The following is a 72,089-nucleotide window of genomic DNA, read 5'->3' as shown; positions in this document are numbered from 1 at the left end:
AGTACTGAGAAGTATCCCAACACAAGTAACAATCCACCACAGTCTTTAGTTTCCCCCAGGGGACTCTCCTGTTTTGTTATTTAGACTACATTGTTGATATGTGTATTTTTTGTTAATTTTTTATTGTTGACAAGATTTCTTTCATTTTTTCCTTTTGTCACCCTCCACCCAACCCCTGCCCCACCCCAGGCCTTCACCATACTCTTGTCTGTGTCCTTGGGTTATGTATATATGCATGTATGTTCCTTGGTTAATCTCTTCCTGCCCACCCCCTCTGAGATCTATTATTCTGTTCCATGCATCCATACCTCTGGACCTACTTTGTTCATCAGTTTATTTTGTTCATTATATTCCACATACAAGTGAGATCATGTGATATTTGTCTTTCTATGACTGGTTTATTTCACTCAGCATAATACTCTCCAGGTCCCTCCATGCTGTCTCAAAGGGTAAGATATCCTTTTTTACAGTTGCATAGTATTCCACTGTATAAATGTATGACTATTTTTTTTATCTACTAATCTACTGATGGAGCTGTTTCCAGATCTTAGCAATTGTAAATAATGCTGCTATGAACATAGTGGTGCATATACTCTTTCTTATTTGTGTTTCAGGCTTCTTAGGATATATTCCCAAAAGTGGAATCACTGGGTCAAATGGAAGTTCCATTTTTAATGTTTTGAGGAACCTCCATACTATTTTACATAGGGGCTGAACCAGTGTGCATTTCCACCAGCAGTGTACTAGGGTGCCCTTTTCTCCACATCCTCACCAGAACTTGTTGTTTGTTAATTTATTGATGGTAGCCATTCTGGCAGGTTTGAGGTGACGCCTTATTGTAGTTTTAATTTGCATCTCTCTGAAGCTTAGTGACATTTAACATTTCTTCATGTCTATTGGCCATCTGTATGTCCTCTTTGGAAAAATGTCTACTCAGGTCCTTTGTCCATTTTTTAATTGGAATGTTTGTCTTCCTGGTGTTGAGTTGTATGCATTGCGTATTTTGGATTAATCTCTTATCAGATGTGTCATTGGCAAATATGTTTTCCCATACAGCAGGTTTCCTTTTCATTCTGTTGATGGTTTTGCTTGCTGTGTAGAAGCTTGTTTGATGTAGTCCCATTTGTGAATCTTTTCCTGTTTCTTTTGTCCGAGGTGATGTACTGGTAAAATTACTGCTATGTGAGATGTCTGAGATTTTACTGCCTATGTTTTCTTCTAGGATTTTTGTTTCATGATTTACATTTAAGTCTTTTATTCATTTTGAGTTTATTTTTGTATATGGTGTAAGTTAGTGATCTAGTTTAATCTGCCTGTCTCTGTCCAATTTTCTCAACACTATTTATTGAAGAGACTCTTTACTACATTGTATGCACTTACCTCCTTTATCAAATATTAATTGATTGTACTGGCATGGGTCAAGTTTTGAAGTTTCTGTCTGTTCCACTGGTCTATATGCCTGTTCTTGTGCCAGTACCAGGCTGTTTTGATTACGGTGGCTTTGTACTATAGTTTGACATCTGGTATTGTAATCTCTCCCACTTTGCTCTTGTTTCTCAAGATTGCTTGGCTATTTGGGTCTTTTTTGGTTCCATATACATTTTGGAATATTTTTTCTAGATCTGTGAAATGCACATATTTTAAAATTTAATCCTCCTTTCTATAGTTTTCCAGGGTTGATTTGGGGAACAGAAGAAAGAAACCCAAGATTGTTGGTCATTTTGGCCCTAAACTTAAGGCAATAAATCTGTAAATCTGTCAAAAAAAAAAAAAAAGATGATTGCCATATTTGCAATATTCTATTCTCCTTCAATGTACATGGTATACTGCTCTATTTATTTGGGAATTCTTTAACTTGCATTTATCAGTAAACTTGTATAATTGACTCCATAAAGACCTTTTACATTTTTGTTAGGTCTCTTCTTAGATAACTTTTAAATTTGTTGCTGTTACGAATGGGGCTATTTTCTATCACATTCTCAAAATAGTTACAGCTTTGAATTGCAAGGTTCTTGATTTTGCTCTGGTAATCTTCAACCCACAATTTTTCTGAAGTCTCTTACTCATTTGACTGTTACATGTACCTATTCCTTGAATTTGTTAAATAGATGATCATGTTGTAACACTAAATATTAATTATTTCATTGCAATATACAGATATTTATTTTGATATTCATAGCTCTGGATTTATATTTCAGTGAAACTTCAATAAATAGAGGTGATAGTATATATCTACAACTTATGCCTGACAAAAATGCTTCTAACATTTCATATTTCAGTTTGTTTGCTACCAATTTAAAGAAATGGAAATTCTCTTCTAATCTTATTTTTCTAAAAGTTTAATAAAAGTCATGTTGAATATCTCTCAAAGGTCTTTTTCTGTATCTACTGATGTGATCAAATGTTTTTCTTTGCTAATTTGTTCATAATGCAGGGAATTACATATGGAAGTATTTTCTAATGCTAAATTTTATTTTCATTCATTGAAGAAGTCTGTGTTCTGGTGTGAATGTTTGTGTTTCCCCTTAATCCATGTTTGAAATTCTAATGCCTGTTATGATCATATTAGAAAATTGTACCTTTAGGAGGTACTTAAGTTAAGATGGTAAAACCCTCGTGAATGGGATCAATGCCTTATAAAAGGGGCTTGAGACAATAGCTTCTTCCACCATGTGAGATACAAGAAGTCAATGATCCAGAAAAAGACCTCGTCCAAATTGGCACATTGACCTCAGACTTCCAGTCCCCAGAACAGTGAGAAATAAATTTCTATTGTTTATAAGAAATGCAGTATTAGAATTTTTTAATTAATTAATTTATTTTTGTTACAGATGTTTCTCCTTTTCCCCCCACTGATTCCCCTCTTCCCTTCCTTCCCCACCCTGTCCCCAGCTTTGTTGTCTATGTCCATGGTTCATGCATACATGCATATAAGTTCTGTGGATTATCTTAGAATTTTTTATAGTGGTCTAAATAGACTTAGACTGTTCGAACATTTAGTTTACTGCTATGTTGAATATGCTATTAATTTATTTAGAATATTTGCTTCTATCTGGCAAGGATTTCTATGAGACTTTTGATTGAAATACAAAAAATAAAAATAAAAACCACCCTAAAGCTAACAGCATTCTTAATGATAAAAGACTGGATTATTTTGCTCTAAGAGTAGGAAGGGTCCAGGATGTTTAATCTTTTTTTTTTATCCTCACCCGAGGACATTTTTCCATTTTTTATTCAGACAGAGTGGGAGGGAGAGAGTAGAAGAGAGAGAGAGAGAGAAACATCGACATGAAAGGGACATATCGAGTGGCTGCCACCTGCATGATCCAACCAGAACTGGGGACAAACTGCAACCGAGGTACATGCTCTTAGCGGGAACCAAACCTGGGTCTCTCTGGACTGCAAGCCAACACTCTAACCGCTGAGCAAAACCGGCCTGGGCCAGGATGTTTAATGTTTTTTTTTCTTCCCTCTCTCTCTCCTTCTCTCTCTCCCTCCCTCCCACTCTATCTGAAAATCAATGGAAAAGTGAGTGAGGATTAAAAAATAAATAAATAAAAATAAAATGAAATGGTCCCCATTAGCAGATGACATTGATGTCTAACTTAAAAAAATTCTAATGAAGGTCACTAGACACAAAGACAATATAAAAATTCCACATAGTAGATATATTTCTATATACTATCATTGCTTTTAAAAGTGAAAATTGAAAAAAAATCAATTATTTACAATAAAACTTGAAATTAAAATTTTAGCATAATTCTCACAAATATGTGGTAGATGTGTGTGCTGAACACTATAAAACACTAATTAAAGTAATGCAAAAGAGGTAAATAAATGTATACTATTTTCATGGATTACAAAACTCAATATTAAGATGTTAAATTTCCTCACATTATTCTATACATTCATGACAATCATAATCAAAATCCTAGCAGGAAGAAAACAATTAGGCATTTCCTCAAAAAGTTAAACACAGAAATACCATGATCCCTCAATTCCATTCCCCAAAGTCTTGAAAATACATTTTTATTTTACTTTATTTTTATTTTTTATTGTTGAAAAGAATTACAGATGCTCCCCCCCCTTTTATACTCACTGAAGCTCTCCTCCTAGCTCCCACCCAACCCAATGTCCGCATCCATTGGGGGTGTGTGTGTGTGTGTGTGTGTGTGTGTGTGTGTATATATATATAGTCTTTGGTTTATCTCTCCCCCAATCCCTAACCCCTCATCTCTCTGAAGTCTGTCAGTCTGTTCCCTACTTCCGTGACTCTGGATCTATTTTTATCAGGATGTTCCATAAATAAGTGAGATCATGTGGTACTTTCTCTGACTGGCTTATTTCACTCAGCATAATACTCTCCAGGTCCCTCCACCTCCTCTCAAAGGGTAAGAGATCTTTCTTATAGCTACATAGTATTCCATTGTGTAAATGTACCACAACTTTTTTATCCACTCGTCTACTGATGGCCACTTGGGTCATTTCCTGATCTTAGCTATTGTAAATAGTGCTGCTATGAATATAGGGGTGCATATATTCTTTCCGATTGGTGCTTCAGGTTTCAAGGATATAGTCCTAGAAGTAGAATCACTGGGTCAAATGGCAATTCCATTTTCAATTTTTTGATGTAACACCATAGGGTTTTCCACAGTGGCTGCACCAGTCTGCATTCCCACCAGCAGCGTACTAGGTTGTCCTTTTCTCCACATCCTCTCCAGCACTTGCTGTTTGAGGATTTGTTCATGGCAGCCATTCTGGCAGATGTGGGGTGGTATCTCAGTTGTTTTAATTTGTATCTCTCTGATAATTAGAGATGATGAGCATTTTTTCATATGTCTCCTGGCCATTTGTATGTCCTGTTTGGAGAGGTGTCTACTCAGGTTCTGTGCCCATTATTAATTGGATTGTTTTTTTTTGTTGAGTTGTACGAGTACTTTCATATTTTGGATATTAACCCCTTATCTGATGTATCATTGGCAAATATGTTCTCCCAGAGTGTGGGTTAACTTTTAATTTTGATACTGATTTCTTTTGCTGTACAGAAGCTTTTTTAGTTTGATGTAGTCCCATTACATTTTTTTCCTGTTTCTCTTGCCCATGGCAATATATCAGTGAAAATTCCACTACATATGATGTCTGAGATTTTTCTGCCTACATTCTCTTCTAGAATTTTTATGGTTTCACGAGTTTGAGAAAATAGATTTTTTTTAAAAATCTATAAAATGTACATTCATTTTATAGTAGTGCTAGTGATAACAGTCATGAGGTGAAAACAGCCCTAATTTCCATCAATGGATGAATGAATAAGCAAATTGTGGTATATACATACAATGAAATATTATTCAGCCCTAAAAAGAAATGAAGTCTTGTGCATATTATGACATGGATGAATCTCAAAAACATTTTACCAAGTGAAAGAAGCCAAACATAAAAGGTTATATTATTTTATGATTACATTTATATGAAATATTCAGAATACACAGACCCCCAGAGACAGAATGCAGATTAGTATTTGTCAGGAATTGGGGCAGAGAGGAATAGGGAGAAACTGCTTAATCGGTAAGGATTTTCTATTTTTGGTGAAGAAATGTTTTGGAACTAGGCAAAAGGCCAGGTTGCACAACTAATGCCACAGAATTGTTCACTTTATTTATTATTTTTACTTTTTAAAAAATCATCTTTTTTATTTTTCAGTTACAGTTGATATACAATATATTAGTTTTAGGTGTACATCTCATTAAGTGTACAATGTATTAAGTGATCATCCTGAAGAATCTCATTCCCATCTGACACCATCCATAGTTATTAAAATATTATTTATATTCCCTATGCTGTACTTTACACCCCCATTACTACACTATAACTACTAATTTGTACTTCTAAATCCTTTCACCTTTTTTACCCATTGCCCTAGCCCCTCTCCTATCTGGCTACCATCAAAATGTCCTCTGTTATCTTTGAGTCTGTTCTGCTTGTTTATTTTTATTTTTTGATTAAATTATTGATAGATACATATTTATTGCCATTATATTGTTCATTTTTTTATCTTTTATTATTATTATTATTCTGAAAGAAGACCCTTTAACATCTCTTGTAATACTGGTTTGGTGGTGCTGATCTCCTTTAGCTTTTTCTTGTCTGGGAAGCTCTTTATCTAACCTTCGATTCTAAATGATAGCTTTGCTGGGTAGAGCAATCTTGGTTGTAGGTCCTTAGTTTTAATCACTTTGAAAATTTCTTGCCACTCTCTTATGGCCTGCAAAGTTTGTTTCAGAAATCAAAAAGTAGCAGCTGGCCTCAGTGTGCCCCATACCTTTCATTAAGTGGCCCCAAGCCTGGCATTAGTGGTATCTCACCTTAGTTCACAGCTTGGCCTCTCTTGGGCACCTTCAAGCCTAACACAAGTAATAGACACCTGCAGATCACTCTGTAGTTCATGCCGGGTGGCCCCAGGCAGGGAACAGACAATGGCTGACTTTTTACCTTCTGGGAAGCCCCAGAGCCAGTACATCCAGTGGTCAGCTTCAGATCACTCCAGATTACAACCCTATCACCTCTATCAGTGACACGCTCAAGGGGTGAACTCAGTGAGCACTAAAGCCCCATTGAAGCAAGTCCTTCTCCAGAGGGTCAGCTCCTACACAGCAGCTCCTCTGCAGTAGCTGCAGCTGTCCTTGCAACCAATTAGCCTGAGGGTCAATCTGTCCCAATGATACCAAGAGCAATCAGGCTCAACTACAACAAGACAGTGCACACAGTCCACACAAGGGTGCACCTGGAGTGCCCAGCTCAGGTGACTGGGGAAGCTGAGCCACTGGGCCCTACAGGACACCTACTACGCAAGGCCACTCTACCAAGTTTGGGAGACGTAGCAGCTCTACCTAATACATAGAAACAAACATAAGGAAGCAGCCAAAATGTGAAGACAAAGAAAGATGCTGCAAATGAAAGAACAGGAGAAATCTCCAGAAAAAGAACTAAATGGAATGGAAGCAGGCAAATTACCAGATACAGAGTTCAAAACAATGGTTATAAGGATACTCAGGGAACTTACTGAAAACTTCAAAGGACTTAGTGAGAACTTCAAGGAAAGTAATGAGAACATCAACAACATAAAAAAAAAAAACAGTTATAAATGAAGTAATATGCTAACTGTAATGAAGAATAATTCACAGGGTATCACAGAGTGAGGAAGTAAGTTTATTTGGGAAGTAAGTTCTCTCAGATGCTTCACACGATGCCATCAAGAAACAGAAAAGACAACTAACAGAATAGGAGAAAATATTTGTCAATCACATATATGGTAAGAGTCTAATCTTCAGAATATTCAGAAAATAAAACTCAGCAATGAAAAGACATATAAACAAAGTCAAAATGGGCAAATAATTTGCAATCTCAATAATTTTAAAAACACTGCAATTTTACCAAAAAGCTACGTTCAAACACGTTTAAATTTAAAAAGAAAGTTAATTGATCTGCTGTTTGACCCAGTGATCCCACTCCTAGTAATATATCCTAAGAATCCTGAAACATCAATCAGAAAGAATATATGCATGCCTATGTTCATTCAGCACTATTAACAATTGCTAAGATCTGGAAACAGCCCAAATACCTATCAGTACATGACTGGATAAAAAAGCTGTGGTACATATACACGATGGAATACTATGAAGCTATAAAAAAGAATGATCCATTACTCTTTGAGACAGCCTGGAGTAGCTTGGAGAGTATATGTTAAGCAAAATAGGCCAGTCAGAGAAAGACAAATATCACATGATATCACTTATATGTAGAATCTAATGAACAAAATAAATTGATGAATAAAATAGAAACAAAGTCATGGATACATGGAACAGACTGACAAACCTCAGAGAAAAAGGGGTAGGGAGTGGGAAGAGATTAACCAAGGAACTTACATGCATATATGCATTACCCATAGGCACAGACAATAGGGTGGTGAAGGCCTGGGGCAAGACAGGAACTGGGACAAGGTGTGCAATGGGAAGAAAACAAGGAAGGCATCTATATTACTTTAAACAATAAAGATTTAATTTTTAAAAATGCTCAAAACCGAGCTCATCCAATATAAGTGCTATAAAAAGTTAATTTATACTTGTGACAATTTAATGATTAAAACAAAGAATTAATAATGATGTCATTAATTTAAAAAATAAAATAAAATGGACAGCCCAGCTGGTATGGCTGAGCATCGTCCCATGCACCAAGGGGTCACTGGTTCAATTCCTGGTCAGGGTACATGCCCAGGTTGCAATCTTGATCTCTGGCAGGGGGAATGCAGGAGACAGTCAATTGATGTCGATGTTTCTCTCTCATTGATGTTTCTATTTCTGTCTCTTCTCCCTTCCTCTCTCTCTAAAATCACTAAAAAGCATATTAAAATAAATAAATAAATAAATAAATAAATAAATAAATAAATAAAATGGACAAAGGCCCTGACTGGGTGGCTCACTTGGTTGGAGCATCATCCCATATATCAAAATGTTGTGGGTTCAATTTCCGGTTAGGGCACATAACTAGGTTCTGGTTTGACCCCCCATTGGAGCATGTAAGGAAGACACTGATCAGTATTTCTCTCTCATATCAATGTCTCTCTCTCTCTCTCTCTCTCTCAAAAATCAATAAAAATATATCTTTTGGTGCGGATTAAAAAATAATAAAAATTAAAATGGGTAAAGGATTTGAACAGATGTTTCTTCTAAGAAGATATATCAATTACCAATAAGTACATGAAAAGATACTCTATAACCTTAGTCATTAAGAAATGCAAGTCAGAACCACAACGAGATGTTACTTCACACCCACTAGAACAACTAAAACAGAACAGACAATAACAGTGCCTATGAGGAAAAGGGAGTCTGGAACTCAATAAAGAGTTCACTGTTGGAGATACAAGTGGAAAAATTATAATCTTCAATAATTTCTGGATAAAAGGATGCAGTCACTGTAGAAAGTTAAATATGAAGCATAATCTTATAGACCAACCCAAAAATTCTACTCCTAGGTACACATCCAAAATAATTGAAAGCAGGTATTTAAGCAAATACTTGTATGTGAAATGTTCATAGCTACACTATAATAACTAAACAGTGAAAACAACCCAAATATCATCAATGGATGGCTAGAGAAACAAAATGTGGTACTGTATTTAGATACTAAAGAATATTTAGCCTTAAAAAAGAATTAAGCCCTGGCCAGGTGGCTCAGTCAGTTGGAGCATTGTCCCATACACCAAAAGTTTGTGGGTTCAATCCCTGGTTGGGGCATATATGGGATGCAACTAATGGATATTTCTCTCTCACATCCATCTCTCTCTCTCTCTCTCTCTCTATCTATCTATCTCTATCTCTATCTCTATCTCTGTCTCTCCCTCCCTCCCTCCATCCCACTCTATCTAAAAATTAATGGAAAAATATCCTGAGGTGAACATTAACAAAGAAAGTGAAATGAAAACACATAATTGGAATGAGGGTAAGGAAAGAGTATTGATTGGGATCCCCTCTGTAGTACAGCCTTGCTGGGACTGCTGAAATATGAGGGAGGAGCAGAAACTCTGGGAAAATGCTCCAGCATCATAAACTCCATACTAAGCACAGAAGAAGACAGCTAACCACTGAGAGATTTTGAAGCAGATAGCAAGAACAAACAAACAAATCCAAACCCAGCTGAACTCCTGGATAAATCAACCACACTCCTTACACTAACAAACTAGCAGAAGCAGACACATTCCAATTTCTATACATAAATATTACTTACCTCAGTTCCTACCCTTGTTCCACAATTGCAGTCAGGCATTCAACAAAGATTATAAAACTTACGAAAGATCAAGAACTATCAACCCATTTCCCAAAGCAAAAGCAATAAACAGAACAGGATTCAGAGATGAACTAGATGCTGACAGTGTTAGAAAGACAGTTGGAAATAACTGTGATTAATATATTAAATAATCTAGTAGAAAATGTGGATACTGTGCATGAAAATTAACAAAATCATAATTCATAACTACTTTCAATTTATTGTACCTCTTGAAAAAGAGAAGAGGAATCTTTGAGAAATGGAAAATCTAGGGAATGAGCCCTACAATTGCCTCAGCTTGCTATGTGGTGCCTGGTTGTCTTGTTGAGTTAAGGAGATGGAAATGGGCATACAGAGAGTCAAAGAAGGCTACAGACTGCAGGGCAGAAAAATAGAGAAGAGAAAGCTGTACGAAGAGAACTAGTTGGAGCTCACACAGGGATGTGAATAGTTCCTGTTCCATTATTCAGAGAAAAACCTCATAAATAATGAGACATCAACTCAAAAAAAAAAAACAAAAAAACACAGAAGAGTTCACCTCAGTAATGAGGCATTATAAGCCACAGAATAAGCACTGCTCTAATCTCAACAAATTTAAAAGAAAGATTTGAAAGGACTTGACTGCTTCCAAGTAACTTAACTATTCCTGGGACAAAACTTAAGAATATTTTTTTTATAAAAATACAAAAATATCCAACACTCAAAAAAGTAAAGTTCATAATATCTGTCATTTTCTTTCTCTTTCTTTCCTGAGATTTCCTATTGTTTTCACTTGTTTCAAAGTGACTCAACTGAAGCATTTTTATGACTTTCAAAATCTTCAGAAATTCTAACATGCCTGTCATTTTGACTTTAAATTCAGTTTAAGATTTTCCTGTTTCTTGTTTTGAATACTCTTTATAACAAGGTCACGGTTTGACATTTTAGATTTTGTACTACAAAAGGAGAAGGAGAGCATCACCTCATTACTGCCAGTTATGAAATGGAAGAGTAGGTTCCTCTTTCAGCCTATGTTGACACCCAACGGTGTTGGTACTCGTTAATTATCATTGGATCGGGATGGAAGTTATGGCTCCATATTAGCCCTCCACTGATACCCATCTGCCTGGGAGTCATAGATATGCCTCATTATTGTTCCTTATGTGATCCCACTAACACCAAGGTGGTTGGGGTGGCCTCATTATTGCTGGGCAGTGGTGAATGTTCTCACTTTCCACTAGGCCTCTTCTGATACCACCTCCACTGTGGAGTGGAAGTGGTAATTTGTTACCTGTAGGTAGAAGCTCAGGCTACCAAAATGCAAAATGGTCCCCACAGACAGCATGTGGTGGGGGGAACTTCTTACCATCTGGTGAGGATGAAACTCTTAGCTCACTACTCAGTCTTCTCTGACACTACTCTCTCAGTGGTAGTGGTAGTGGTGGGAAAATTGAAACACCTTGGTACAGCCTGGTGAGGGTGGAAATCTAGGCTACCTACTTAGTGTTTGCTGGCATGGGTGAGAGTGTTTCACAGATGTTTTTGGTGGTGTTTGGTGGGAGTAGAGCAGCTATTATCTATACGTTTTCTGTCTCATTAGGTAATCCCTTTCTTAGTCCCTTGGCCAGAAACAGTAGGCTTTTGTTGGAGTTTTTTTCTGTTTTTGTTTTTTGTCTATGCCTGTTGGCATTTCCATGTTGCCAGTTTCTTCAGGCCCATGTCTTAGATATATGAGACATAAAAGAAAAGAAAAACCCAAGGGGATGAGAAAAAAATGGCGGCGAAGTGAATGGAAGCTACACAGACCATCTCCCAGGACCAAACTGGATTTACAAAGAAAATAAAGACAAATCGTCAGGAAGGGGCAACCAAAGGGCAGCTTGGAGGACCACATAACCAGGGACACCTACTCAATCCTGGTAGGCTTGTGAGGACGCGAGAGGGGGCCGGGGACCTGGGCTGGGACCAGGGAACTCGGCTGGAAGCTGCTGCCACCTAGACTGTGCTGGCTACGTGCTAAGCCCTCGGCTGGGGCCGCACGGACTCGGCTGGGACCAGGGAACTTGAGGGGAAGCTGCTGCTGCCTCCGCTGCATCCCGCTACCACAGCTGAGTCCTGTGGCTTCGGCTAAATGCTATGCCCTCGGATGAGTCCTGCGAACTCTGCTGAACGCTATGCCCTCGCTGGTGCCACAGCCGTGGTAGCCCATGGCTGGAAGCAGTGCCCTCAGGTTAAAAGTCCCAGGTGGCTCCACGATGCAGAGTCTGGACAGAGGCTAAATTGGCAGCATCCACTCACCTTAGGCTCCGACAGAGGGAAGGCAGACTGGACTGTAATTGTGTGGGGACACTCGGGTTTTGGAGGGTGCTCAGAGCATTTGCTGAGTGCAGCTATGCAGCACTGTGGTCATCCTCCTTCCCAGGGCCCTGGGGAGAGGTGGCTGCCCCTCACTCAGAGATTCAACCCCACCTGGTGGCCATTGAAAGGCTAATTGAGGCCCATTAACAACCAGCAGCTGCCCCACCCTCAGGAAATCCTCTTACACTGAGCACCTGAGGGAGTTTTTCAGGCAACTCTGAAAAAAAGGTTCCTCAGGTGACCTCTATTAATAGCCTCCAGGCAAAAAAAAAAAAAAAACTAGAGGATAATTACCATTTCCTGGGCTAGCAACACTAACCAGGAAAGGTAAGACTTGACAGTGGTGTTTAAAGTGGGTCCTCCCTGCCTCATCCTAACCCAGGAGAGGGAGCCACAAACAGCAAAACACCAACTCCCACAGGGAAAATTTGGCAGATTCCAAAGCCCACTGTGATAGTCAAAATGATGAAAAACAAAAACAAAAGCCAAATGAAACAATAAGAGACCTCTACCGAAGATGAGATAAATGGGGAGCAGTTAAGCAAGTTAACAGAACGAGAATTTAGAGCCATGATGTTGAGGAAGCTCAACAGCATGTGTAAGGACATGAGCTCCATGAGTAAAGACATAGAAATGTTGAAAATCAACAAATTGGAAATTAAAAACTAACAGGAAGAAATGAAGAATGACATATCAGAAATGAAAAACATACTGGAAGGTCTAAAAAGCAGAGTAGAGGAAGCTGAGGACAGAATCAGTGGATTAAAAGACAGGGTAGAAAAAATTAACCAATCAAAAAAGGAAAAAAAAAAAAGGTTAAAACACAGGAAGACAGCTTAAGAGAACTGTAGGACAACTGGAAATGTAGTAATATTCGCATCATAGGAGTCCCCAAAGAAGAAGAAAGTGAGCAAGTGTTAAAGAATATATTCAAAGAAATAGTGACAGAAAACATCCCTAATTTGGTGAAGGAAGAAGGCATTCAAGTTCAAGAAGCACAGAGAGCACTAAATAAGAACCAAAACAGGCCCACACCAAGACACATAGTAATCAAACTGCCAAAAACTAAATACAAAGAGAGAATCCTAAAAGCGGCAAGAGATAAGCAATAGGTTACCTGCAAAGGAAACCCCATTAGGCTCTCAGCTGACTTCTCACAAGAAACACTACAGGCCAGAGGGAATGGCATGAAGTAATCAAGGTCATGAAAAACAAGGATCTGAATCCAAGACTACTCTATCCAGCATAGCTAACATTCAAATTAGAAAGTCAAATAAAGAGCTTCTCAGACAAAAAAAAAAAAGGCTAAGGCAATACAATAGCACCAAACCAGCATTGCAAGAAAGGGTAAAAGGTCTGCTGTAATTAGCAGGAGAAATGGGAAGAAAATGGAATCACACTAAACAAAAATGACAATAAATAAGTACATATCAATAATCACCTTAAATGTGAATAGAATGAATGCTCCCATAAAAAGACACAGAGTAGCAGATTGGATAAGAAAGCATGACTCATCTATATGTTGTTTACAAGAGACCCACCTCACAACAAAAGACTCACATAGATTGAAAGTGAAGGGACGGAAAAAATCTTCCAAGCAAACAGAAGGAAAAAAGAGTTGGGGTAGCAACACTCATATCTGATAAAATAGATTTCAAAATGAAGGCCATAAGGAGAGACAAAGAAGGAAGAAGGCCACTACATAATACTGAAAGGATCTATCCAAGAGGAAGATATACGCTTGATAAACATAAATGCACCCAATATAGGAGCACCAAAATATATTAAAAATCTTGTCGAGGACTTCAAAAGAGAAATCGATAGAAATACAATCATAGCAGGGGAATTCAACACCCCAGTGACATCACTGGGTAAATCCTCTAGACAAAAAATTAGCAAGGAAACACAGACTCTAAATGAAGCACTAGACCAAATGGATTTAACAGATATCTAAAGAGAATTACACACTAAAACTACAGAATTCACATTCTTCTCAAGTGCACCTGGGACATTCTCAAAATTAGACCACATGTTAGGGCACAAACTAAGTCTCTACAAGTTCAAGAAGACTGAAATTATATCAAGCATCTTCTCAGATCACAATGACATGAAACTAGAAATCAATTGCAAGAAGAACATACAAAGACATTTGAATACATGGAAGCTAAATAGGATATTATTAAATAATGAATGGGTTACCAAGGAAATCAAGGAAGAAATTAAAAACTTCCTGGAAACCAATGAAAATGAAGACACAAAAACACAAAATCTATAGGATGCAGTAAAAGCAGTTCTGAGAGGGAAGTTCATAGCACTACAGGCCTACCTCAAAAAACAAGAAAAATCTCTAATAGATTATCTAACTTCACAACTTAAAGAACTAGAGAGCAAACAAAAAGAAAACCCCAAAGCAAGTAGAAGGAAGGAAATAGTAAAGATCGTACCAGAAATAAATGACAAAGAGATGAAAAAAACAATTCAAAGGATCAATGAAACAAAGACCTGGTTTCTAGAAAAGATAAATAAAATTAATGGACCCTTTGCTAGACTCACCAAGAAACAAAGAGAGAGAACCCAAACACACAAAATCAGAAATGAAAGAGGAGAGGTAACAACTGACACCACAGAAATACAAAAGATCGTTAACAACTACTATGAACAATTATATGGCAACAAATTCGACAATCTAAGACAAATGGACAAATTTCTAGAAACACATAGTCTCCCAAAACTGGATCAGGAAGAGATAGAAAACTTGAACAGACCAATAACAACAGTAGAATTTGAAGATGTAATCAAAACTCTCCCAGCAAACAAAAGCCCAGGCCTGAATAGCTTCACCGGGGAGTTTTACCGAACATTCAAAGAAGAACTAATACCCATCCTCCTCAAACTATTTCAAAAAATACAAGAAAAAGGAAGACTTCCAAACTCATTATATGAAGCCAGCATAATTCTAATTCCAAAACCCAAAAAAGACAAAACAAAGAAAGAAAACTATAGGCCAATATCACTGATGAACATAGATGCCAAAATCCTGAACAAAATACTAGCAAATAGAATCCAGCAATACACCAGAAAAATTATCCACCATGACCAAGTGGGATTCATCCTAGGGATGCAAGGCTGGTACAATACTCGCAAATCAATAAACGTATTACACCACATAAATAAAATAAAATAAAGAATAAAAACCACATATTCATATTAATAGATGCCGAGAAAGCCTTCGACAAAATCCAGCATCCATTTCTGATAAAAACGCTCAGCAATGTGGGAATAGAGGGAGCATATCTAGACATAATAAAGGCCATATATGAAAGACCTACAGCCAACATCATACCCAATGGGCAAAAAACAAATCATTTACCTCAAGAACAGGAACAAGGCAAGGATGCCCACTTTCGTCACTCCTATTTAACATAGTACTGGAAGTCTTAGCCACATCAATCAGACAGGAAGAAAAAATGAAAGGGATCCAAATTGGAAAGGAGGAAGTGAAATTGTCATTATTTGCAGATGACATTTTACTATATATAGAAAACCCCAAAGATTCCATCAAAAGTTTACTAGACTTAATAAATGAATTTTGCAAAGTAGCAGGATACAAAACTAACGTAAAGAAATAGACGGCATTCCTATACACCAATGATGAACTCACAGAAAGAGAAACTAAGAAAAAAACCCCAATTACCATTGCGGCAAAAAAAAAAAATTGAGATACCTAGGAATAAACTTAACCAAAGAAATAAAAGACTTATTTGCAGAAAACTACAGGTCATTGAAAAAAGAAATAGAGGAAGATATGAAAAAGTGGAAGCACATACCCTGTTCATGGAGTGGAAGAATTAACATCATTAAAATGTCCATATTACCAAAAGCAATCTATAGATTCAACGCGATCCCCATCAAAATACCAAAGGCATACTTCACAGAATTAGAACAAGTACTTCAGAAGTTCATATGGAACCAAAAAAGACCTCGAATAGCCACAGCAATCTTGAAAAAGAAGAACAACGTTTGAGGGATCACATTACCAGATTTTAGGTTATACTACAAAGCCACTGTAATCAAAACAGCCTGGTACTGGCACAAGAACAGGCATATAGACCAGTGGAACAGAACAGAGAACCCAGAAATGGACCCAAGGCAATATGCTCAATTAATATTTGACAAAGGTGGCAAGAGTATACAGTGGAGTAAGGACAGCATCTTTAATAAATGGTGCTGGGAAAATTGGACAGCTACATGCAGAAAAGTGAAACTAGACCATCAACTTACACCCTACACAAGAATAAACTAAAATAGGATAAAAGACTTAAATGTGACTCATGAATCCATGAAAATCCTAAAAGAAACTGTAGGCAACAAAATTTCAGACATCATACGCAACAGAATTTTCACTGACACATCACTTAAGGCAATAGAAACAAAGGAGAAAATGAACACATGGGACTACATCAAACTCAAAAGCTTCTGCACAGCGAAAGACACAATCATCAAAATGGAAAGGCTACCCACTCTATGAGAGAGCATAATTGCCAATGATATATCAGATAAGGGGTTAATTTCCAATACATATAGAGTGCTCATACAACTCCACAAAAGGAAGACAAAAAACCCAATTAAAAAATGGGCAGAGGAACTAAATAGACACCTCTAGAAACAGGACATACAAATGGCTAAGAGACATATGAAGAAATGCCCATCATCATTAATCATCAGAGAGATGCAAATTGAAACAACAATGAGGTATCACCTCACACCTGTCAGAATGGCCACCATCAACAAATCATCAAACAACAAGCGTTGGAGAGGGTTTGGAGGAAAGGGGACTCTAGTGCACTGCTGGTGGGACTGCAGACTGGTGCAGCCACTATGGAAAACAATATGGTGTTACCTCAGAAAATTAAAAATTGAACTTCCATTTGACCCTGTGATCCCACTTCTAGGAATATACCCTAAGAAGCCTGAAACACCAATCAGAAAGAATATATGTACCCCCATATTTGTAGCAGTACTATTTACAATAGCTAAGATCTGGAAATATCCCAAGTGTCTATCAGTAGACCAATGGATAAAAAAGCTGTGGTACATATACACAATGGAGTACTATGCAGCTGTAAGAAAGAAACATTTCTTATCCTTTGAGACTACATGGAAGGACCTCAAAGTATCATCCTAAGTGAAACAAGCCAAACAGGAAAGACATTTCATATGATCTCACTTATTTGAGGAATATAATGAACATAACAGTCTGAGTAATGGGGTAGTCCCAGAGACGTGAAAGTGGGGTACAGACTGAGAATCCCCAGAAGAGCGGGTGGTGGGGGGAGATAAACCATAGAACTTACATGCATGTATGCATGAACAATGGACATGGACAACAAACTGGGGAAAGGGCACGGAGGGTGGGGGAGGGAGGAATCAGTGGGGGAAAAAGGATAAACATCTGTAACAAAAATTAATTAATAAAAAAAAAGAAAGGGGGCGTGGGGAGGAAGAAGAGGGCAAAGGAGGGATAAACAGTGATGGAAGACTTGACTTGGGATTGTAAACACACAGTACAATGTATAGATGATGTATTATAGAATTGTACAACTGAAACCTATCTAATTTTATTAACTAATATCACCCCAATAAAGTCAATAAAAATAAAATTTAAAAACCAATAAATTACAAAAAGAAAAACCCAAGGAAGAAACTCATCACTGTGTCATTCCTTGGATCCAAAGATCCCTATCTTTTTCTCTGCACTGCTCAGAGCCCTCTTGCATTTGTTTTATATATCATATCCTGAGTGTTTAGTTCTACTTATCAGGAGAATGTACATCTACTCCACTCTCCTAGAAGTGGCATTTGAATCTTTAGAAAGAATTTTAAACAATAATAAAACTGAATTAAGGCTAGACTTGATTTTTTTCACCACTATATTTCAGCTTACCTATATATTTCCACTGACAAATTATTCTTCTCCCAAAATCGTTTTCAAAAGCTGTTTTCTTTTCTGTAGAAAATATAATTTTAAAACACAGCTTTACTGAGGTATAACTAGCATACAACACACTTTCTGAAGTGTACAACTTAATAAGGCTTCACATATATATAGCCAGCAAAGCCATCATCACAGACATCAAGATAGTGAGCTTATCCATCATCGCCACAACTTTCCTCACAGACCTTTGCACATTCTCCCCTTTCCTCTCTTTTTTCCCATTTCCAATAAACCACAGATTTTCTTTACAACATGATTTATTTTCATTTTTAATTTTATGAATAAATAGTGAAATGGCCGCATCATATGGTAGGTACACATTTGAATTTTTAAGAAACTCCCAAGCTGTTTTAGAAATAGTATACTTTTACCATCAGGGTATGAGTTCCAGCAATCTACATCCTGGCTAGCGTTTGGTATGGTCACTCAATTTTAATCATTCTAATGGGTGTGTAGTAGTATTTATTTCATTGTGGTATTCATTTGCACTTCCATAATGACTAATTATTTTGAACTTCTAATGATGCTGAACTTCTATCAGGGGTGGGGAACTTCCAGCCCTTGGGCTATATAAGGCCCATGAAATCACTACCAGGTAACATCACATGCTTCACCAAATTAGCCTAACCAAATATAGCAGGCTAATTTTTAATTTGATAATTTTGTATGGCCCTCAAATGATGTTATAAATATCCAAGTGACCCTTGGCAGTAAAAAGTTTTCCCACCCCTTAATTATGATTGCCATCTACACGTCTATCTGGGAAAGTGTATGTACAAATATTTGCTCATTTTTATTGTTTTGATTCCTTCTTATTGAGATTTGAGGGTTCTTTGTACATACTTGATATATGACTTGTATAGGATATATGATTTGAAAATATGTTCTCCCAGTGTGTGGCTTGTCTTTTACCTTTTAATAGTATATTTTTTTAAAAAGAAGAGGTTTTGAGTTTTATTGAAGTACAATTTATCATTTTTTAATGGATTTTTTGTTATTGTATCTAAGGTAATATTGACTGCTATATAAATAGGCCTAAAATGGCCCCCAATGTTTTTACTTCTTCACAGTAGGCTTGGGTTGTTAGTCCAAAATTCACTTATGCTAAACTCAAGTTATTACATATCCAATTGCCTTAAACACAGTCCAAGTAAACATATGTTTAGCAATTTAGAGCCAGTCTACTTTGCATACCCCACAAAAGACACCCACCACTTGTTAAAAAATAAATAAATAAATAAATAAAAGAGGTGATATGGGAGAATCTGTAAGAGTTAAGGGACCTGAACCATCAAAATGTATAGAACAGACTTCCGGTCAAGATGGCGGCATAGGTAAATGCAGTATTGTGTCCTCCCACAACCACATCAAAGTTACAACTAAACTACAGAACAATCCAGTCCAGTCAGGTGGGGTACAGACTGACAATCCCCAGAAGAGGGGGTGGTGGGGGAGAGATAAACCACAGAACTTCTATGCATGTATGCATGAACAGTGGACATGGACAACAAACTGGGGACAAGGCAGGTAGGAAGAGAGAGGGGGGAATCAGTGGGGGGAAAAGGAGAATCATCTGTAACAAAAATTAATTAATAAAAAATAAATTAATTAAAAAAAAAAACTACAGAACAATAATCATTCCAAACCACCTGAAATTCAGCTGAATGGAAGTCCTACAACTACGGAATTAAAGCAGCAGCCACATCGAGATTGGTAGGAGGGGTGGAGATGGACGGGCTGGTCCCACACCCACGTGTGGCAGATAAAAATCAGGAGGACACCTTGGCTGGGAAGATCCTCCCTGAGGACTGAGGGGTCTCCGTCCCACACCAGGCGCCCCGCTCAGGGTTCCAGTGCCAGGAAGAGAAGTCCCCATAACTTCTGGCTGGAAAAATCAGCGGGAACTGAGGCTCAGGGAGGCTGACGTGGCTGGAGCCACAGGCAGCTCCTCTTAAAGGGTCCATGCACAGACTTATCAGACTCACTCCCTCTAAGCTTGGAGAGGCAGCTTGAGGGGCGCCAGAGACATACAGGGAAGAACTGAACTGTTTGGCATTGGAGCGAGGGCTGGAGAGGGGGTTTTCTCCAGGAAAAACATGCTGTCAGAGGCCTTTTTTTCCTTTGGTAAGCCCTTCCCTGGGGCATAGCCACCATATCTGGGACTCTAGCAACCTGGCTCATACTGGTTGCCCCAGCCTGGTGATTCCCTGAGGCCCTGTCCCACCCAACATTTAGGCCCACCCAAGCTGATGCCAGTTGCTTAACCATAGGATTGGCCTGTCTTGGATCCTGCTTCAGGTTTTCCTAAATTCTTTCAAACAGGCAGCATCTGGTCTCAGCTAGCCCCATATTTCTCATTAAGTAATACATAGAAACAAACACAGGGAGGCAGCCAAAATGAGGAGACAAAGAAACAGGTCCCAAATGAAAGAACAGAAAAAATCTCCAGGAAAAGATCTAAGTGAAATGGAGATAAGCAACCTAACAGATGCTGAGTTCAAGGTACTGTTTATAAGGTCGCTCCATGAACTTAGTGAGAACCTCAGCGAACTTAGTGAGGGCCTCATGAGCATAAAAAAGGACCAGTCAGAAATGAAAAAGGCACTAACTGAAATAAAGAATAATTTGCACAGATTCAATAGTGGAGTAGGTAAAGCCAAGAAGCAAACCATCAATTTGGAATCTAAGGAAGCAAAAACACCTAATCAAAACAGCAAAAAGAAAAAAGAATCCCAGAACACGAGGACAGTGTAAGGAGCCTCTGGGACAACTTCAAGCATGCCAACATTCGCATCTTGGGGGTGCCAGTAGGAGGAGAGAGAGAACAAGAAATCAAAAACCTATTTGAAACAATAATGGCAGAAAAATTCCCTAACTTGGTGAAGGAAACAGACATACAATACCAGGAAGCACAGAGAGTCCCAAATAAGATGAACCCCAAGAGGCCCACACCAAGACACACTGTCATCAAAATGCAAAAAGTTCAAGACAATGAGAGAATCTTAAAAGCTGCAAGAGAAAAGCAGTTAATTACCTAAAAGGGAGTTCCCATAAGAGTGTCAGCTGATTTCTCAAAAGTAACTTTGCAGGCCAGAAGGGAGTGGCAAGAAATATTCAGAGTGATAAAAAGCAAGAACCTACAACCGAGATGACTCTATCCTGCAAAGCTGTCATTTAGAATCAAAGGACATGTAAAAACTTTCCCAGACAACAAAAACTTAAAGGAGTTCATCACCACTAAACCATTATTATATGAAATGTTGAAGGGTCTTTTTGAAGAAAAAGATAAAATAATATGAACAAACAAAATGGCAATGAATACGTATCTATCGACAATGGAATCTACAAACAAAATGAACAGGCAGAACAGAAACATTCTCGTAGATACAAAGAACATTTTCTTGGTTGCCAGATGGGAGGGAGGTTGGGGAAATGGGTGAAAAAGGTGAAGGGATTAAGAAGAACAAATTGGTTGCTAGACTGACAAACCTCAAAGAGAAGGGGATTGGGGGATGGGAAGAAATAAACCAAAGAACTTATATTCATAACCAATGGACACAGACAACAGTGTGGGAAAAGGCAGGAGTGGGGTGGGAGTGGGGAGGAGGGGGTCAATGGGGAAAAATGAGGAACATCTGTAATATATTCAACAATAAAGATTAAAAAATAATAAAAAAAAAAAAAGGAAAAAATGGATAGAACATATTTTGACACTGACTCAAAGAAACTGCATTTTAAAAGAAGTATACAGGTACCAGAAAATTATGAAAAAATAAGTAGACATTTCACTATATGAATGACTTATTTAACAATAATCATGTTGGCTTTATGTTTTATAAAGGAGTACTTATGTTTTAGAAACACATACTAAAGTACTTAGAGATAAAATGGTATGATGTTTTGCAGATGCTTTACAGTATTCCAGCAGCCGATATCTATGATCTGGAACCAGATCGGCAATGTATGGAAGATTGTTGATGCTGGCTTTCAGGTACATAGGGTTTATTACACTATTCCCCACTGTTAACATGTTTGAGACTTTCTATAATAAAAAAAAAAAAAAGTTTTTTAAAACAAACTTGAAAAAAATATTTAATGATATACAGAATTAAAATAAATCTATGAAGATTTTTTAAAAATTACAACTATTTTACCCGTTTATCTAATTTATTAATATATTTCCTGCCCTGGCCAGTTTGGCACAGCAGTTGGAGTGTCAGCCCACAGACCGGAGAGTCCCGGGTTCGGTTCCCGCTAAGGGCACACACCTTGATTGCAGTTTGTCCCTGGCACTGGTTGGGATCATGTGGGTGGCAGCCAGTCGATGTGTCTCTCTCACGTCAATGTTTCTCTCTCTTTCTTCCCCCCTCTCTCCCTCCCACTCTATCTGAAGATGAATGCAAAAGTGTCCTATATATACATATTTCCTAATAGATATTTAAAAAGCGATAATGCTTTCAAGATATACAACATACAAAGCAAGATTACTTTTTATCAGTAATTTCTCTTAAAGGAGAAGAAAAATCTTTAAAACCCTACAGAGAAGCAAAGCAAGCTATGAAACAAAGAATAATCACAATGATTTTAAAATAGAAATGTGTGATTTTATTCATAAATAATGCCAATGAATTTGAAGCCCTAAGTAAAATGGACCATTCAACACACACACAGACACACACACACGGTGGGGCAAATTAGGTGTTACAGGTGTTTGTGTGAAAAATAATATAATATAATAATAAATAAATAATAATACAAGAATAAACTCTGTTTCACATTCACAACTGTAAACCCAATTTTGCCCACTCTGTGTGTGTGTGTGTGTGTATGTGTGTGTGTATATATATATATATATATGATCAAATAGATTCACAAAGAAATAGAAAACCTTAATTGTACATTACAAACTGAAACTGTATCCTAATCTCAAGCAACCCTTAAATCTTCCATAGCAAGGCAGTTTTGCTGGCAATTTCTACCAAATAATCAGAGAAAATTCATCACCATCTTAGGTAAATTCTTTTGAACCATAAAAAATATAGGCAATTGTTTAATTCATTTTCCCAATATAGTTCTCCTTAATTTAAATATCAAAGGAGGACCCCACCATGAAGAAAAACACACACACACAAACACTTGAGGCAGAACCATTCACATAGCAACAAATACTGTAAATAAATTTAGAGTTTCTTTAACACTGTAGTAAATTAAATTGATACACAGGTCATGTTCAATGAATGAAAATACGATTTAACATTAGAAAAATATTTCAATAGCAATTCTGTACATTAGCTAATTAGCAAAAACACAAAACAAAACACAGAAAACATTTGATCACATCAATTGGTAGAGAAGAAAATCCTTTGAAAGAAATTCAACATGAATTCATGAAAAACTATTAACAAAATAAGATTAGAAGGGAAATTTCCTTTGCTGAAATCAATGGCAAACATACCTAAATATGAAATGTTAGAAGCATTCATATCAGCGTGATGGGTGTGTATGTGACTTTTTGAAGTTGCATTGGAACACAAAAATAGACCTATGGATATCAAAATAAAGAAAAGGTATGAGGAGATTCCAAAATAGCAGTGCAGTGAATGGAAGCTACACAGACCATCTCCCAGGACCAAACTGGAATTACAACAACAACAAAAAAAAGACAAATTGTCATGAAAAAGCAACAGAAAACCAGTTTGGAGGACCATATAACCAGGGACACCCATCGATCCTGGTAGGATTGTGGAGGCGTGAGAGGGGGGCTGGGAGCCCGCAGACAGCAGCGGCCTTAACGGCCTCGGATTAAACTCCCAAGCGGCTCCACAGTGCAGAGCTGGGACTGAGGCTAAAACAGCCACAGCCACTTACCTAGAGCTCTGGCAGACGGAGGGCGGACTGGACTGGAACTGTGTGGGAACACTCGGGATTTGGAGGGCACTCAGAGCTTCTGCTGAGTTGCGGCCATGCTGGACTGTGGTCCTCTTACTCCTTCCCAGGGCTCTGGGGGGAGGCAGCAGCCCCTCCCTCGGAGACTCAACCACACCTGGTGGCCATTGAAATGCAAATTGAGGCCCATTAAAAAGCAGCATCTCCCCACCCTTGGGAAATCCCCTTATGCTGAACACCTGAGGGAGTTTTTCATTCAACTGAGAAGCCAAGGCTCTTCAAGTAACCTCTACTAATAGCCTCCAGGCAAAAATCTAGAGGATAAATGTACCATTCCTGGGCTAGCAACTCTAACCAGAAAAGTAAGACTTGGCAGTGGTGTTTAACGTGGGTCTTCCCTCCCTCATTCAAACCCAGGAGAGGGAGCCACAAACAAAAGAATACTAACACCCAAGGGAAAATTTGGCAGGCTCCAAGGCCCACTGTGATAGCCAAAATGATGAAACACAGAAACAAAAGCCAAATGAAAGAACAAAAGACCTCTACCAAAGATGAAATAAATGAGGTGCAGTTAAGCAAGTTAACAGAAATAGAATTCAGAGCCATGATATTGAGGAAGCTCAACAGAATGTGTAAGGACATGAGCTCATGAGTAAAGACATAGAAATGTTGAAAATCAACAAGTTGGAAATTAAAAACCACCAAGAATAAATAAAGAACTCCATATTAGAAATGAAGAACACATTGGAAAGTCAAAACATCAGAGTAGAGGAAGCAGAGGACAAGATCAGTGGATTAAAAGACAGGGTAGAAAAAATCAACCAATCAGAAAACCAAAGGAAAACAACAATTACAAAACAGGAAGACAGCTTAAGAGAACTGTGGGACAACTGGAAACGTAATAACATTCGCATCATAGGAGTCTCTGTAGAAGAAGAAAATGAGCAAGGGTTAGAGAATATATTTGAATCATCAAACAACAAGTGTTGGCGAGGGTGTGGAGAAAAGGGGACTCTAGTACACTGCTGGTAGGAATGCAGACTTGTGCAGCCACTATGAAAAGCACTATGGTGTTATCTCAAAAAATTAAAAATTGAATTTCCATTTCACCCAGTGATTCCACTTCTAGGAATATACCCCAAGAACCCTGAAACACCAATCAGAAAGAATATATGTACCCCCATGTTTGTAGCAGCACTATTTACAATAGCTAAGATCTGGAAACTGCTCAAATGTCCATCAGTAAACGAATGGATAAAAAAGCAGTGGTACACATACACAATGGAGTACTATGCAGCTGTAAGAAAGAAAGATCTCTTATCCTTTGAGACAACATTGAGGGACCTGGAAAGTATCTTCCTAATCAAAGCAAGCCAAACAGAGAAAGACAAGTATCATATGATCTCACTTATTTGCGGAATATAATGAACATAACAGTCTGAGGAATGGGTAGTCCCAGAGACGTGGAAGTGGGGTATAGACTGATAACCCCAGAAGACGGGTTGGTGGGGGAGAGATAAACCACAGAACTTATATGCATGTGTGCATGAACAATGGACATGGACAACAAAGCTGGGGACAGGGTGGGGTAGGGGGAGGAGGAAATCAGGGGGGTAAAGGAGAAACATCTGTAACAAAAATAAATTAATTAATTAAATAAAAAATAAAGAAAAAGAAAAGGTATGAGTAATGAAAGGAATGAGTTAATATCTGGTGTGACAAGCTGATTACCTAAGAAAACTGAAAGTAATGGGCACATAAAATGTTCAAATGAAAGAGATTTCAGAAAAATAGATGATAGAAGATTACCACAGCAAAATCAAGATCCTTCCCAAACAAAAAAGGAAATGATTTAGAATATGTAATAGAAAATAGTCATTTACAACAGCAACAAAATCCAAAATTTAAGAGGCCTAACAAACACATACAAAATCCTTATGAATGCAACTATACAAGTTTACTGATAATTTCAGTTAAAAGTCCTCCAAAATGGAACAATATGCTAATACTCATTGAGAGAGTAAATTATTGCAGATATCAATTTTGCCTATTTACAGATTTAGTGTCTTACCCATATATTCCATGATGACAAGCTCAGCCTTCTGTCTTCCACTCCCAAAGTCAATAATGGAAAACTATAGAAGAGAGAACGAATTTAGGCACACACACAATGTAATTATTAGGCTGGTCAATATCTGATACAGTGACAATACCAGATGCTGATGAGGCTGTGGAGAAGTAGGAAATCATATTCATTTCTGGTGGGAATGCGAAATGGTACAGCAACTTTGGAAGACAGTTTGGCAGTTACTTACAAAACGAAGCATATTCTTACCATATGATCCAGCAATCACATGGGTATTTGCCCAAAGGAGCTGTAAACTTATGTCCACACAAAAAACTACATAGATATTTATAGTAACTTTACTAATAATTTATAAAACAGAAGCAACCAAGATGTCTTTCAGTAGGTGAATGGATAAATAAACTGTGGCAATCCAGATAAGGGAATAATATTCAGCCCCAAAAAATAAGCTATTGCGCCCTGGCTGGTTCTGCTCAGCGGTTGGAGCATCTACCTGCTGCCCAGAGAGTCCCGGGTTCGGTTCCCGCTAGGGGCATATACCAAGAAAAAAAGAAAGAAGCTATCTATCGAGCCATGAGAATACAGTTGTCCCTTGCCACTTCGTGCTTCGACTTTCGTGGCTTCACTCTATCGCGGTTGACGAGGGACGACTGTATAAAGAATCCTTCGCGGAAATTCATTTATCGTGGTAGTGTCTGGAACTGATTAACCGCGATAAACGAGGGCCAACTGTATCTGGAAAAACTTAAATGTATATTACTAAGTGGAAAAAGCTAATCTGAAAAGTTTAAACACTGTATGATTTCAACTATATAATATTCTGTAAACGCAATATTATGGAGACAGTAAAAATATCAGTGATTGCTAGGGATTGTGAGGGGACAGAATGAATAGACAGAGCAAAGAGGATTTTTAGGGCAGTGAAAACACTGTAGGATACTATAATAATGGATACATGCTATTATATATTTGTCCAAACCCATACAATGTACAACAAGAGTGAACCCTAATGTAAACTATGGACTGTGGATGAAGGTGAGATATCAATGTAGACTCATCAGTTGTTACAAAAGTACCACTCTGGTGGGGGACATTGATAATGGATGAAGCTATGCATGTATGGTGGCAAGGGGTTACTGGGAAATCTCTGCACCTTCCGTTTTTCTGCGCACTTAAAAGTGCTCTAAAAAAAGAAGTCTTAAAAAAAACACACAATATGAATAGCAAAATATAAATAACAAAACATGAAAAAGCCTTGGAGGAGACTGAAGACTATGGTGAGATGTGGAGTGGGGACATGGGGCAAAAGGCAAGTTTGGAGGGGCTACATGATGCAGATGACAGGATGGGTAGAATAAAAGATTTTAAACTTCTGTCTGTACTTCACTGCACAAATCTGAGGCCCTCATACAACATATGCCAGTAGTCCTGGGGCAATAGCTGGACAGCAGGAAAGATGGGATGATTGTGGCATGTGACTCATGTATTCCTAAATAAATAGATATTCTTAAATAAAATAACATAGTGTATTATCTATAAATCTATATGACATAAACATACATGCCTAAATATATGTTTATGTACATGGTATGTACATATGTGGGTATATAAGCATATCTAACCTACATTTACGTTATATATAAATAATGTACACACACACTAGGTAGAGATGGAAAATGTATTACTTATTATGAATGAAGATTAAAAGAGAAAATCCTTACAGTCCACAAGGCAAAGTTAGACAACAACCACAAACCCAGAGGACCTCTTCATATTCCTGCTGCTGCTCAGCCTCTTCAGTAATAACTAACCTTTAGAGCGCACAGTTTCCAAAATGTCAGCTGAGCTGGTGAAGAAAAGTCATGGGAAGGGGGATGTCTTCTCTGCCCTTCTCCCAAGTCACGCGTACTGCAGCACCCCCTCTAGCATCTGACTTGGTACTGCAGTGATCTATGCAAGTGTTGTGAGGACCCTCCTGAGTGAGGACTGAAGAGTCCACCTGCCTCAACATACAGGACCCACAGAAACCAACTCCAGGTGCTACTGTTGGCTCTGGGGAACCCTGGGCAGGGTTGTCAGGCTAAGCAATCCCTGCCTCCACCTCCTCAGTGAACTTGGTAAGAGGGGTACAGATTCAAATAGCAGAGAGTGTAGTCCTGCTGAGTCTAGGTGAGGACCACCAAGACAACTTCACCTACTCACAACTGAGATCTGAGTCAGATTATGCTAAGGACTTAGAGGGCACTGCCCTCTCTTCTCTCACAGTTGTTTCTTTCTTTTCCTCAAAGGAAACCATCAGCTGCTACAGGTGGCCATGGCATGCGGGGTGAGTGTACATCCCTAATGAGTCTTTGGGTACATTCTCACGTGTAGCATGTGAGAGGGAAAGAGGAATGTCATGGCCCTGGCCAGTTTGGCTCAGAGGTTAGAGCGTCGGCCTGCGGTCCGGAGAGACCCGGGTTCGGTTCCCGCTAAGGGCACGTACCTCGGTTGCAGTTTGTCCCCGGCCCTGGTTGGTCGTGCGGGTGGCAGCCACTCGATGTGTTCCTTTCACATTGATGTTTCTCTCTCTCTCTCTGTTCCTCTCTCTCCCTCCCACTCTACCTGAACAAAAAAATAGAAAAATGTCCTCAGGTGAGGATTTAAAAAAAAAAAAAAAAAAAAAAAGAGGAATGTCATGGAGATTCTACCGTTAGCTGGAGAACACTGGCATCTTGGCCCTGACTCTGGGCCTGTTACTTGACCTCTCTGAGGCTTCATTTTCTCATGGGGATAATAGTAGTTGCACATGCTTCATGGGGTCCTGAAGATTCAATGGGATGCATATTAGGTATCAAGTTACCTAACAATTAAATCATAGCCACTGTTATTACCAAAAAGGGTGTTTTGTCTAATAGCAAGTCTGAAATCTAATGAGCTTTCAAAATGATACATCTGTGGCCTTTGGCTACTGTAGGAAATAATCTGTCACCAGCATGGGCAGAAATGCCACCTGATTTAAATGTCCATTAAACTGTACAGGCAGTTATGGTGAGCTAGACAGAAATCAAAGAGTATTTCATTTCTTCATAAACAATACTCAGCTGCTGATGTGGCCAGGCAATGCCTTAGGACTACTAAATAGCCGGTTTCAGCTTTAGAATGTCTTGGAACTCCAAAACACTTTTGTAAGACTTCAGAGCCGTAACAATTGCAGAACTGCATTCACACTATACCTGAAGACTCATTAGGGACATTCATCCACCTGTGGCAGCTATCAGTTTCCTTCCCCTCTGGCTCAGAACAATCCCATTGTCCTGGACCATTTCTAAAGCAATACCCACACAGAGTGCATGGAAAATGAGGAACCAGTTTATTGAACAGCTAAAGGAAGCAAAAATAGTGGACTAATCTACATTTGTTACACACCAAGCAGGAAAGGCTGCACCATTTCCAATGTCTCCCTTTCCCCCCAGACAGAACAGTTTGGCTGGAAGCCAGGGCCAGGCTGGAGTCATGTATACAGTGGATATCAGTAGAGCCTGCTTTAGACAAGTTAGCAGATGCCTGCCTTAATCCCTCCAGTCTTTTCCTGGATGAGAATTCCAGTGCTCTTTTTACCCTCCTTTAAAAAATGGTCTACTTGTTCCCAGGCAGAAGATTGTTACCTGTAGGATCTGCTTTCTTCCCCTTTGATTCATGGCTTCGCCACCAGCTCTTGAAGAAACTGTCCTCCTAGTTAAAAGCACAGGCCCAGCCAGAAGCATTCTTGTTGAAGGCAGACAAAAAGCCTCAGATCTTCTCATATACACAATTGCACTAGCTTTTCCTAGTCTCAGAAATTTCCACCAGTGTTCTAGTTTCAAGTTGTGCTTTACAGTTTTCCAACAAGCCAATATTCCCAGAATGTTAGAAAAGCACAGACTATTTCTTGCTTATTGTAGCTGTTTTGGCAGTAGCAGCTACTATGTATGTAGAGAAATTCAAGGGGAAATGGTGATGTCCTGTTAAGGGGTTGCACCACAGTTGGTGTGACAGGTATGCCACCGATGTCTACTTCTGCAACAGAACATGTATGTCTCCCATACAAGCTTGTAAAAAAATACTTTAACAGAATATACTGTACAGAACTAGGATTTAACATGGTATATTACAATGCTAAAATATTTGTATAAATACTATACAAGCACAGAGTCACTCCATTAGAAAGGGCTCACCGATAGGGTCATTAAAAAACTACTGTCAGCATGCCCAAGGAGAAACTACTTCCATAGCAGGAACACGAACAGTAATGACTGTGTGGATACACACATGGGGTTAGAAAGGCCTATTTACAGTTCCTGCTGATTATGCCACAACAGGAGAATCTAAGATAAGTGGTGAGGCTGGCCAGGTTTAAAAATACATTTTCAAATAACAATTTTGATAGGAATTTTAGCATTTTGAAAACCAGCTCTGTAGATGTAACTTCTCTGGCCTAATCAGCCAATGGCCAATGGGTCTGAAGCAGCTTGATCACTCCCTCTCACACACACTCCCTCCAATACATCCACATCCGCTGACACACCCCAAACCACACCACATGTTCCAGTCACCTGCCATTTGTGTGTCCCATTGTGGTGAGTCACTGGCAGGCATTGAGTGCAAACAAGGCATGAGATGGAAGTACCTGGAGCCCCAGCTCCAGTTCCAGTTCTGGAGGGTGAACAAAGAGGCAGAGGAAGGTAGAGGAGTGCATGCGACCCGGTGCACTTGCATTCTGCCCCAGGAAGAGGTGTCTAATCTGGCATTTCAATGTTTAATTTGGGAGGTGGGAGGATGTACTTCCCAGGGCTCTGGGTGATAACTACCCTGGTCTTCTTTCGAAACAGAGGAGCGATTTTAGGAGGTTCTGGAACTGGGGTTTCTTCAGTTTCCTCATTATCTTCATGATGAAGGTCATAGGAAATGTTTCCATATTCTCTCAAAAATGGGAAGATTTCAAGAAGAAACTGACAGAAATCCTTGCGAATACCAAACCACCCTGAAAAAAAAAAAAGAATATACTTTTTCAAATACTAGCCTGCACTGAATTTCAAATTATTATTCCATCCTGAATGAGAAGTTCTGTCCTGATGTTTTAAAAATTACGACTGAGCAAGGTGTAAATACTCACTTAGGACAAGAAGTAAAATCTGAGCTTCATGGTTCTCCAAGTGGGACTCCCAGACCAGCTGTGATAGTGCCCCTGGGGTCTTGGTAGGGTTACAATCTTGGCCTAATCAAGACCTTCTGAATCAGAACTGGAGGGTGAGTCTGCTCATACAGGCCCTGCGGGGATTCTGATGGGTACTTCAATTTGAGTACTTGCCCTAGTGAGTCTCAAATACCTGTGGAGTCTAGACTCTGTGCACATTCTCTAATCTTCCTTATGCAGGACAAACTCACATATGACAAAGACTGGCATCCAAGGAAAGCTCATGGGGCCACCTCAAAGCTACTTCTTTGATGGCTGCTCTTCCTGTCTGTGTACCACAAGAACATCAGAGCAGAGCTGGCTCTCCTGGGGCACAACATCCTCCCTCATTGGCTTCCAGAGGACATGTTCAGGGGCTACATGTAAAATAGCTCACAGTCCAGTGAGGAAGGGACCCTCTTCATAGATCACTTCAAACCTGGGTATCACAGCATATAGCTGAAGAGGAAGAGTGGATGAGCAGGGTACACTGACAAGACCTGGTGACATCAGGAAATGACCCCGGGGATAGCAAGGAGGTAATAGAACCTAGGAGGTATCCTTAGGGTCCAATGGACAATATGGATTTTCATCTAATCCTCAGGATCTCCTGAGAAGGAGGTACCTTGATTCCCATGTTGCAGTGAATGGGATGGGGCTCAGACAGGCTACCTATCATGGTCAGTCCTACCTCAAGCTGTAGTGTACTGCTAGGAAGGCCATGGTGCAGGGCAGCAAAAGCAAGGTTGATAGCATGCCCTTTCCTTGAAAGATTCCAGACCTTCCTCAGCACTAGCTTTCCCATGCAAACTCCTTAACTGGTGCCTTCAGGTTCATTCTTTCATAGAGCAAGGCCGCACATGCATGCCCATACACAACACACACACACACACACACACACACACACACGCACACACGCACACACACACACAAATAGGTCAAGGATTTCTGAAATGCTGAGTACATACAGTGGTTTCCTCCCTTCTGTCCAAATGTGGTTGCCATCAGAGTGATCAAGGAAAGCCAAAGGGGGACAAATATTGGGATACAGGAGAATGCATTGTGACCATCCAGTTTGTGAACTAGCAGGATCTAAGGAAAGAGAAACAGTTGAGGTTCTTGAATACAGCATCTGAAAAAAGGACAATGTTTAAAGCCAGAGCATTCCTCCCTCACCAGGTCTCAGAAGAGGAAAGTAAGCTCCTCAGGGGACCACAGAAACCCTCTACCTTGACAGAAACAAAATACATCCACCTGCAAAGTATCCAATACCAGGTTGTTATGGGGCACTCCTCCTGGTGCTAGTTTTGAAGAGTCAACAGTGCCCATCTCATAACTGTCCAGAGAACTCACACATGAAATACAAAATCCAACTCTCTTTCTAGAAGTAGACATATCGATGCATACAGATGCATCATACCTAGAAAGGTACATTTCTCACTGCCAGTGCCCAGCCCTCCTCAAAGAAACAACATTACAATTTTACTGTCATTCTCTCTTGGCATGGTCTCCAAGAATTAGCTCATAGTGACTTCCAGAGAGAGAGTGGACTGCCCTTAAAAGTTCAAAGGGTGCTGTCATAGAAAAGGGTGGCCTCTAGGCCTCAGAAGTTCTGTTGTTGAAAGCTTACCTCAAATGTAAGGAGAGGCACGACAATGGTCATCCAGCTCAGTGCCATTGTTATATGTGTCCTTCGCTGTTCTGCAATCACATCCATGGATCGGAGGAAGAGGACAGACCACACAATGTAATAGAGAACCACCAGGCACAAAAAGGACATGAGAATCCACAGGGGGACACACACAACCTGAGGTAAGGAGAGGAAAAAAATGTCTTTACAGCCCTGGATGGTTTGTCTCAGTGGCTGGAGCATTGGCCTACGGAACAGAGAGTCCCAGGTTCAGTTCCCGCTAGGGGCATGTACCAAAAACAAAACAAAATAAAACAAAACAAAATGTCTTTACAATATTCTAGTTTCTGCCCTAGAATCGGGGGGGGTGGCATAGCCAACCACTTGCTGGATATCTGTGAAGACAGTGCAAGCATGAACAAGGACAGCCTTATGTGCCAGGAATGCTATGAGGACACACAGTGTGCTCACTGTAGGACCAGCTGCCTGCCCTGGAAGTGTTCCACCATGTGTCATTCTTGGGGTGAAGAGCCTTGCAGCTGCTTTTCCTAAGGTATGATCTAACTGAGTCTGCATCTGCTCTGCCAGAATCATCCTCTTCCCCAATCCCCAGGGAAACAGGACAGTGTTGCCACCCCAAGCACACTCACCCCATCTCACCCTAATGTACCCTCTTCACAGGCCATTTCTCCATCCTGCCATAGGTACTCTGGCCAAAGACTGGGGAATGTGCTCTGAAATCTTTGGCTACTCAGGGTGCACAGGCCCTTCAACTTGCACACTGATGCTAGGAGGGCTCTGCTACCTGGTCCCTGCCACCTCTCCCACATAGGTTCTATGTCTGTTGCTATCGTACCACAAAGACCTTGTTTAATGCCCATACAAGCCCATAGGCTAAGTCCTGGGGGCCTCATGATCTCTTCTCTGCATGTACTTTCCCCTTGGACACATCTGTTAGCCCTCAACTTGTTTTCTTTGGTGCAAAGTTCTATGACATTTCACATATGTAGATGTAAATCTACATAGCCCCAGGTAGGATACAGGATAGCTCCTTGACTCCAAAGGCTCCCTCATGCTGTCTCTTCACTGTGTGACGCCCTTACCCCACCCATAACCCATGGTAACCACTGATCTGTTCTCTATCACTACAGTTTTATCTTTTCAAGAACATCCTGCAGATGATCATACACATGTCACCTTCTGAGACTCCCTTCTCTCAATGAGCAGAATGTCTCTGAAATTCATCCAAGTTGTTGTGTGTATCAACAGGTCATTTCTTTTCATTACTGAGTTGTGTTCCGCTATTTATCCAGTTACCCATGTTAGATTTGAATGTTTTCCCACTTTTGGCTATCACAAATAGAGCTGCAATAAACACTGGTGGGTAGAATTTTGTATGGCTGTACATTTTCACTTCTTTGAGTGAAATACCCAGGATTGCACTGCTGAGTCACATGGTAACTCCGGGTTTAACTTTATAAGAAATTGTCAAGCCATTTTCCAGAGTGCCTATACAATTTGGCATTCTCCCCACTAATGTGGGAGTGTCCATGTGCCTCTGCATTCTACTCAGCACTTAGTGTTGTGTTATCTTTGCCATTCTGATATGTGTGTTGTGGTACTTCATCCTGGTTTTTATTGCCTTTCCCTAATGGGTAACAGTGTCCTTTCTATGTGTTTATTCAGTATATGCATATCCTTTTTGTGAATGGTCTATTCAAGTCTTTTGTCATTTTTTGAATTAGGTTTGGTTTTTATTTTTAAGTTTTGACAGTTCTTTAGATGTTTTGGATACAAGTTCTTGGTCAGACATATGCTTTACAAATATTTTCTCCTAGTGTGTGGTCAGTTTTTTCATTAATTTCATTTCACTTTGAGCTTTTTTTTATGAACCATGTTGTTGGTGTCAGTTCCATAACTCTTCACCTAACTACAAGTCCCAAAGATTTTTTTCCTATGTTTTCTTCTAAGAGTTCTTTGGGTATATATATATATATATACACACACACACACACACACATATTTTTTATCCTCACCCAAGGACATTTTCCCATTTTTATTCAGATAGAGTGGGAAGGAGAGAAAGAGAAAGAGAGAAACATCGACGTGAAAGGGGCACATCGAGTGGCTGCCATCCGCACAACCCAACCAGGGCCAGGGACAAACTGCAACCAAGGTACGTGCCCTTAGTGGGAACCGAACCCGGGTCTCTCTGGACCACAGGTCGACACTCTAACCGCTGAGCCAAACTGGCCAGGACTATATTTTATTTTTTAGACCAATGACTTAAGTTGATGTATGATTTTTAGTCCTCTTCAGTAGCCTGGAGTTCCTGATCAGAGGTTTTGATGTAAAGTCTATGCACAGCCTATTCCCTGTTATCAGACTCTCATTTAGTGACATGCTCCCCAGGGGTGAAATGTTAGTGGTCCAAACACCTCATTTGGTCTTTCTTGATCATTGTAGGAGCTGCACAGGATTGGGCAGAAAAAACTCTCTGTTTAGCTACAGAAAACATTGACAACTATTTTTTTTTTCAAATTTATCTTAAACTTAAACTTTGGTCCTATCAAGATTTGCTTCCTCCATGTCACAACAAAGTCTGAAACCCATTTACTGTTCTCCAAATACAGCACTCTGAAGATGTAGTATGGGTACCTGGACAAATTTCCTATTATGAATATTTTATCAAAGACTTTGGGCGGAAGTGATAAGCCTTGTCTTTAGTTATTGTGAAGGCATCATATGTTCCCATATTTTCTTCCCTGTCACCAATAAATATGTTTTCTTTATTTTCTTACTTTCTTTTTTTTTTTTAGGTAAACCATGTGTATTACAGAAAATATCTTCTGAGCAAAAATATACATCAAGCAGCAGGGGGAAAAATACCAGCATGACCACCTCCCAGATTCAATGGAGCTCTTCTACCTTTATTCTCATCTTCTTTCTAAGCATTAATAGTTGAAACCATAGTGTATTCTCTAATTTGTAGCTTACCATATATATGTATGAATGTATTCATCCATCCACCCATTCATCCATCCATCCATCCTTCTATCTATCTATGAACAGTTAATATTAACCAAATACACATTAATTGAAGCCACAGGTTACAAGCATGACTCAGACCTCACCCTTGGCAGGAGTATAAATTGGCACAGCTTTTTTGAAAAGCAAATTAGCAGTGCCGTTTATATTTCAAAATCTCAAAAAAGTTCCCACCTTCTGGCCTAGTAATACTGTTTCTGAAGTCTTTCATAAGAAAACATGGAAAAAATCAGGCAAATATTTTAAGCCCAAAAATATATGGTGCAAAATGATTTGAAATTGTAAAACACTGGTAACCTCAATATTCAGAAATAAGGGGATGGTTTGATAAATGCATTTAAAGAATATTTTTCATCAATTAAACTTTAACAGTTATGTTTTTAAAGACCTTTTGTTGACATGGGAAAATGTTTATAATACAACATTAGAACAAAAAAGCAGGATACAAAAGTATATATGTGGTATGCTCTCAACTATTTTTATGAAACAATAAACCACAAAACAAGAAAACAAAATACTCTAAACATCTTATCTCCCAGTAGATTATGGGTGATTATTATTTGATTACCTATGCTTATCTGTCTTTTCCAAGTTTTCTACAATGAACACAAATTACTTTTATAATACAAAATTTATTTAAGGATTTAAAAAGTTACATACAAGCCAGGGCCAGTGGATGATCTTGTCCAGTCTTAAGGCAATGAATATAAATTGGAGAATGTTGACAGAACACAGGATTTCTAACTAAAAATAAAGAGAAGAATCAGTTAAATAAAATAAAAGTTGTATTCTAGACTGCAATTATTTGGCTAACATAATAAAAGGCAATGCAAATTACAATACAGTAAACAGTTTATTAACGTTACACGGAGACTGCCAGATTTTCAACACCATAGAAGGAAAGCAGTGTTGTGCCAAGGAGAAGCTTGCCGCTGGCCTCCTGCCTCAGCCCCTCTGCTCAGTGACCGACCGTCCTGCCTTTTATGCTTGCCCAGGCAATAACCTTGTTTCCAGGCTTGCTGAGTACAGACACAATCAACTGGATGCCCTAAGCTGCCTTCCTGCCCCATATCCACAAACAACTCTATTCCTAACCGTCCCTGTATATCCTTCCTGTACACAGGACTCAGTCTTGCATCTATCCCTTTTTATCTGGCTCCTCGAGTACCTGTCACATCAAGACATCAATTATAAATACTTTACTGCATCTTTAATGTCGCCTATTCCACTGATCTTTCCAGAAACACAGAAACAAGTTCAACTCATTCCCATTACATACAAAAACAACCCAAAGACCAAATGAACTCACCCATCCCTTGATTCAGTATGCCCTCTTAGCTCTAGCTTTCTTTTTCCGTGACCATCAAGGTTTGTCATCATAGACACTTAAGCCCCATGGTCTCCCCTGCCATTCTAAGCTCTGCACACTGTGATCTGGTCTCCATCTCCATGACCACCCAGAAACTGTTTTCATCAAGGTCACTAATAACCTCTGCAGCATCAGATCACTTCAATTTGCATCCTATTGGTCATCTCTGCAGCTCTGATATTGCTGACCACCCCTTCCTCCTTCTAAATTTCCCATGCACAGTCTAGCCCTCTTCTTGGTACTCTGACAGTTTTCAGCCTCCTTTTCCTCTCCTTAAATGGTGGTGCTTCCCAGAGCCTTAAACTCAGTCTTCTCTCCCCACTATAGAGACATAAATCCAAACACACATGCTTTCACTCACTTGCTCTGCCCTGGGGAAGAAATGTCATCCACACCCCTGGTTTGCAATACCTCCGGTTGGTTGGTCCTCTAATCTCTGTATTCAATCTAGCCTTTGGGCATGGACCCAGCTCTCCTTGAGGCACCTCAGATGAAGCCAGTCCCAAAATGAGTTCATTATTCACCATATCTTTACCACTTTACCCTGTCCCACCCCTTTTGATAGCCTTCCATCTCATTATAAGGTACCACGGTGGCCTTATTACCCAAACCATGATGCCAGAAAGCACTCCATATTCCTTTCCCAGTTTCTCATATTCTTTCACCACATCCTGCCTTCTCTACCATCCAGACTATTCTTGAATGCCCTGGCTGCTCTCTATTCCAAGTGTTATTGCCTAGTTAGGCCCTCTTCATTTCTAACCCCCCAAAGCACTCCAATAGCCCTCTGACAAGCTTCCCAGACTCCAATCCTGAAGGCCCTCAGGCCTGCCCATGCCCTCCAGACTGTCTGCCTTCTGCTTGCAGTGCTCACTGCTCTTCAATGGCTTGCCAGTGGCTACAGAAGTAAATTCAAATAAGGCCACTGGATCTGGGCCAGAGCCTCTCAAACTGTCTTAGTTCATAGGACATTTAGTGAATCAGAAATTCTTTCGTAGGTCTCTGGGCCAAAAAAAAAAAAAAAAAAAGTATCTAACAGTTCCATTTATTTAAGTAATTAGATCTTAACTTAGTATTTGAGTACTAAGTAGCCATCTAAAAAAAACCTCACATAAACCAAAAGAAAAATTTTTTTTATTTCATTCTTAAATAAGCACAACTAATTGCGAAGGGGATAGGTGTACCTGTTGGGTACCACACAATTTCTCAAGACATTTCCACCCTCGCTACCTGTTCTCCATACCAATTTTTGCACAGTACTATCCTCTCATCACAGAAACTGCCAACAACTCAGCTTCTTCTGTGATGTTATCAAAAGGACTGAAATGTGAATAATAAAATCATAAACTACTTGGAGTTAGTAGTTCATATGGTGTCCCCAGAGATATTAGCCATCACTGGTTTTCTCTCAAAAATGTCCAATACCTCATGGTTCCCCTGTGAGTTCACTATGGAGCCTGGGGTAGCTTAGCACATGCTTTGAGGACTGAAGATCTGGCCCCTACTGAGCCCAGTCCCTCTTCACAGCCTACCTTTCCCCCAACTGCTACAATATCCTCCTTTCCACTTTATGTTCCAAACATATATTTTTTATTGTGGCAAAATACATATAACGTAAAACTTGCCATATTAACCATCTTTGTATAGTTCAGTACCTTCATACTGTTGTGCAAATATTACCACTATTCATCTCCAAAAACTCTGTAGCTTGCAAAACTGTGCTCCAGGCATATTGGAAGCACCACAGTTCACTCAACATGACAGACTTTCTCCTGCCTCTGCCTTTATATGTGTTGTTATTCCCTCTGCCTGAAAAATACCATCTCCTCCCCTACCTGCATAGGGCACCCTGGCCAACACTGATTTCTCCTTCACATCTCTGTGTGAGCCTATCCCCAAACATCCCTTAGCAAATGTAGGTACTCTTCTTCTGGGACACAAGAACCAAGGGGGAGCTCAATTGCTGGCATCATGTTTCTTCTTGTAGGAAGGAATGCCATGAGTGTGACTATATGAACAACTAACTTTCTATAATTCTGCATTAGAAAAATACCATTTCATACTCAATGCAATCCTAGCACACATATGTACTTTTACTTTCTAAGAAACAAAGTAACAAATTTTTAGTTTTCTTAAACCTCCTTCTCAGTCCCTATCTAACTTTGTACTTTTCAACCTGGGTCACAGCAGCTCCCTTGGGGAGGGGCCAGGCACATAAAGGGCACTACTGGATGTCACAAAGACAAGGGGGAGAGGTCCTACAAAATATTTCCTATCCTGAAGTCCAGCTGCATACCCCATCCCCAACTGAGAAGTGCTGAACCAAATGGGCAATATCTAGAATGTTTTATCTCAGTGATTTTGTTTAATGTAATCTTTTGCTAATTATTGTTAAAGCTTGGTTTTACTTCATTTGCTCAGGCAATAGAAAAACGTGCAAAGCAAGAGAGGCATAAAGTAGAAAGGTAAGATTACTGGATAGGAATGGTGCCTTTACCAATATGGGAAATAGAGTTGGGTGAAGCTGGATATGGAGTCTGGAGCTAGAGGAGAAATCTGAGTTTAGAAATGTGAATTTAGGAGATGACAGAACATAAATGGCAGTAGAAATAGGAAGTGTACACATGATATTCAGAGGAAGTATGCACAGTGAGGACATAAAATGCTCAAGACTAGAACCCTAAGAAACAGCAATGGAGCTGAAGACAGAGGTGAACAGAATGGTCAAAGGACCAGGAGAATCTGCAGTGGCAGAGTGGCCAGTCGCCAGAAAAAAATGAAGTCATAAAAGGGCCTGCTAGATTTTATCATAGGGTGCTCAGTGCCAGTTTCAGGGTGTGCAAGGGCTGAGTAGGGAGCATGAGGTTAGAACATCACTGTTACAGGGAACCTTTCTGTGAATGGAAGGAAAAGGCACAACAGCCAGAGGACTGACAGGGTTTTGCTGTTGTCATTTTTTTTCTCATTCAGATGAGAAAGGCCAAAGTTACCAGAGAAATTGTGGATAAGGTCAGGAGCAAATGCTTAGAGCAACAAGAAGGGGAGAAGGACTGAAGCACAAGCATGATTGGCCTGCCCCAGAAGTGAGGAAGAACAGGCAGAGATGAGAGAAAACAGACAAAGGTCTCAAATGACTCCTGGGGCAGGAAGGGGCACCATGTAGAGATGGCCAGGTAACAGGTTGCAGGGGAGAAAGGAGGATCTAATTCAGAGTTTCTCAACCTTGCTCAAATTACTGTTTCCTCAGGAGTCTTTTCAGACATTTTTTTTTTCTTAACAGTACTCCCTCATGATATTTTAATACTGCTGACAGGCATCCACAGGGGGTAGTGCAGACAAGTGGCTGGATTGTTCAATCCTGGGGAAGTGAGGGGAGGGTAAAAGTGGGCTCTCAGGGGTACTCTGCCTTCACAGTTCACCCAGCACCAGCAGAATCACTCTTCCTGCTCAATGTCAAGCTCCTCCTGGTGCTTAGGGTCCTGTTCCCTCTATTTCCCTCGGGTCCTCACTCCATCACCCTCCCTCTTCACAAGCACCTTCTTCTCAAGGTTCACATATCCTCAGTAAGCCACTCTCCAGCTTCCTTCCAACCCAAATGCCATCTCCTTCTTCCACTTTTTACCTATGAAGCTCAAAACAAAGTGTCCATAGTGTCCAATTCTCCCCTGAACCAATCTGTATAGGGCTGTGAACCTGCAGCTTTTGTGTAGTTCAGTGAACAGGAACTCAAATATGATCCTTATCCTGTCTGGAATGAGTGAGGTCCTTAAAATAAATCTCTTTATATCTATGTTTATATCTACATCTATCTTATTGGTTCTATTTCTCATGAAAAGCATGACTGAAACAGGTAGACAAGCAAAGATGTGAAGCTGGAAGACAGCTGATGGCCTGGGTGAAAAATTAGTGTTTTAGGTCAAGAAAGTGCAATGTGATTGTCTCCATGGTCTTTTGTTTCCTTATATACCATGATCTAGAGTTAATGATCAATTCCTCCCTAACACAGGGCAAAACATCTACATTACAATAAGTAATTATTCTTAAATATATAAAATCTTACCTCCAGTGACCTGTCATGTCGAAAGCCCCAAACACAAGCTGCAACAGACACTGGGGAAACAAAGAACAGCGGCATGAAGACCAGAAGCCAGAAATGGCTGCCTCGCTCAATCCTATCACAGACCAGCACTTCAAACATCAACAGGAGTAAGTGGATGCCCACCGCAATTAGCATGGCTTTAAACTCCACACATGTTTCTCCTTCTGCTCTAAAAAGGGATATAGAAGAAGAAGGAAAACAGCCTCAGTTTAGAGTCTCCATAATAACCAATCAGGCCAGGGAAAATACCAACTTATGTTGATACTGTGAGTCATATTTGTAAATTTGACAAAAAGCAAAGAAAATATCAGGCAAAAAGCTAACTTAAACTTAATATTTAATAAGTGATATTTCAAACATATAAAAACTACTACATGACAAGAAATAAACATTACAACCAAACCAGACTTAAAGTTTTAACTATATAAGGATATTCTAAGAAGTAATACCACAGTTTTATTATTTTCCTGACAGTGTAAAAAACTTTTGTTCATAACTTTAAATTAAACTATTTCCAGGATTATTCAAGTTGATTGCTTCTACTGCTGAAAACTCACAAATATCCTTTAAATCTTATGATCCTCATTTCTTAACTAATTAAAAACCATGTAAATCACACTTCATGCAATGCTATAAAAACAACTCTAGCTTTATAAATATGTGTGGGTTATATTTCAGGAAAATACAGTAACTATGGTTAGATGCTATTTTAAAATGCAAGTAAAAGGTATTAATGCCTTTTTATTTTCCTTTCTATTCCATTAGGATGAATTAACACCTGCAGATGAAAGAGAGAAGAGCAAAAGAGTTAAAACTGTTCTTAAACAAAATCAGTTTAATTAACTGTCTAAATATCATGCATGAACTTACCAGATGAACAACTGAAAAATAATAAGGCCACTAATCAGGAAAATGCTTCATAATACATTTGGAAGGCCTACAATATTTCATTCAAAATATAGATGAACATTTATGATGTGTCTTGATGAAGATAAATACAACTGAGTTTAGGACACAGAGAAAATAAGGTCAGTGGTTATTTCTAGAAGACCCAACAATGTTTCCTTGACTATTGGTGACACTAGAAAAACCACATGTATATATTCAGTACATTAAACTACACATATACATTTCCGTTCCTTTCTCTAAAAAAACCTTAAATTGAATGAAGACAGAAAAGATCAAATAACTTCTAAATATCAATTAGTGGAACCCAACAAGTTCAGTGATTGGAGTAATAAATGTTAGAAATTTGAAATCTGAAAGTAACCACCCAAAATAGCACGTCTTTTGCAAGAAAAATACATGTTGAACACTAATTTTTAAAAACTTAGAACACAACTCAGTTTGCCTATAATATAGTTATAATAAAACCCTGGATAGGTAGAAAAGAAAATAGTCCTTACTTTATTCAAAATGAAAAACAAGATATTGCTCCCTCAGGATAGAGACCGATGAGTTTTATAAAGTAGTATTACCGATACTGGGGATTGCGTGCCCAGACTCCAGTTCCAACGGAGGCTCCAACAATGACCATTAACTTCCACAGCCATATTGGTGCAAAGACAGCCCAATAACTCCACTGAATAATGCCATCCAGACGAAGGGCCAGCAGCACAGAGAATAGCAGCAAACAGGCATAGATGAGGAATTTACTAGGAGAAAAGTAAAATGATTAAAGTGGATTCACATTTACAAATATGTAATACTGAAATGGTGAGTAATAACAGCAGTATTTTTCAGTACATGAAAAGAATCACTAATTCAATAATATTTTATTAAAAAGTTCTATATAGAAGACATACTGTGTTAGGGGATAGAAGAAACATAAAGAAGGATAAAAGCAGTTCCCTGCTTTCCAGGGCTTCCTGCAGGAGGGAGTCCACACAGAAACATATCATTATAATACAGTATGACATGTGCCTAATGATGCTATCGAGCAGGGTGTGATGGGAGCCCAGGAGAGAAAATATGGGGCACTGGAAAGCAGAGGTGATAACCCTGGAACTTGGTCCAGGGGTTACGTGAAAAGCTGACAGGCAGGAAAAAATGTGAGATGAGGAAGCATTCCAAGCAGAAGGAACTAGCCATACCAAGACATACAGACTTGAGAAGGTTGACATGTTCAGAAATGGTCAAATTCTGTCAATGACTAATTATTTGATTCTACTTTAAAAAGGCTGCCATCTGTCATGTTCATATATAATAACATTTTAGTACATGTATTCTTTTCTTAACAATAAATTTTCCTCTCTCTCTTTCCTCCTCCTATATAAAAGGAACTTCCTGAAGAGTATAGCTTTAAAATATTAATTAGAAATTACATTCTGGAGGACTTCTATTTTTATTTTTTATGTAATAAGAGGAATAGGGTTTTTCTTCCCACCTTAAACAAGTAACTGAGCAAAATATATAAAACAACAGTTTTTAGACAATGAGCAGTGAAGGACCGTGGTGGCAGAAGGAAAGAAAGAAAACAAAGAAAGTAAACTCTATTATTGTCCCAGTTTACTGCCTATAGGCAGTTTCCAGGCTGTAGCAAGAAAGTAGTAATTAAAACCCAACCATATCGACAATCACATTATATGTAAATATCAATTAGCAGTCAAAGGTTGTCAGATTGGATTTAAAAAGCAAGATGCAGGGTGGAACAGAGTGGAGGGGGTCAATGGAGGAAAAGGGGGGTCATCTGTAGTACTTTCGACAATACAGATAAATTTAAAAAATAATAAAAATTAAAAAGCAAGATAACTGTATGCTATCTATAAGAAACCCACTTTATCTATCTATAAAGTCATAAGTAGAATAAAAGTAAAAGTTATACCAAGCAAACACTAACCAAAAGAAAGTTGGAGTTACGACATTAATGTGCTTTAGTCTTCTGCTGCTGTAACAAATTACCACAAACTTAGAAGCTTAGAATAATACAAATTTATTATCTCACAGTTGTGTATGCCCAAAGTCCAGACAGGCTTAGTTGGTTTAAGGCAGAAATCAAGATTTCAATTGGCTAGGCTCTTATCAGGGGACTCTGGGAAGGATCTGCTTCATACAGGTTGTTGGCAATCTGGTTTCTTGTGGTAGTAGGACTGAAATCCCAGGTTCTTTGCTAGGGGTCACCCCTAGATCCTAGAGGTCTCTATCTCTGATCCCTGCACATAGGCCTTTACATCTCAAAACCAGCAACAATATATCAACAACATAACAAATCTTTCTCATGCTTGGAATTCTTCTGACATTTCTTTCTACCATATTGCTCCTGCTTCCTGTGAAAGTTCTTTGCTTTTAAGAGCTCATGTGATTAGACTGGGTCTACCTGAATAATCCATGACACTATTCCTATCTTAAAGTCTGTAACTATGGTAAGCAGGAAATTCTAAAGATGTTCCCCAAGATTCCTGTCTTCTGGTTATTCAATCAAACACAAATCTATGCACTATCCTGAAATAACTTTGTAGATAGAATTATGGTTACTAATCAGCTGACTTTAAAAGAGGGAGATTATTCCAGACTACCCAGGTGGCTTTAATATAATTATATAAGCCCTTAAGAGCAGAAGGTTGCATTTAAGTAAGTCAGAGAAATATGGCAGAAGAGGAGAGATGAGGTAGAAGGTAAAGTTAGAGATTTAAAACAAGAGAAGGACTTGCCCTGCCTTGGTTAGCTTTGAAGACAGAGGAAGGAGTCCATGAGCCAAGGAATATAGGCAGACTTGAGAAACTGAGAATGATTCCTGGTTGATAGCTAGCAAGGAATAAGGTCTTTAGCCCTCCAAATATAAGGAACTAGATTCTAACAACTTGAATGAGTCTGGAAACAGATCAGTCTCCAGAGACTCCAGAAAGGAATATATTAAGTCCTCAGTTAATGTTAAGAGGTTCTGCAACTTTAAGCGAAAAGGCATAAACAAAACCAATTTTACCATAGGCTAATTGATACAAACAAGAGTTAAGTTTTTAAGGCATTTCATCAAAGTTATAACAAAATGACATTATTTGAGGATCTGCTGTACAACCATTCCAACACCTTGATTTTAACCTTGTGAGACTCTAAGGCAGAAGATCCAACTGAGCCTTGCCCTAATTGTACTTCTGACTACAGAACTGTGAGATAATGAGTGTGTAGTTTTAAGACACCAAATCTGTGGTAATTTCTTCTGGAAGCAATAGAAACTAATACTGTAAAATTAAATACATCTGCAAAGTCCCCTTTACCATGTAACATCATATTCAAGGTTCCAAGGTTTAGGGTCTGGACATCTTTGGGGGACATTTTGCCTACCACAATATAAGACAAGGTATATTTTTGAACTAAGAAAATTACCAGAGACAAACAGGGGCAGTTCATAATGATAAAGAGGTCAACTTGTCAAAGAGGATCTAACAACTGTAAATATTTTTGTACCTAATAACAAAACTTAAAATATACATGTAGAAAAAATAATATTTAAGATAGTAAGGATAGAAAAATCCACAATTATTATTAGAAAGTAACACTTCTCTTTCAGCAACTGATAGACCACAACAGAGAAGTATCAAGGCTATACAAGATGGTAATAACACTCCCAACCAACATGACCTAATTGATATTGATAAAGCATTCCTTCCAATACCAGCAGAATACAAATTCCTTTCAAGTATACACAGAGAGACTGAATTCTGGGCTATAAAAGAAGCCTCAACAAAGTTAAAAAGATTGAAATCAAAGTACTTATATATGCATAACCAATGAACACAGACAACAGTGCAGTGAGGGTGAGGGGTGGGTGGGAGCAGGAAGGAGGGTGTCAATGGGGGAAAAAAGGAAGGACATCTGTAATATTTTCAGCAGTAAGATTTTTAAAAATAGAATAAAAATGACTGCATATCAAATAGGAAATTGCAAACCTGATTGGCAAGAAGAGAATATGATGCATCAATAACTCAGTGATAAGAATTTTTTTTCCATTTTTTTTAATCCTCACCTGAGGATACTTTTCTATTTATCTTCAGACAGACTGGGGAGGAAAGAGAGGGAAGGAAAGGGGGAGAGAGAGAGAAACATCGATGTGAGAGGGACACATCAACTGGTTGCCTTCTGCATGACTTGACCAGGGCCGGGGATGAACTGCAACCAAAAAAAAATTATTTTTAAAAAATCATGGTCAAAGCCTAAATGACTCTGTGTTACTTTTCAAGAAACACTCAGATCAGAGTTCAAGTATAAAAACAAACTTTTCTTGGTTCTCCACAAACCAGTAAATGAAGGTTCCACTGGATATTCTGGCATCAACCATTTTTTAAATTATACCTTTAAAATGGACTTATTTCACTCTCATCTGAATTAGTAATGATAGCAGGTGATCACTTAGTAGTGTCACATGGGTCAAATCACAAAGTTAGTATCCTCTCTAAAATGTATATGGAGATTTGGCTTGAGACTCAAATTCTCTCTCTCCACTTTGTGGGGAAGGAAAAGGAATTGAGGGAGGAAGGGAGGGAACATACCTAGTAAAGAGCTGACTCTGTGAATATATATGTTCTAGTATCTGTTTTCTGCAAATCTAAAGAATGCAACTGGACTCTTTTTAGACCCTTCAGTTTTCTCCAGTGAAAGCTGCTGGCTTAACTGGAGCAAGCACACATGCAAGCATATGCACATACACACATGTACACATGGATGCTCCGGGTGACACATCCATGTGAGTTCCTCTCTAACACTTCAGACAGTGACCCCAACTGACGATCTGTTGACACTGTCCCAAACTGTTAAAGGGGCTGAACCTCTCACACTGAGCAGAATCTTACTGACAAAATTTAATGTCTTTTAGTGGCAATTTTAACTGGTTTATTAAGATAAAAAATGTGTAAGAGCATCTAACCATTAGATATAAGGAAGCACAAAATCCAAATAAAAACAAATCACTTTTAAGGAGGACTATAGAGAGTCCAGGCTGGAGAAACACTGTGTGGTCATGAGTGGGTCACTCTGGACCTAAGCTTGTCTCTTCATCAGATTGCTCATATATCAATACATTAAGATAAGGAAAGTGAAAGTCATGTGCCAATAATGAATTTTACCTAGTTTAGCTGCGACAATCTCATTTAGCAATCATTTTTGTCACTATTAGGTCTTAGTATAACCAAGAGATTTTTCTCCCTATTAGGACACAGTACAAATCATCAGTTATAAAAACGCTATCTCCAGAGTTTAAGTCAAGGCTTTCATCTCAAATTCTAGTCACCTTGTATGGGCATGGACTATAATCAGGTAAGGCAACTAGAAACTCCAAGCTCCATATTGGCAAGCTGAACCCCAGGAGTCCTAGGAAACCATCTAAATCTCCTCCAACCAACTCTCTCTCCCCTATAAAAAAAGTCTCCACTGATACTTGTCTATTTGTACTCAACATTACTCATCAGCACATTTATTGAATGCCTCAAAATCCTGGCCTTCAAAGAACTCACAGCCAAGAAAAATATGTGTGCAATGAGAAAAAGATTTTTAAACCAGAAATTATGCATTCAAATGAGACTTGTCTTCTTTAAACAGTTTCCCTGGGAGGCAATGCACTAATTCCACTTCATTGCTCAAACCATCTTTAGAGCCTGTCTCCTGGAATCACTTGAGAGCATGCAGTCTGTTCTTCTGAATATCTTCAATGCTGTCAAATCTTCATCAAGAGGACATTTGATTTTTGGAAACGGCCAAAAGTCAGTCAGAGTCAAGTTTAGTGAATAAGATTTGTGATCAAACTAGGTGGCATTACTTGGGTTCAAATGATATATGATTACAGACTAACAAAACTGATTTCCTTGTATGATTTGTAATCTGACTCCAAAGGAAGTTTCAGATATGTAACAAGGAGTATGAGCAATGGAACACACACACACACAGTGGGGCAAAAGTAGGTTTATAGTTGTGAGTATGTGAAGAAAGTTTATTCTTGTATTATAATTTATTAATTATTGTATTATTTCCTATATGAACAACTGCAAACCTACTTTTGCCCCATCCTGTATATATTTCTCTTTTCCCTAAGTATCTTCTTTGAAGGAAAATACACATTTGGATGTATAAACTCTAAGTAAGATTCCCTTTGTTTAATCACAACTTTTTTTTAAATCACGTACAACTTATAAACAGAGGCTCCTTGATATATTGGACCTACTATGTCATGGTGTGGGGGAGGACTGTCATTAAATTAGAGAGGTAGTATGGCATGCAGGAAAGAGCACAGGCTTCAGAAGGAGACCTACTTGTGTTAGAATCCTGACTTGGTCTCTTGCTACCTATGTGACTTTATGGAGGTCACAAGCTCTCTAAGAGTCTGCAAAATAAGGCTAATATCTAACTTGCAGGATTGTTGTAAAGATTCAAGAAAGTAGATACAAAGTACTGACACTGTGTCTGGCATGTGGTAGGTGCCCCATAAGTCACAGCTATTATTAATAACAACCTCAGTATAATCAAGAGACTTTTTTTACTATAGGTGCTTTGAGATGACAGAATGATAGGTAAACAGACATTTAGGTGGCAAGTAGCTCATTGACAGTACCAAAATACATTCAGTACTATTTTTTAAATAATATGTGAATAATATTTTAAATAATTTTTAATACTACGTACAGTATTTTTAAATTACATAACATGTGTCACCAGCAGTATTCCCAGCACACTGACCTTTCACCACTGTCTGAACATACCATGCCCTTCCATGACCCCATGCCTTTGCATAATTTGTGCCTTTCCTGCCCTCTGGGCTGACAAAACCCTGCAATTATATCCTTTAAGATCTAGCTGTGGAACCTTCCCAGCCTGCTCTACACAGAGGTAGTGGCTCTGGCCCTTGTGCTTCTACAGCATTTGGTTCCTGTCTCTGGAATTTCTCTTCCTGTGTTGACCTGTAATTTCTCTTTCCATTTCTGCTTCTTCTGCTGGGCTTGAACGTGGAGATGGACTATATTCCACTTCTTTTTGTACTTAGAGCACATAGCACATCTCTTGGCACACAGTGGGAACTTGGAAGATATTTGAGTAATGATTGCTTTAAATATAAATACTTTACAAACAGACTATTAAAAGGCCAAGTAGCTTCCTTTTGTTAACCATTACCAGCAATCACAGTTCATTTTTTCCTGACTTCAAAAGAGACAAGATGACGTAGACTCCAGAATAACTTTATAAATTGCAGCACATGGAAGTTTCTAAACACTACTGACCTCCTCAGTATTACACACCCACTGGAAGGAATCCCTAGAGCAGGGTTCTTCAGTGCTTTTCTCATTATCTCACACCTGTAAGATGCACCACCACTCTGTCAGGACCTCACTGCAGATGACTCAGAAGGCCTAGCAGAGTCTGCACTGCCTTCAAGCACTGCCTGGCTACCAAGGTAGAAGGTCCTTCTCTCAGCAGCAACTCCACCAAGATATCAGAAAATCCCAATGCTCCATGGGGGAGGGCAGGATGCTAGCTTAATGCCACCTACTCCCAGATCTCTACCTCCTAGGAACACCTTGGAGTCAGACTTTGCCATTTCTCTATACTTCTAATAGTTTGACAATTGACTGAACAGGGCTCCCTATCACTTAGGAAGCCTCGGTAATGCAACAAAGGACTTGGTGGGTCCAGTGAATCTATTTCAGCAAGTCTAATCTGTGTAACTAAAAAGAAATCCATGAACAACCAGTTCTATGCCAGATGGAAACGGGCAAAGGGTCAGCTAGTAGTCTTATGCAAGTGAGTGTTGACACTTGTGAATTATTTCTGCCTCTGCAGTTTTTCAGTGTTGGCAATATAGCAGGGGGTTCAGACTGACAAGATCAAACGTTTGGAAAGGAGATCTGGAGCCATGGCCCATGAACTGGGACCCACGAAACCATGATATTGACTATTTCTGTGACACACATAATCCAAAAAGCAAAAGTAGCCATGTTATGGCATAGTGTCATGGGCTTTCCTGTCTTTCCAATGGAATGCCTGCATTCTGAAGGAGGGAAAAGAATGAGAGGAAAGAGAATCAGGTCACAGATCACCAGGAAAGTAGTGACTGAAGGAAGCAGTTCTAGATTTCTCTCACATGCTCTGGAGAATAATTCATTCATTCATTCTACAAATATTTATTGAGCTAAGTACTATTCCAGATATGCATAATACTATAATGAGTGGAATCCTGACCTTGGCTCCATGGAGCTTATAGGAGGAAAGTATAGTAGGGGAGCATTTAGTAAGGGAGACAGGCATTAATCAAACAAACAGACAAATATAAAGGTGCAATAGGTGCTACGATGGAGGCATACAGTATGATACACAAATTGTACAGATAGGAATAAGTGGGCCAGGTTGGGGAAGTCAGAAGAGTTTCCCTTAGCAAGTAATAAGTGAGCTGAGATCTCGAGGATAAATAGGAGTTAACTAGGTCGGGAGGATAGCAGAAGAAAGCAAAGGGAAATATTCCCAGCAAATAGTACAATATGTGCCAAAATCATGAGGTAGGAAGGAGATGTTGAACTGGTTCTGAAATAAAGGTAGGGAGCAAGGCAGCAGCAATAAGGTTTGAGATCCTTGCACAAGGTATCTCTTGTCTAAATCCCTTAGTTTGCTTTCTAGCTCTTTGGAGGGTCCTCCTCATCAGGGAACAAGGTTAAAGAACATGTCAAAAACTAGGGGTGCCCACAAGACATGACACACCACCAGCTAAAAAGAAATAAGACTTGCCGATATTCCCTTGCCACTGTCTTAGTAGTCACCACTGTGAGGTAACACCATTCATTCCCACTGATTCAGGAAAGTGGCACCCTATAAAATATTTTTAAACTTTTCAGGTAGAATTAAACCATTGATAAATATGTTGATGATTACTAAAACTCTTGTATTTCATTGTAATTTTCATATATCAGTATGTATTTGGGGGGTGGGGAGAAGTTATAGAAAAAATGGCTAAAGATGTTATCTGTGCAGCACTATTTTGCTTTGGCAACTCTGACAGCCAGTTATACCACTCCTTGAAGTTCTTTGTAGCTTCTGAACTATCTATCACCTTACAAAATAGTCCTAGATCTTTCTATTTGTAAAGCACTTTGCAGTCAATCATTAATTTGGCCTCCCTATCCTAATGAGAGATTATACTCATTCTACAGATAAAATGGACAGGTAAGTGAGTGACCCAAGGATGCAAAACAATTCTTGTTTGACTTATCTTTCTTATCACCCTCACCAAACAATGCAAACACCCAAGGCCCATCCAACTCCAGCAAAGATCTTGCTAACCTGAAAACCAGTTCTAACTCCTACAAGCAGCACAGGAAGACATTGCAGTTTGTTTTTCATTATCTGCTCTCAACAAGATCCTCTATGCAGAGTGCCTTCGAGGCCAACAAGATCATGACTACATTGATTAGGACACTGGCACTCCAGACCCAAATATGAACTCACAATGACTAGGAAGTCACAATGGCTCATAGCTTAAAATGTCACTGTCCCTAAGAAGACTGCACTCCCAACTCACTCTCTCTCTCTCTCTCTTCTTCCTACCCCAGACTTCCTTTCATCCCCCACAAGTGGTCCAGACAGTGGGCTCTACTGGGTTCCCACAGTACAATACTGCGCAGTGCTATAAACCATCTATTCGTGTGCCCTTCTCCACCCTCAAGCTGAAACCTCCCAGCAGCTGAAGCACCTGACATAAGACCTTGCATACAACAGGTTTACTGAATGCATGGCTTCCCACCAGGAAATAAGGGAAATAGGTACACTCTTCATAGAGTAGTGGACTTAAAGAGATCAATTGGGCCAATTCCTTACCTTTCAGATGAGCAGAGAATCACCTAGATACATATGGCCTGGTGTCCAATCCAGGTCTGCTGGACCAGATTAGTTCCCTAACATTTCATAAGTGCCTACTATTTGTTAGACATGGTGGGAGGTTCTGGAGATAGAGAGATGAGCAGGAGATGGTCTCTGCCTCGGGGAACTCATAGCCTGATGGAGGGAACAGTTACAGAACATTTGGGCAAGTGCAAGGACAGATTCTTGATTTCTTAGCCAGTGTTCTAACTCCACACTGTTCACTGATATTCCCCAACTGTGAAATAGGACAACAATATTTACTTCCTGCAAATAAACTTATAGTGAATACATGAGAAAAAGCCTATGGAAAATTGTCAGGTTCACCCCCAAAGGCATTATGTAAGGTATTGCCATACCCTGACATTAACTCCAAGGATTCATGGCTTCAGATATTGGCTCAACAAAGAAGCAAACAAGGGAGGAATGGGTTTACCTCCAAAGAAAACCTCAAGGGCTGAGAATACCTCCGGATAGGAGTGTAAGGACAAGTGAAATGGCACTGGAGCAGGAAATGGGAGGAGGGGCAGGCAATGGGGTGAGAGAAGCTGGAACGGAGAGGGGGGATTTGGGACAGCATTGACGGAGGGCACTCCAAGAAGAAAGGGATTCTCTCTGGGCAGGGCGGGGGCCCGAGCTGCGAGATTCTAAACAGTGCCAAGGGCCAGAGGACTGAAGGCACGGGGCGCGGGAGGAGGAAGTGGGCCTGCGCTGAAACCCTGTTTTCCTAAAGAGTCTCTTGCACCCCCAGGGAATCTCAGGAAGGCGCCCAGGGCTGCAGGTGCCTGGCCTCCCGCTGCAGCATCCTACCCGCTATGCCCCCCTCCCCCCCCAGAGCCGACCCTGCGGCGCCTCACCTTGGGTTGAAGTCCTGGAAAAGGCCCCTCAGGTTCATGGCGAACTTCACCGCGGCAGCCTCCTCCTTCCCCCGTGCCCTGCGCCGCGCAGCCTGCGCGTTACAACGGGTTCATGGTGCGCGCGCCAGTCCTGTCCCCTTTGCTGCCTCCTCCACCGCCGCCACTCTGAGAAATCTGAGCCACCGCCTCCCTCCCCTCCTTCCGGGCTGCCGTACAGGAGCTGCGCATGCGCTCTAGGCCCCGCCGGCCTACTCTGGGGAGCGCCAGGGGTCCTTCGCTCTCCCCTCGCAGTGTGCTGAAGAGATTGTGGGGTCTAGAAGCTGGTTGAAACCAGGGTCCTGGGGAGGGGCGGAGAACCGGGTGAAGATGCCCGCTAGTTGCAGGCTTGCGGGAACGGAGCGGGCAGCCTAGGAGGCCTTTGAGATCACCTGTCGCCTTAGACCAGCTGCCTTCTGGACAGTTCCCCTCGTGAGCACTAAGCCTCCTGGGGAAAGGAGGTAGTGGCCAAGGGTGACACGTTGCATTTTGGCGATCTTAACCCAGCCTTCACCTGTCAGATGTGTTAGCGACTCCAAAGTCAGCTTCTCATCTTCCCTCCCCAAGGCCTACACCTCCTGGATTGCCTCCCCTTTGGCAGCAGACCTATTCACGGGTGGGGATGGGGATGCCCAAACTGGAAATCTGGGAATAATCCTTGCTTTGCTAACTTAATTCAGACACTCTTTGACTTCTACCTAGACGTTTTGGTCACCTCACATCTGGCCTCTTCTGCCATTCCAGACCTTAGATTTTAAATTCCCAGGTCCGTCTTCATTGGACCAGTCAATATCTTTGAGCCTCAATTTTTCTCCTCTACAAAATGGAGATGTTGAAACCTACTTTCTAAACTTGTTGGGAAGATTCCATGACAGCTTGCATAACACACTGCCGGATTCACGCTAGTTGCTCAAAGAATGCTGTTGCTATCTGGTACTCTTGCAGTCGCCTACCTTCTCAAGGAGTCTATTTACTTTTGGAATTGAAGAGCAGGATAAGCTCACAGCAGGTGACTTAGTCTACCTTCTTCACTTCCTTCCAGATAATTTAAGAGTTTTCATGAGCACAATACCTTATATATTAGTCTGGTATCATTGATAATGATCATTGTTTCAATACCAGAGTTTCATGAATGGCAATTTTATATGAGTTAGCCCTGGGGGCACCTTGAGAAAATAACAATTATGATATTCATACATTGCTGTGATATATCACCTTTCTTCTGAGAACTTGAAAACATTTCACAAGTAGTAATTAAGCTTCCCAAACCCATTGGGAAATGGATATTATTATATGAGCTGGTTTTAAGGATGAGTAACCAGAATTAAGTTTGTCAGCTGCTGAAGTACCAGGGCCCTGTCCAGAGTTTTTGGTTCACCTCCCCTGCTCATCCTTAGGTGGAGTCAAGTGTCTACCCGTGAGGAGGTTTCCAATGAACATTTAAATACAGGAAATAAAATTGAGGCACAGAGAAGCTTGAAAATGTTCCCTGAGCCACCCAGCTAGTAAGGATGTAGGAGCAAAGATGCAAAATAGGGTTTGGCTGAACTGGCAACCCACACGCTGCTGGAAAAAGATACTTGACAGTGGCCAGATTGGCTGGCACCATCTTAATTACCTTCAGACTCACTCCAAAAAGGCATTAAGGAGTAAAATTGCTTGTCTGTTAAGACACTTGAATAGCAGACATCGTTGCCCTTTCAAGAGTTTCACAGACACCAGGCAGGCTGTCAGAGTGTAGAGCCTCAAGGACAGGTACTACTTTGGTGATGTCCCAGGGTGTCCTAGAGCTGAACCAACTGTTCTTCAGGAAGGACCACAGTTGGCCCAGAGATAACCAGGTTTGGGGGTAATGTTTAGTCTAAGGAATAGGACATGAATATACAACAAATTGTCAATGTATTATTTTGCTCCGACAAACCAAATTGCCAAAGGCAGCATACAAACCTATCCATAAGGATATAAAATGAATAGGACTAAACCAAGGCCTCCCATCCCCAATATTTGAGAAGTATGTGTACCTGCACTGCTTCACATTTGCTAATGCTCTCATGGAAAGGAAAGTTGTCCTGCGGCTCACTCCCTTGGGCAGGCTGGATTGGATGTCAGGCACATGACAAGCCATCAGTTTCTTGTAAAGCTCCCATGGGCCAATACTCTCATACATCAACACAGGGGTCTCTATGGGACCATTTTGGATAGACACTCAGGGTGCTAAACAAACATGGATTTATCCCTGATTCTGCCTTGTGGATGCCCCTTGGTGTCACATCCTACATCCTGCCACCAGCATAGCCCTATCCCTATGCCCAGGCCTAACTCAGAGACCAAAGACAGTCTGAGACTTTGGACCTATTGTTTGCTAGCCAAGATCCAAGGACAGCGTCCAGGCATAGTTTGCACAGAGGATGGCAGGCGAGATGCAGGCAGGACGTCAGTTCCTTGCCTAGGAGGGTGGAGTTGAGAGCAGGTTCTAGCCCTGGCTGGGGAATGGCTACATCTCAGGGGAGCAGGACTATGGTCTACACCCGTCAACACAGCTGCTCACGGGGCAGGCTCAGGGCATTGAGAGAATGTCAGACATTCCCACTGATGAGGAGTGGGGCTCCTGTGTGCTCTGCCCCACCTTGGTCAGGACTGGCTGGGCACCTGGGTGGTGTGCATCTGCACAGAAGCTGCTATACAGCATGCTGCACACTGAAAAGGCCTCCCTGAAGAACCTGGGAGATGCTTGGGGAGACCCAGCTTCCTCTGCCCTGTGGTTCATAGCCCCTTGTGTGGGCAGTATCACACCAGTCAGTTCCTTCCAGGAATGGGTATTCAGTGTTTCTAATTTCATCCTGAAGTACCCCACAGAGTTCTGGTTCTGGCACTTATTCCAAGAACACTCATTTCATGATGGGTCCAGGGTTCCAGCTCACCTACACCTGCATCTGCCCAAGTTCTTCTGCAGACAAGCCCAGGGCAGTTCAGATGGGATCTGGAGGGTGTTCCTCCTTCCAACTCTCCTAAGATTGGTGAGCCTCTTCACAACCTGCATCCTGGGACCCCAAAGCCCTCACTTGACCAGGTCCTTTGCAAAATCTCACATTACTCTAGGGGTATCAGGGGCCTGGGGGAGCATCCTGGTAACCACCCCTGCCACCTACTACAACCTTTAATCGGCTCAAGTTGCCTGTCCGGAGCATCAAGTACCCAGCTGGTTTTGTGGGTGACTGACAAGACACCCCTGCCACCCTCTCTACCTCAGCCTCAGACAGCAACACCCCATAATCTCCTGAACAAGGCTATAAGTTTAATAAAGCATTTGGGCATTACAAAGGGAACTATTTGAAAATAATTTGTACAGTCATCCCTCGCCACTTCATGCTTTGACTTTTGCAGCTTCACTCTATCACAGTTTTTTTCAAATATATTCATTAAAAAGTTGATCGAAGAGAGAAGATGGTGGCAGGCAGGACCTGAGGGAGTGTGAGTGTGTGAGAGAGGGAGCAAGTGTGTGAGAGAGTGTGAGTGGAAATGAAGGTGGAAGACCAAACGCAAGCAATGCAGACCCCAAGAACAGAAGGTTCCTGTGCTGTGAACGGGAGCAGCCAGCTACTGCAGTAAGTGGCACTTTAGGGCGCTTCTACCTGAGCCACAGGGAGGTCCCACCATTTTAGAAGATCCCGGGTCTTCCCTGGGAAGAGGCAGTGGGAGTGGCTAAGGCCCAGCAACCTGAGCCCACCAGCACACCTGGCACCATCGGACCAGTGGACACCCTGTCAACACAGACCAGTGCACAGTAGTGGAGCTCCCAAGGTGCTGGTCATGGAGGCCGCAGGCAGCCTGAAGCCCAGTAACATCCCCCATAGTAGCAGCCTGATCAGAGTCTAGATATACCCCCAGCAACAGAGGCAGGGGAGCAGATACCCATACCCAGGCAACAGAAGCATAGACCAGAAGCTGAGACTTATCCCCAAAAACTACAGCAAAAGCTGAGCAGGAGTTGAGCCCCATGGGGCAGCAGCACTTCCCAGCAGCAAATAGAGGGAACTGGGGCTCCACAGAGGCCTGTGTAATACAGTAGATTACAAGAGCTTTGGGAAACCTGAGCCCCAGAAAGACTGGTGCTATCCACCTGCCCGCCGTCCAGAACTGCAGGGTGCTGAGGCACCAGAGAGGCCATCATAAATTTCGCTGAGTTGTGGCCACAAAGGATGGTGGCCAGTGCGCTCCTTCCCCAAGCTGTGAGGAAAGCAGAAGCCTTCCACCCCTCGGAGATTCAGCCTTTCCCAGATGAGGCAAAGAAATACAAAATGAGGCTTATTAATAACCAGCATCAATCCCACTCTCTGGAAATGCTCTTAGGCAAAACACCAGGAAAACATTCCAAGGCACTTAGTAACTGAGACTACTAGCCATCAGGAAAAAGCCAAAGAATAACTGAACCTTTCCTGGGCTTGCAAATCTACCCAGGAAAGTAAGACTTGACTGTGGTATTTAATGGGGGCCCAACCAGGACCATGCAAAGCCAGTAGATGGAACCACAAACAACAGAACACCAACACCCACAGGGAAAATTTGGCTGACTCCAAAGCCCACTGTGATAGCCAAAATGGTGAAAAACGTAAACAAAAGCTAAATCAAAGAAGAAGGGACCTCTGCCGAAGATGAGATAAATGAGGTGCAGTTAAGCAAGTTAACAGAAATAGAATTCAGAGCCATGATCTTGAGGAAGCTCAACAGCATGTGTAAGGACATGAGCACCATGAGTAAAGACATAGTCATGTTGAAAATCAATCAGTTGGAAATTAAAAACCACCAAGAAGTAATAAAGAATGACATATCAGAAATAAAAAACACATTGGAAGGTGTAAAAAGCAGAGAAGAGGAAGCTGAGGACTGGATCAGTGAATTAGAAGACAGGATAGAAAAAATCAACCAAGCAGAAAACCTAAAGAAAAAAATGATTAAACACAGGAAGACAGCTTAAGAGAACTGTGGGACAACTGGAAAGGTAATGATATTCGCATCATAGGAGTCCCCAAAGAAGAAGAACATGAGCAAGAGTGAGAGAATATATACGAAGAAATAGTGACAGAAAACTTCCCTAATTTGGTGAAGAAAGAAGGCATTCAAGTTCAAGAAGCACAGAGAGCCCCAAGTAAGAAGAACCCAAACAGGCCCACACCAAGACACATAATAATCAAACTGCCAAAAATTAAAGACAAAGAGAGAATCCTAAAAGCAGCAAGAGAGAAGCAACAGGATACCTACAAAGGAAACCCCATAAGGCTCTCAGCTGACTTCTCACAAGAAACACTACAGGCCAGAAAGGAATGGCATGAAGTAATCAAGGTCATGAAAAAGAAAGATCGGAATCGAAGACTACTCTACCCAGCAAGGCTATCATTGAAAATAGAAGGTCAAATAAAGAGCTTCCCAGACCAAAAAAAAAAAAAAAAAAAAAAAAAAGGCTAAGGGTATACATTAGCAAAAAACCTGTGCTACAAGAAAGGTTAAAAAGACTGCTGTAATTAGCAGGAAAAATGGGAAGAAAAATAGAACCACACGAAACAAAAATGGCAGTAAATAAGTACATATCAATAATCACCTTACATGTAAATGGATTGAATGCTCCCATAAAAAGACACAGAGTAGCTGATTGGATAAGAAAGCATGACTCACATATATGTTGTTTACAAGAGACCCAACCTTCAACAAAAGACTCATATAGGTTGAAAGTAAAGGGATGGAAAAAAAACTTCCAAGCAAATGGAAAAGAAAAAAAAGGTGGGGTAGCAATACTCATATCTGATAAAATAGATTTCAAAATGAAGGCCATAAGGAGAGACAAAGAAGGCCACTACATAATATTGAAAGGATCTATCCAACAGGAAGATATAACCATGATAAACTTATATGCACCCAATAGAGAAGCACCAAAATATATCAAAAATCTTCTGGATGACTTCATAAAAGAAATCAATAGCAATAGAATCACACCATGGGACTTCAACACCCTGCTGACATCACTGTCTAGATCCTCTAGAAAAAAAATTAGCAAGGAAACAGAGACTCTAAATGAAGAACTAGACCAAATGGATTTAATAGATATCTACAGAGAATTACACTCTAAAACTACAGAATACACATTCTTCTCAAGTGCACCTGGGACATTCCAAAGATAAACCACATGTTAGGGCACAAACTAAGTCTCTACAAGTATAGGAAGACTGAAATCATATCAAGCATTTTCTCAGGTCACAATGACATGAAACTAGAAATCAATTGCAAGAAGCACATACAAAGACATTTGAACACATGGAAGATAAATAGCATGTTATTAAATAATGAATGGGTTACCGAGGAAATCAAGGAAGAGATTAAAAACTTCCTGGAAACCAATGAAAATGAAGACACAAAAACACAAAATCTATGGGATGCAGCAAAAGCAGTTCTGAGAGGGAAGTTCATAGCACTACAGGCCTACCTGAAAAATCAAGAAAAATCTCTAATGGACTATCTAACATCACTACTTAAAGAACTAGAGAGCAAAGAAAAAGAAAACCCCAGAGCAAGTAGAAGGAAGGAAATAGTAAAGACCAGAGCAGAAATAAATGACATAGAGACCAAAAAAACAATTCAAAGGATCAATGAAAAAAAGAGCTGTTTTTTCGAAAAGATGAACAAGATTGATGGATACTTAGCTACACTCATCAAGAAACAAAGAGAGAGAAACCAAATACACAAAAACAGAAATGAAGGAGGAGAATTAACAACTGACACCACAGAAATACAAAAGATCGCTAACAACTACTATGAACAATTATATGGCAACAAATTCGACAATCTAAGCAAAATGGACAAATTTATAGCAACACATAGTCTCCCAAAACTGGACCAGGAAGAGATAGAAAACTTGAACAGACCAACAGCAGAAGAATTTGAAGTTGTAATCCAGACTCTCCCAGCTAACAAAAGCCCAGGCCCGGATGGCTTCACGGGGGAGTTTTACCGAACATTCAAAGAAGAAATAACACTAATTCTCCTCAAACTATTTCAAAAAATTCAAGAAGAAGGAAAACTTTCAAACTCGTTTTATGAAGCCAGCATAATTCTAATTCCAAAACCAGAAAAAGACACTACAAAGAAAGAAAACTGCAGGCCAATTTCCCTGAGAAACATTGATGCCAAAATCCAGAACAAAATACTAGCAAATCGGATCCAGCAATATACCCCAAAAATTATTCACCATGACCAAGTGGGATTCATCTCAGGGATGCAAGGCTGGTACAATATTCACAAATCAATAAAGGTGATACACCACATTAGAAAAAATGAAGAATAAAAACCACATGATCATATCAATAGATGACAGAAAAGCCTTCGACAAAATCCAGCATCCATTTCTGATAAAAACGCTCAGCAATCTGGGAATATAGGGATCATATCTTGACATAATAAAGACCATATATGAAAGACCTACAGCCAACATCATATTCAATGGGCAAAAACTAAAAGCATTTCCCTTAAGAACAGGAACAAGGCAAGGATGCCCACATTCGACACTCTTATTTAACATAGTACTGGAAGTCTTAGCCATAGCAATCACACAGGAAAAATAAGTAAATGGGGTCTAAATTGGAGAGGAGGAAATGAAACAGTCATTATTTGCAGATGACATGATACTATATGTAGAAAACCCTAAAGTCTCCATGAAAATTTACTAGACTTACTAAATGAATTTGGAAAAGTAGCAGGATACAAAATTAACATCAAGAAATCGACGGCATTCTTATGCACCAATGATTAACTCACAGAAAGAGAATGTAATAACACAATCCCATTTACCATCACAGCAAAAAAATTAATATACCTAGGAATAAACTTAACCAAAGAAATAAAGGTCATATGTGCCGAAAAATACAGGTAATTGGCCAAAAAAAATAGAGGAAGATATAATAGAGTGGAAGCAAATATTTTGTTCATGGATCAGAAGAATCAACATCATTAAAATGTCCATACTACCTAAAGCAATCTATAGATTCAAAGCAATCCCCATCAAAATACCAACGACATACTTCACAGAACTAGAAGAAATAGTTCAGAAGTTCATATGGAACCAAAAGAGACCTCCAGTAGCCTCAGCAATCTGGAAAAAGAAGAACAAAGTTGGAGGGATCACATTAGCAGATATCAGGTTATACTACAAAGCCACTGTAATAAAAACAACCGGGTACTGGCACAAGAACAGGCATATTGACAAGTGGAACAGAACAGAGAACCCAGAAATGGACCCAAGGAAATATGCTCAATTAATATTTGACAAAGGTGGCAAGAGCATAGAGTGGAGTAAGGACAGCCTCTTTAATAAATGTTGCTGGGAAATTGGACAGGTACATGCAGAAAAATGAAACTAGACGTTCAACTTACACCCTACACAAGAATAAACTCAAAATTGATAAAAGACTTAAATGTGACTCATGAATCCATAAAAATCCTGGAAGAAACTGTAGGCAACCAAATTTCAGACATCATACACACAGAATTTTCACTGATACACCACCTTAGGCAATAGAAACAAAGGAGAAAATGAACACATGAAACTACATTAAAATCAAATCTTCTGCACAGCGAAAGATACAATCATCAAAATGGAAAGGCTACCCACTGTATGGGAGAGCATAATTGGCAATGATATATCAGATAAGGGGTTAGTTTTCAATATTTATAGAATGCTCATACAACTCCACAAATGGAAGACAAAGAACCCAATTAAAAATGGGCAGAGGAACTAAATAGACACCTCTCCAAACAGGACCTACAAATGGCTAAGAGACATATGAAGAAATGCTCAACACCACAAATCAACAGAGAGATGCAAATTAAAACAACAATGATGTATCACCTCATATCTTTCAGAATGGCCGCCATCAACAAATAATCAAACAACAAGTGTTGGCAAGGGTTTGGAGAAAAGGGACTCTCATACACTGTTGGTGGGAATGCAGACTGGTGCAGACACTATGGAAAACAATATGTTGTTACCTCAAAAAATTAAAAATTGAACTTCCAATTGAGCCAGTGATCCCACCTCTAGGCATATACCCTAAGAAGCCTGAAACACCAATCAGAAAGAATATATGAACCCCCATGTTTGTAGCAGCACTATTTGCAGTAGCTAAGATCTGGAAACAGCCCAAGTGTCCATCGGCAGATGAATGGATAAAAAAAGCTGTGGTACATATACACAATGGAGTACTATGCAGCTGTAAGAAAGAAAGATCTCTTACACTTTGACACAACATGGAGGGACCTGGAAAGTATCATCCTAAGTGAAACAAGCCAAACAGAGAAAGACAAGTGTCATATGATCTCACTTATATATGGAATATAATGAACATAACAGTCTGAGGAATAGAGTAGTGCCAGAGACATGAAGGTGGGGTACAGACTGACAATCCTCCGAAGAGGGGTGGTGGGGGAGAGATGAACCACAGAACTTATGTGCATGTATGCATGAACAATGTACATGGACAACAAAGCTGGGGACAGGGCAGGGAGGGAAGAGGAGGTGGGAATCAGTCAGGGGAAAAAAGAGAAACATCTGTAACAAAAATTAATTAATGAAAAAAAAGAAAATCAAACAAGTGGAAATGAAAAAAGACATAGCAGAGCCCTGGCCGGTTTGGCTCAGTGGTTAGAGCGTCAGCCTGCGGTCCGGAGAGACCCGGGTTCGGTTCCCGCTAAGGGCATGTACCTTGGCTGCAATTTGTCCCTGGCCCTGCTTGGTTCGTGTGGGTGGCGGCCACTCGATGTGTCCCTTTCACGTCGATGTTTCTCTCTCTTCCTCTCTCTCCTTCCTGCTCTATCTGAGTAAAAAATGGAAAAATGTCCTTAGGTGAGGATTAAAAAAAAGAAAAAAGACATAGCAGAAATTAAGTCCACATGAGAAGAACTAACCAGCAGAGGAGTGGAAGCTGAGGACCAGATCAGTGAATTAGAAGGCAGCGTAAGAAAAATCAACCAATCAGAAAAGTAAAAGGAAAAAACAATTAAAAAACAGGAAGATAGCTTAAGATAACTGTGAAACAATTAGAAATGTAATGATATTTTCATCATTGGAATCCCCGAAAAAGAAGGAAATGAGCAAGGGTTAGAGAATATATTTAAAAAATCGTGACAGAAAAATTTCCTAACTTGGTGAAGGAAGAAAACATTCAAGTTCAAGAAGCACACAGAGCCCCCAAAAAAGAAGAACCCAAATAGGCCCACACCAAGACACATAGTAATCAAAATGCCAAAAATTAAAGACAAAGAGAGAATCCTAAGGGCAGCAAGAGATAGGCAACAGTTTACCTACAAAGGAAACTCCATAAATCTCTCAGCTGTCTTCTCAACAGAAATACTACAGGCCAGAAGGGAGTGGCATGAAGTAATCAAAGTCATGAAAATCAAGGATCAGAAACCAAGACTACTCTATCTAGCAAGGCTATCATTCAAAATAGAAGGTCAAACAAAGGGCTTCCCAGACAAAAAAAGGCTAAGGGAATACACTAATACCAAACCAGCACTACAAGATATGCTAAAAGGACTGCTGTAATTAGTAGAAGAAATAGGAAGAAAAATAGAACCACACTAAAAAAATGACAATAAATAAGTACATAACAATTGTCACCTTAAATGTGAATGGTTTGAATGCTCCAATAACAAGACACAGAGTAGCTGACTGGATAGGAAATCATGACTCACATATATGTTGTTTACAAGAGACACACCTCACAACAAAAGATTCACATAGGTTGAAAATGAAGGGATGGAAAAACATCTTTCAACAAACAAAAAGAAAAAAAAAAACTGGAGTAGGAATACTTATATCTGATAAAGTAGACTTCAAAATGAAGACAAGTAGAAACAAACAAGGCCACTATATAATATTGAAATAATCTGTCCAACAGGAAGATATAACCTTGGTAAATATATATGCACCCAATATGGGAGCACCAATATATATTAAAAATTTTTTGAAGGACTTCAAAAAAGAAATTGACAGCAACACAATCATAGTAGGAAACTACAACATTGCTCTGAAATCACTGGATAGATCTTCTAGACAAAAAATTAACAAGGAAACCCAGATTCTAAATGAAGCACTAGATCAAATGGATTTAGTAGATATCTACAGAGAATTACACCCCAAAATTGCAGAATTCACATTCTTCTCAAGTGCACGTGGGACATTCTCTCAAAGATAGACCACATATTAGGACACCACTAAGTCTCTAGAGTTCAAGAAGATTGAGATCATATCAAGCATCTTCTCAGATCACAATTGCATGAAACTACAAATGAACTGCAACAAGAACATGCAAAGACATTTGAAAACATGGCGGCTAAATAGCATGTTATTGAACAATAAAATGGGTTACCATGGAGATCAAGAAAGAAATTAAAAACTTCCTTGAATCCAATGAAAGTGAACACACAAAAACACAATATCTATGGGATGCAGTAAAAAGTCGATCTGAGAGGAAAGTTAATAGCACTACAGGTTTACCTCAAGAAGCAAGAAAAACTAACAGAATATCTAACCTCACAATTTAAAGAACTAGAAAGCAAACAAAAAGAAAACCCCAGAGCAAGTAGAAGGAAGAAAATTAAAAGATCAGAGCAGAAATAAATGACATAGGGACCAAAAAAACAATTCAAAGGATCAATGAAACAAAGAGCTGATTCTTTTAAAAGATAAACAAGATTGATTTTAAAAGATAAACAAGACCCTTACCTACACTCACCAAGAAACAGAGAGAACCGAAATACACAAAATCAGAAACAAAAGAAGAGAAATAATAACTGAGACCACAGAAATACAAGGGATTGTTAACAAATATTATGAAAAAAATACGGCAACAATTTTGACAATCTAAGCGAAACGGACCAATTTTTAGAAACACATAGTCTTCCAAAACTGAACCAGAAAGAGATACAAAACTTGAACAGACCAATAAAAACAAAAGAAACTGAAGAGGTAATCAAGACTCTCCCAGCAAACAAAAGCCCAGGCCTGGATGGCTTCACTAGGGATATTTACCAAACATTCAAAGAAGAACTAACAACCATTTTCCTCAAACTATTTCAAAAAATTCAAGAAGAAGAAAGACTTCCAAACTCGTTTTATGAGGCCAGCATAATTCTAATTCCAAAACCCAAAAAAGACACTACAAAGAACAAAAACTACAGACCAATATCCCTAATAAACATAGATGCCAAAATCCTGAACAAAATACTGGTAAATCAGATCCACCAATACATCAAAAAAATCATTCACCATGACCAAGTGGGATTTATCCCAGGGAAGCAAGACTGGCACAATATTCGCAAATCAATAAATGTGATCCACCACATAAAAAAAAATGAAAGATAAAAATCATATAATCATACCAATAGACACTGAAAAAGCATTTCACAAAACCCAGCATCCATTTCTGATAAAAACTCTCAACAATCTGGGAATAGAGGGATCATATCTGAACATAATAAAGGCCATATATGAAAGACCTACAGCCAACATCATATTCAATGGGCAAAAACTAAAAGCATTTCCCTTAAGAACAGGAACAAGGCAAGGATGCCCACATTCGACACTCTTATTTAACATAGCACAAGAACTCTTAGCCACAGCAATCAGACAGAAGGAAAAAATTAAAAGGATCCAAATTGGAAAGGAGGAAGTGAAACTGTCTTTATTCGCAGATGACATGATACTATACGAAGAAAACTCCAAACTCAACCAAAAATTTACTAGACTTACTAAATAAATTTGGCAAAGTAGCAGGATACAAAATTAATATAAAGAAATCGATGGCATTCTTACACACTAATGATGAACTCACAGAAAGAGAAACTAATAAAACAATCCCATTTACCATCACAGCAAAAAAATTAAGGTACCTAGGAATAAGCTTAACCAAAGAAATAAAGGTCATATGCGCCGAAAAATACAGGCCATTGACAAAATAAATAGAGGAAGATATAATAGAGTGGAAGCAAATATTTTGTTCATGGATCAGAAGAATCAACATCATTAAAATGTCCATACTACCCAAAGCAATCTATAGATTCAATGCAATCCCCATCAAAATACCAACGACATACTTCACAGAACTAGAAGAAATAGTTCAGAAGTTCACATGGAACCAAAAGAGACCTCGAATAGCCTCAGCAATCTTGTAAAAGAAGAACAAAGTTGGAAGGATCACATTACCACATTTCAGGTTATACTAAAAAGCTACTGTAATCAAAACAGCCTGGTATTGGCACAAGAACAGACATATAGACCAGTGGAACAGAACAGAGAACCCAGAAATGGACACAAGGCTATATGCTCAATTAATATTTGACAAAGGGGGTAAGAGCACACACTGGATTAAGGACAGCCTCTTTAATAAATGGTGTTGGGAAAATTGGACAGCTACATGCAAAAAAATGAAAATAGACCATCAACTTACACCTACACAAGAATAAACTCAAAATGGATAAAAGACTTAAATGTGACTCATGAATACATAAAAATCCTAGAAGAAAATGTAGGCAACAAAATTTCTGACATCATACCCAGTTGAATTTTCACTGATACATCACCTAAGGTAACAGAAACAAAGGAGAAAATGAACACATGGGACTACATCAAACTGAACAGCTTCTGCACAGGAAAAGAAACAACTACCAAAACGGAAAGGCATCTCACTGTATGGGAGAGCATAATTGCCAATGATATATCAGATAAGGGGTTAATTTCCAATATATATAGAGAGAGTGCTCATACAACTCAACAAAAGGAAAACAAAAAACCCAATTTAAAAATGGACAGAGGGCCCTGGCCAGTTTGGCTCAGCGGTTAGAGCGTTGGCCTGCGGTCTGGAGAGACCCGGGTTCGGTTCCCGCTAAGGGCACGTACTTCGGTTGCAGTTTGTCCCTGGCCCTGGTTGGTCGTGCGGGTGGCAGCCACTCGATGTGTCCCTTCACATCGCTGTTTCTCTCTCTCTTTCCCTTCCTCTCTCTCCTTCCCACTCTATCTGTACAAAAAATGGAAAAATATCCTCGGGTGAGGATAAAAAAAAAAAAAAAAAAAAAAGGACAGAGGTTCCATGTGTTCAAATGTTTTTGTATGTTCTTCTTGAAACTGATTTCTAGTTTCATGACATTGTGATCTGAGAAGATGCTTGATATAATTTCAGTCTTCTTGAACTTGTAGAGACTTAGTTTGTGCCCTAACATGTGGTCTATCTTTGAGAATGTCCCATGTACACTTGAAAAAAATGTGAATTCTGTCGTTTTGGGGTGTAATTCTCTATAGATAGCTATTAAATCCATTTGGTCTAGTGCTTCATTTAGTTTCTCTGTTTCCTTACTAATTTTTTGTCTAGAGGATCTATTCTGTGATGTCAGCGGGAGTTGAATTCCCCTGCTATGATTGCATTGCTATCGATTTCTCCTTTGAAGTCCTCCAGAAGATTTTTGATATATTTTGGTGCTCCTATATTGGGTGCATATAAGTTTATCAAGGTTATATCTTCCTGTTGGATAGATTCTTTCAATATTATGTAGTGGCCTTCTTTGTCTCTAGTTATGGCCTTCATTTTCAAATCTATTTTATCAGATATGAGTATTGCTACCCATCTTTTTTTTCCTTTTTATTTGCTTGGAAGATTTTGTTCCATCCCTTCACTTTCAACCTATGTGAGTCTTTTGTTGAAGGGTCGGTCTCTTGTAAACAACATATATGTGAGTCATGCTTTCTTATCTATTCAGCTACTCTGTGTCTTTTTATGCAATCATTCAATCCATTTACATTTAGGATGAATATTGATATGTACTTATTTATTGCCATTTTTGTTTAGTGTGGTTCTATTTTTCTTCACATTTTTCTTGCTAATTACAGCAGTCCATTTAACATTTCTTGCAGTGTTGATTTAGTGCTAAAGTATTCCCTTAGCCTTTTTTTGTCTAAGAAGCTCTTTATTTGACCATCTATTTTGAATGATAGCCTTGCTTAGTAGAGTAGTCTTGGATTCAGATCCTTGTTTCTCATGCCCTTGATTACCTCATGCTATTCCCTTCTGGCCTGTAGTGTTTCTGTTGAAAAGTCAGCTGAGAGACTTATGGGGTTTTTTTGTAGGTTACCTGTTACCTTTCTCTGGTTGCTTTTAGGATTCTCCCTTTGTCTTGAATTTTTCGCACTTTGATTACTATTTGTCTTTGTGTGGGCTTGTTTGGGTTCTTCTTACTTGGGGCTCTCTGTGCTTCTTGAACTTTAATGCTTTCTTCCTTCACCAAATTAGGGAAGTTTTCTGTCACTATTTCTTCAAATATATTCTCTAACCCTGGCTTATTTTCTTCTTCTTTGGGGACTCCTGTGATGCAAATGTTATTACGTTTCCAGTTGTCCCACATTTCTCTTAAGTTGTTTTCCTGTTTTTTAATTATTTTTTCATTTCACTTTTCAGATTGGTTGATTTTTTCCACCCTATTGTCTAATTCACTGATCCTGTCCTCAGCTTTCTCTACTCTGCTATTTAGACTTTGCAATTTATTTTGTATTTCTGATATGTCATTCTTCATTTCTTCTTGGTGGTTTTTAATTTCCAACTGGTTGATTTTCAACATGTCTATGTCTTTACTCATGGTGCTCATGTCCTTACACATGCTGTTTAGCTTCCTCAAGATCATGACTCTGAATTCTATTTCTGTTAACTTGCTTAACTGCCCCTCATTTATCTCATCTTCGGTAGAGGTTTCTTGTTCTTTCATTTGGCTTTTGTTTCTGATTTGCACTATTTTGGCTATCACAGTGGGCTTTGGAGTCAGCCAAATTTTCCCTGTGGGTGTTGGTGTTCTGCTGTTTGTGGCTCCCTCTCCTCGGTTCGGATGAGGCACGGAGGACCCATTTTAAACAACACTGTCAATTCTTAACTTTCCTGGTTAGAGTTGCTAGCCCAGGGAATGGTAGATATCCTCTAGCTTTTTTGCCTGGAGGCTATTAGTAGAGGTCACCTGAACAACCTTTGTTTCTGAGTTGACTGAAAATCTCCCTCAGGTGCTCAGTGTAAGAGGATTTCTAGAGGGTGGGGCAGCTGCTGATTGTTAATGGCCCTCAATTAGCCTTTCAATGGCCACCCGGTGGGGTTGAATCTCTGAGGGAGGGGCCGCCGCCTCTCCCCAGGGCCCTGGGAAGGAGTAAGATGACCACAGTCCTGCATAGCTGCACTCAGCAAAAGCTCTGAGCACCCTCCAAAACCCGAGTGTCCCCACACATTTCCAGTCCAGTATGCCTTCCCTCTGCCAGAGCCCAAGGTGTGTGGCTGCTGCCAATTTAGCCTCTGTCCCGGCTCTGCGCCGTGGAGCAGCCTGGGACTTTAACCCGAGGGCGCTGCTCCCAGCCGAGGGTGTAGCACCCAGCCGTGGTCACAGGACCCACCCCAGGCGGCCACTGGTCCCAGCTGAGGCCACAGGACCCAGCCAACAGCGCAGCTTCCAGCCGAAGCTGCTGGTCCCAGCTGAGGGTGTAGCACCCAGCTGAGGTCACAGGACATAGCCGAGGTGGCCGCTGGTCCCAGCCGAGGCCACAGGACCCAGCCGAGGGCGCAACTTCCAGCTGACCACTGGTCCCAGCCAAGGCCACAGCAGGTCTCAGCCCAGGCTGCTGTGGACCGTGGGCTCCCAGCCCCCTCTCGCGTCCTCGCAAGCCTTCCAGGATTGAGTCAGTGTCCCTGGTTATGTGGTCCTCCAAGCTGCCTTTCTGTTGCCCCTTCCTGACGCTTTGTCTTTATTTTCATTGTAATTCCAGTTTGGTCCTGGGAGATGGTCTGTGTAGCTTCCATTCACTCCGCTGCCATTTTTTGCACTAAATAATAAAATTTGAAGAAAAAAAACAATAAAAACATTAAAAAGGTAAAACAAAATAAAATAAAATAAAAGATAAAAAAAGTTGATCGAGACAGTGAAAATGATACAGCATGTGCTCAGTTTTCTGAGTCAATTATACACCCTTGTATTACATTTAAAATTAAAATTAAAATTGAAATTACTGTACTTATGGCCTGTAGACCTATGTATTTGAGCACCCTCGCAAATCCTTCAATGTCAAGTGCAACCACTCAACCACTCCTTGTGTGTGGGCAATAACTTTTTTTCAAAAAATATGTTGTGGTGAAACCAAGCCAATCAGAGTGTGCTGTTCACTGATTAGCTATCCTATCTTCTTCCTATCCTGGCCACTGATTAGCTCAGCCTCATGTAAGTTTGTTTCTCTCATACATGCTTCTACATCCCTATGCATGGGAAGCATCTTTGCTCTCGTAAGTGTTTGCAATTTCTGAGAACTTTTATCTAAGGCCCATGATGACTCCTAAATGTGCTGCTTCTTCTAGGCTTCTGACAATGAAACTAAGTGCCAGAGGAAAATGCTTACCATCAGGATAAGGTGAAATTCTTGGATATAATCAAAGATGGCAAGAAAATTGTGGAGGTTGCCTGCCATTATGACTTGAATGAGTCTACCATTCACTCCAACCGTAAAGATGAAAAGAACATCCATGCGATAGCTACTCTCTCTTTCAACAAGGAAGCAAAGTGCTTCGTCACAAGTCATAATAAGTTCATAGTGAAAATGGAGTCTGCCCTAGCTGTTTGGATCAGCGACAGTCACAAGGAAAGCATTTCATTGGATTCCCTGGTCATCCAGGAAAAGGCGAGGTAGCTCATAAGCACTTTACAGAGGACAAACCTCAACCAGGACCCTCTTCTGAACGTTCATGGATTTCACAGCGAGCAAGGGTTGGTTCAAGAAGTTCCAGAAGAGGTATCATCTGAAGAGTATCATTCTCCACGGAGAAGCTGCCTCTGCTGACCAGCCTGCAGCAGAGGACTATGTGGACAACACATTCCAGAAAATCCTTGAGGAGGGCGAGTGTCATCCAGAACAGGTGTTCAGTATGGACACAACAGGACTCCTCTGGAAAATAATGCTTTCCCAGACATTCACTTTCAAGGATGAGGTCAAGGTTTGTGGCTTCAAGGCGTATATGGATCACGTGACTATCATTATGTGTGGAAATGCTGAGGGATTTTTTCTCAAGTCTGCCCTTATCTACAAGGCCAAGAACCCTAGGGCCCTGAAGAATAAAAACAAGAACCTGCTGCCAGTGCATTGGATGCACAATGACAAGGTCTGGATCACGAAGCAGCTGTCATAGGACTGGTTCCATGAGTGCTTCATCCTCCAAGTCAAACTGTATCTCATGGAGAAGGGACTCTAGTTAAATGTCCTTCTCCTCATGGACAATGCTGGAGGTCGTGCGCAAGACCTATCCTACGGCAGTGTGCGGATTGAGTTTCTTCCTCCCAACACCACTTTGCTGATCCAGCCCATGGATCAAGGCATTATTCACACATTCAAGGCCCTCTACACGTGAAACACCCTACAGCACCTCGATGAAGGCTTGGACCTTGAGGAGAACTTGCTGAAGGAGTACTGGCGGCAGTATACCATCGCGACCTGTCTGAAGAACATCCAGACTGCGTTAAATGACATAAAGACAGAGACTATGAAGACCAGCTGGGAGATGTTGTGGCCTGAAATTGTCCACAACTACAGAAGATTCACCCCAGAGGATATAAACGACTCGGCAGTGGATAAGGCAGTTAGGCTAGCCTGAATGCTGGGAGGAGAAGGTTTCGTGGATATGACTTGCAATGATGTGGAGGAGATGCTGGAGATACATTCGGATGCCTTAACTGACAAGGATCTGGTGGAGATGACTATGTCTGCCAGTGAGGAGGAGGAAGAGCAGCCAGAGGTTCCTGGGGGTCAGGAGGAGGAAGTTGGCCTTACACTTGAGCATTTCTCACAAGTCGTGAGAACTA

At 40.0% G+C, this 72,089-nt stretch overlaps 1 protein-coding gene across 1 annotated transcript; it reads right to left on the bottom strand.

The window, feature by feature from the left end:
* Positions 1–29,355: 29,355 nt before the first annotated feature.
* Positions 29,356–53,306, bottom strand: TMEM185A (transmembrane protein 185A). Its single transcript, XM_036271570.1, has 7 exons — positions 53,145–53,306; positions 42,939–43,115; positions 41,422–41,629; positions 36,653–36,736; positions 32,945–33,121; positions 32,283–32,406; positions 29,356–31,122 (listed from the first exon to the last, which is right to left on the bottom strand). The coding sequence occupies exons 1-7, from the start codon at positions 53,180–53,182 to the stop codon at positions 30,878–30,880; spliced, it is 1,053 nt and encodes a 350-aa protein (XP_036127463.1). The 5' UTR covers positions 53,183–53,306; the 3' UTR covers positions 29,356–30,877.
* Between the last annotated feature and the right edge of the window lie 18,783 nt (positions 53,307–72,089).

This window comes from Molossus molossus, unplaced genomic scaffold (assembly GCF_014108415.1).
Source record: "Molossus molossus isolate mMolMol1 unplaced genomic scaffold, mMolMol1.p scaffold_m16_p_2, whole genome shotgun sequence".
Classification (NCBI taxonomy): Eukaryota; Metazoa; Chordata; class Mammalia; order Chiroptera; family Molossidae; genus Molossus; species Molossus molossus.
Note: the sequence above shows the minus strand (reverse complement) of the source record. Positions and strands in the feature narration are given on the sequence as shown.

Excerpts from the sequence above, each read along its gene's own strand:
- TMEM185A (XM_036271570.1), bottom strand. The coding sequence starts at position 53,182 with ATGAACCTGAGGGGCCTTTTCCAGGACTTCAACCCAAG. Across the intron at positions 41,630-42,938 it reads GCACGCAATCCCCAGTATCG|AGCAGAAGGAGAAACATGTG; the intron begins GTAATACTACTT and ends ATCCCTTTTTAG. Across the intron at positions 33,122-36,652 it reads TCATCCACTGGCCCTGGCTT|GTTGTGTGTGTCCCCCTGTG; the intron begins GTATGTAACTTT and ends TCCTTACCTCAG.